The sequence below is a fragment of the Alnus glutinosa genome, chromosome 13 (assembly GCF_958979055.1).
Source record: "Alnus glutinosa chromosome 13, dhAlnGlut1.1, whole genome shotgun sequence".
Taxonomy (NCBI): domain Eukaryota; kingdom Viridiplantae; phylum Streptophyta; class Magnoliopsida; order Fagales; family Betulaceae; genus Alnus; species Alnus glutinosa.
In genome coordinates, this window is record NC_084898.1 from 19966117 (window position 1) to 20037081 (window position 70965).

At 36.4% G+C, this 70965-nt stretch overlaps 9 protein-coding genes, 1 long non-coding RNA gene and 1 pseudogene across 25 annotated transcripts; 9 read left to right on the forward strand and 2 right to left on the reverse strand.

The window, feature by feature from the left end:
* Positions 1 to 756: 756 nt before the first annotated feature.
* LOC133854135 (uncharacterized) lies at positions 757 to 14762 on the forward strand. Of its 16 annotated transcripts, none has more exons than XM_062290182.1 (12): positions 757 to 960; positions 1429 to 1523; positions 1973 to 2635; positions 5896 to 5969; positions 12167 to 12400; positions 12500 to 12738; positions 12832 to 13080; positions 13185 to 13277; positions 13344 to 13445; positions 13532 to 13920; positions 14020 to 14374; positions 14614 to 14762. In XM_062290182.1, exons 5-10 carry the CDS (start codon positions 12187 to 12189, stop codon positions 13799 to 13801), a joined length of 1167 nt encoding a protein of 388 aa, XP_062146166.1. In that variant the 5' UTR covers positions 757 to 960; positions 1429 to 1523; positions 1973 to 2635; positions 5896 to 5969; positions 12167 to 12186; the 3' UTR covers positions 13802 to 13920; positions 14020 to 14374; positions 14614 to 14762. The 16 variants fall into 16 exon arrangements, with proteins under 16 accessions (XP_062146166.1, XP_062146172.1, XP_062146173.1 ...); XM_062290188.1 differs by having other exon boundaries at positions 1437 to 1523; XM_062290189.1 differs by having other exon boundaries at positions 757 to 949.
* LOC133853944 (cytochrome P450 CYP82H23-like) lies at positions 2357 to 2887 on the forward strand. The gene has a single exon (XM_062289964.1). The coding sequence runs from the start codon at positions 2357 to 2359 to the stop codon at positions 2885 to 2887; it is 531 nt and encodes a 176-aa protein (XP_062145948.1).
* LOC133853945 (uncharacterized) lies at positions 8425 to 12003 on the forward strand. The gene is made up of 3 exons (XM_062289965.1): positions 8425 to 11012; positions 11122 to 11535; positions 11613 to 12003. The coding sequence occupies exons 1-3, from the start codon at positions 8425 to 8427 to the stop codon at positions 12001 to 12003; spliced, it is 3393 nt and encodes a 1130-aa protein (XP_062145949.1).
* A 2585-nt stretch (positions 14763 to 17347) lies between the features above and the next one.
* Positions 17348 to 18962, forward strand: LOC133854137 (cytochrome P450 82A3-like). The gene is made up of 2 exons (XM_062290199.1): positions 17348 to 17634; positions 18249 to 18962. Exons 1-2 carry the CDS (start codon positions 17449 to 17451, stop codon positions 18870 to 18872), a joined length of 810 nt encoding a protein of 269 aa, XP_062146183.1. The 5' UTR covers positions 17348 to 17448; the 3' UTR covers positions 18873 to 18962.
* Positions 18963 to 25742: 6780 nt separating this feature from the next.
* Positions 25743 to 28124, reverse strand: LOC133853754 (uncharacterized). Its single transcript, XR_009896731.1, has 3 exons — positions 28030 to 28124; positions 27899 to 27952; positions 25743 to 26036 (listed from the first exon to the last, which is right to left on the reverse strand). It is a non-coding gene; the product is annotated as an uncharacterized LOC133853754 (long non-coding RNA).
* A 436-nt stretch (positions 28125 to 28560) lies between these two features.
* LOC133853946 (uncharacterized) lies at positions 28561 to 29524 on the reverse strand. The gene is made up of 2 exons (XM_062289966.1): positions 28745 to 29524; positions 28561 to 28641 (listed from the first exon to the last, which is right to left on the reverse strand). Exons 1-2 carry the CDS (start codon positions 29522 to 29524, stop codon positions 28561 to 28563), a joined length of 861 nt encoding a protein of 286 aa, XP_062145950.1.
* Positions 29525 to 35682: 6158 nt separating this feature from the next.
* Positions 35683 to 38031, forward strand: LOC133853707 (cytochrome P450 CYP82D47-like). The gene is made up of 2 exons (XM_062289717.1): positions 35683 to 36663; positions 37277 to 38031. Exons 1-2 carry the CDS (start codon positions 35710 to 35712, stop codon positions 37898 to 37900), a joined length of 1578 nt encoding a protein of 525 aa, XP_062145701.1. The 5' UTR covers positions 35683 to 35709; the 3' UTR covers positions 37901 to 38031.
* Positions 38032 to 46843: 8812 nt separating this feature from the next.
* Positions 46844 to 47849, forward strand: LOC133853947 (uncharacterized). Its single transcript, XM_062289967.1, has 4 exons — positions 46844 to 47240; positions 47333 to 47590; positions 47676 to 47739; positions 47832 to 47849. The coding sequence occupies exons 1-4, from the start codon at positions 46960 to 46962 to the stop codon at positions 47847 to 47849; spliced, it is 621 nt and encodes a 206-aa protein (XP_062145951.1). The 5' UTR covers positions 46844 to 46959.
* A 535-nt stretch (positions 47850 to 48384) lies between these two features.
* LOC133854864 (uncharacterized) lies at positions 48385 to 50510 on the forward strand. Its single transcript, XM_062291131.1, has 5 exons — positions 48385 to 48523; positions 48701 to 49610; positions 49788 to 50032; positions 50133 to 50370; positions 50476 to 50510. Exons 1-5 carry the CDS (start codon positions 48506 to 48508, stop codon positions 50484 to 50486), a joined length of 1422 nt encoding a protein of 473 aa, XP_062147115.1. The 5' UTR covers positions 48385 to 48505; the 3' UTR covers positions 50487 to 50510.
* Positions 50511 to 50542: 32 nt separating this feature from the next.
* On the forward strand, positions 50543 to 51702 carry LOC133855038 (uncharacterized). The gene is made up of 4 exons (XM_062291332.1): positions 50543 to 50568; positions 50683 to 50784; positions 50877 to 51297; positions 51405 to 51702. The coding sequence occupies exons 3-4, from the start codon at positions 50883 to 50885 to the stop codon at positions 51575 to 51577; spliced, it is 588 nt and encodes a 195-aa protein (XP_062147316.1). The 5' UTR covers positions 50543 to 50568; positions 50683 to 50784; positions 50877 to 50882; the 3' UTR covers positions 51578 to 51702.
* A 5662-nt stretch (positions 51703 to 57364) lies between these two features.
* LOC133854517 (cytochrome P450 CYP82D47-like) lies at positions 57365 to 59693 on the forward strand (annotated as a pseudogene).
* The last annotated feature ends 11272 nt before the right edge of the window (positions 59694 to 70965 follow it).

Here is a 70965-nt window from a genome sequence, read left to right on the forward strand (position 1 = left end):
TTTCTTTCTTTTTTTTTTATTCTTTTTTTTTTCTTTATTTTCAGTTATTTTTTTCGTTTGTTTTTTTTTTTAAAAAAAAAAAAATCGTCCTTTTTCATTTTTTCTTTAATTTTTTTAATTTGTTTTTTAAAAGTTTAATTTTTAATTTTAGTTTTTTTTTTTTCGAATTTATAAAGAAATTTTTGTCTTAATGAAAAAAGTTTATGGTCATTTTTGTCTTTCTGTTGGTCTTATGAGAATATTGACATTTTTTGGTAGTTTAAAAGAGGATATTGACACAATCAGGGGTAGAGCCAGCATTCCAACTTTCGAGGGGCATGATTGAAAAAAAAAATTTGGGGGGAGGGGGAGAAATATAAAAAAATAAAAAAATTCAGAAGTAAACTTCTAATTTTAATATTTTTTTTTTAAATTTTTTTTTCTTGAAAAAACCTTGGGTCTTGGATAGTCAGGCCCCCAAGGCTTTATGTGGCTCTGCCACTAGATACAATTGGTTGTTTAAAAAAACATTGATTGTTTAAGGAAAGGAAATTATGCATAATGTTTTATTATTATTATTAAAAAACATAAAAAAGCAAAAGAACAAATCAAAGTTACAGTTGATGTGACCAAATCTTCACACTCACATGAGAAAAGCGGAACGGTGTATATGAGATTAAGGGCCGATTGGTGTATAACTCTCATGCAAAGTCTTTTCTCCATCAGATTTATGGAAAGTGATTGCCTGCACTGAGGGGGCCATGTGAGGGGGGGGGGGGGGAGGAGTGCACATGTTGTATGTGCAGCAGTAGTTTTTCTACCATTTATTACAAATTCTCAACAATTCTCAAATCTCACTCAATCTCAACCAAGGAAAAGAGAAAGCTGTTGTGGAAACACCGAGAGGCGAGAAAGCTGAGAGACCACAGTCCGTCGGTCTGCCCGTGCGTCCACTGTCCACGCGCCACCGGTCAGTGCAACGTGAGTTATCTGTTCCTTTGTTACTTCTCTGTTCCTCTGTTAATTACTTTGTGTAGTCTCTGATTTGTGGCTTTGCATGCCACTTTAGGAACCAAAATATGGTTCAACTTTCGAAATTTGGCGCTTTTTTGGAAAGAAATAATCGTAAGAGAGCAGGTGGGAATGAAGGTGGTGAACCGATGGTGCAAGCCACCGTCTGGGTCACTGGGTGGGAGACTGGAGTGGGGGTTGGTTGAAACTTGCCATTTTTATCTCAGCCGGCTTTCGGTAGACTTTTCAGTTTTCTAATAGAGTATAGAAGTAGAAGTTGTAGATAAGTCAGCAAGTCTTTTCCAAATTCCAGTAGAGTTATACAATTTTGTAGGGCAAATATATTTGTACAAACTTTTCTTTCTTTTTTTAATTTTTTCTTTTATTTTTTATTTTTTATTTTTTTTTACCTTTTTAAAATACTCGCATTTGTTGTAGGATTCCAGCAGGTGATCTGAGAATTGACTCTTGCATATCTGTTGTGCATATGTTGTATGTGAGTGTAGACACATGCATGGAGCAATACCTATAAAGTAAGTCCCATCACATAATTCTCACTTCATATGTCTACAAATGTGCACATGTCGTGCAAAGATTACTGTTCATTTGAGACCATGCATATGAGACCTATTTTATATGCAAAAAAAAAATTAAAAAAAAAAAGAAAAAAAGAAAAGAAAAGAAGGTGTACAAATAACACTCTTAGAACTTTATGACCAATAGTACTCTGTACAACTTTGAATTTGTACACTCTGATCCCATTCTCATCTCACCCTTGTCTACGTGAATCAATAATGTAAGAGATGGTAAAGAAATTGTAGTGAGACCCTGACTTTTTTAAAAACATTATTAGTCTACGTAGATAATAGTGAAATAAAAGTAGGATGCGAGTGTACAAGCAAGCATTTCTCTTTAATTAATCCGACTGTCTTATTTATTGGTTTTACGATATCTTGTTCTCACATCTCCATCTTTTATTTAGTGGACCAAAACGATCTGGTTCGATTGGTTGCATGACCCAGTCAAGACCACGTGGTGTTTGCAAATCTTGAAATGAAGAGGCACAATATTTGACCTTGAATATATACAAGCTAGGGAGTAGGGACTGCGCGCAACAGAACCATGCACCTTCTCCCAAAACCTCTATCCAGAAGTATGCTCTTTCCTCATGCATCCTCTGCAACTTTCATGGCCAGTATCTTCGCCTTTTTTTCTGTTCCTCTTCTTTCTATTATGGATATTAAGAAGAGCCCGAATAACTGCTCCTAAAACAACACTTCCACCACAAGCCGGTGGCGCGTGGCCTTTGATTGGCCACCTCCACCAATTACGAGGGACAACAGCAGCCCATATAACACTGGGTAACATGGCCGATAAGTATGGATCAATCTTCACTATCCGGCTGGGCATACATCGGGCTCTGATAGTGAGCAGCTGGGAGATAGCAAAAGAGTGCTTCACCACTAATGACAAAGTCTTTGCCAGCCGTCCAAAAGCTATAGCTGCAGAACTCATGGGCTACAACTATGCCATGTTAGGGTTTAGCCCTTACGGTCCTTACTGGCGCCAAGTGCGTAAAATAGCCACCCTCGAGCTCCTATCAAACCACCGGCTTGAGATGTTCAAAGACATCCGAGTGTCTGAGGTAAATACATCTATAAAAGAGATATATGAGGTCTGGGTCAAGAACAACAACATGTTGGTAGAGATGAAGAGATGGTTTGGGTCCACAACCCTAAATATTTTATTTAGGATGGTTATAGGGAAACGATTTGATGGGACTGCAACCAAGGATGAGATTAATGAAGATAACGATCAGTCACTACAAGAAATTTGCACATTAGCGGCCAACTTTTTAGCGGCGACACCAAAGTCGCCGCTAAAGACACATCATTAGCGGCGACATCTAGAGGTTGTCGCTAATGAATGATCTTTAGCGGCGACCTTCCTGTCGCCGCTAAAAAGTTGCCCCAAATATACATTAGATCTTTAGTGGCGACAACTTGTCGCCGCTATTGACCCATTATTAGCGGCGACACTTGTTGGTCGCCGCTAATAATGGGTCAATAGCGGCGACAATTGGAGTCGCCGCTATTAACCCTGCAGAATAAAAAAAATATAATAATAAATCATATTCATTAGCGGCGACATTCAGATGTCGCCACTAATAATTGGTCAATAGCGGCGACAATTGGGGTCGCCGCTATTGATCCTACAAAATAAAAAAATAGAAAAAAATAATAAATCATATTCATTAGCGGCGACATCGAAAGTCGCCGCTAATGCTATATTAATAGCGGCGACCTTCAGATGTCGCCGCTAATAATTGGTCAATAGCGGCGACAATTAGGGTCGCCGCTATTGATCCTACACAATAAAAAAAAAAGAAAAAAAAAGAAAAAATCATATTCATTAGCGGCGACATAGAAAGTCGCCGCTAATGCTAAATCAATAGCGGCGACATCTGAATGTCGCCGCTAATAATTGGTCAATAGCGGCGACAATTGGGGTCGCCGCTATTGACCCTACACAATAAAAAAATAGAAAAAAAAAAAAATAATGATAGAATAATAGAATCCTTTTGTAGTGATTGTCTGGTCAATCATGATAGAATAATATGATCGATAGACCATCCGACCTTGTGCATTAGTCTGATCGATCATGATAGATTTTAATTTTTTTAAAACAAAAATTTGTTTTTTATTTTAATTTTTTTTCTTTAATTTGTTTTTTAAAATATATATATATTATTTTATTTTTAGATTATTTTCAAATTTGTAATTGATTGGAGCCGTTTTGGAAGAAAACGTCTCCATCTGAAATCATTTTCTTCAAAAATGGCTCTAAATTTTGGGGTACAGCGCGCGGGATCACATTGATCGTACCATGATCGATCACATTGATCGTACCATAAATGATCATAGATCGTACCACAATCGAACACATAGATCATACCACGATCGATCACATAGATCATACCACGATCGATCACATTGATTGTACCACGATTGATCATATAGATCGTACCACGTTCGATCACATAGATTATACCATGATCGATCACATGATCGTATCATGTTCGATCACATAGATCGTATCACGTTCAATCACATAGATCGTACCATGAACGATCACATAGATCGTACCATGATCGATCACATGATCGTACCATGTTCCATCACATAGATCGTACTACGATCGATCACATTAATCGTACCATAATTGATCATAGATCGTACCACAATCGAACGTCCGATCGATCCTAGTATAGTAGTATGATCGATCATGATAGAATAATATGATTGATAGACTATCTGATTGATCATAGTGCATTAGTCCGATCAATCAATACACAGTGAATGTTGGATTTAATGTGCGATTGATCCTAACCCCCTAAGTTGTCACCATTTTTGCAATATTCAGCTTAAAGTTCAATTTGTCTTAATTTAGTTCAATATTTTTTTTTAACGAGGTGTTTCGGTAATATTTATGAGATTTAACGAAAAATCATAATGGAGGGTGACATTGTAAACAATTAAAATATGGATACACTAAATTGAGATGAATTGAACTTTAGGGAGGACATTGCAAAAGTGGTGATAATTAAGTGAAATTTTTCCTAATTTTTTTAAGGGATAATTGCACCATTGGTCCTAAGGTATGCCATAATTACAAATCACTCCCTATGGATTAAAAGTCCATGGTTTCCTTCTTGATTTTGATTTTGTTTTTTTTTTTTTTAAATAAGTTTATTTATTTATTTTTCGAAGAAATTTTTTAACGGAATTTGACTCTAGAGATCGATTTGTAATTATAGTTTACCACAAAAACTTCTTATGAACTTTTTAAACCATAGGGAGTGATTTGTAGTTATGGCATACCCCAAAGACCAATGGTGCAATTATCCATTTTTTTTAATGTAATTTTGGAAAAATATAATTTTAGCTCTCCAAATTATCACCCGTTTTGTGTTTAGCCCCACAAACTGCCAACACTCCGACTCCAGTCTCCCAAATTACAAAAACCTTTGAAAAAGACCACATTTGACAAAATATCCTCATATTATCACTGCCACTGCCACTTGTCACTTTTCAATTAAAAAACAAAAAAAAAAAGAGGAAATTTTTATTTATATTTTTTCTTAAAAAAAATAGAAAATATAGTGTTTTGGGGTGGCTGTCGGTGGGGAGAGGGGTGGCCTGGAAGCCACCCCCAGAGGTAGCCGACGCCACCTCTGGGGTGGCTCGCAGGCGACCCCGGCCCCTAGGGGTAGCCGCGAGGACCACCCCGGCATCCATTTGGGGTGCCCCGAAATCCCCAGGGGTCAGGGTTTCTCACAGGCCACCCCATTTTCCTTTTTTTTTTTGAAAAAAAAAAAATAATTTTTTTTTAGTTTACTATTTTATTTTGTTTTTTTTTTTTTTTTTAGTTTTTAGTGTTTTTTTTTTAAAAAAAAAATAATTGAAAAATGACATGTGTCAGGGGTAACATGGAGAAATTTTTCCAAATGGTGCATTTTTAAAAGGTTTTGGTAGTTTGAGAGACCGGAGTTAGAGTGTTGGCTGTTTGTGGGGCTAGACGCAAAACGGGTGGTAATTTGGAGAGTTAAATTGTAATTTTTTCAATAATTTTATTGAACTAGTTTCCTTTATTTAAAAAATAAAATAAAAAAAATGGGATCAATAGTGGCGACTCAAAATATCGCCGCTATTGATACCTATCAGCGGCGACTTCAAAATGTCGCCGCTGATAATTATTATTAGCAGCGACTACTGTCGCTGCTAATAGTAAAATAAATGGCACGCACAAATACTATTGGCGCAATTCTAAGTTTTGGCACAGAAATCAAAATTTCTGATACTAATGACTATTTTATTTCCTCTCCTCTTATTTTGCCTGCGAAAGACTCTCCCTCTCCCCTTTTGCATAATTATCTGCAACCAACTCTAGGGTTTTTACAAATTTCACCAAGAAGCAAGGTACACAAATCTACTTGACTATTTCTTGTTCTTTCATTCATGGTTTTGCTTTGCTTTGTGTGAGTCTAAGCTGCTTGGTAGATATAAGATATCTTTTGCTGTGTTCTAATCTAAAACTCTGATGGGTGTTTGTGATTTTGGGTTTGTTCTGTGGAATTTCTGAACTAGCTATGAATCACAAATTTACTTTGCCTTTTTGGGTTATCCAAGATTTCTAGAGTGATTTTGGGTTTTGTATTTAATCCCTGTTTTTGGACCTTTTAGTTTAATTAAAAGGTATTTAAACTAGGAAATTTCCAATCTTCTTACGTATGTTTCCATGGTGTTTGCTCATGAGTGGATATTGAAGAGAGCCCAACAGTGGCAAATGCTGAGAATGTGAGGATTGTTCCGACATTCAAGATATACAAAAATGGTATCTGAGTGAAGGAGATTGTGTGCCCATGCCAAGTCGTGATGTGCTGGAACATTCGGTGAGGCATTACAGCTTTTAGAACACAATTGTTTGAACTGTACTGCTTCTCTGCCCATTTTGCATTTTTCTTCTTGCTGCCCAAACTCCCCCAGTTTCATGGGAACTCTTCCACAGCCCGCCCTTTCAATCTGCCCTCCCCCACCGTATAAGGTTTACAGATACACCTGTGTCATAATCAGAAGCACAAAATAATATCATTAGCAGCCAATGCCAGTGGAACCCACAGAAAATAGCTTAGTTCCTTTTGCAGTTATTTATTCATTCATTCCTCGTTGCTCTCTGGTTCCATTTTCTTCCTCCCCAGCCCCCCTTTGTATATTTCTTTTTCTTTTGCTTTCTGGATCATTTCTTTTCACTTTCATTTAGGCCAGCCCCCCGTTCTTGTATCCATCACTTTCACCAAGAGAGGAAACATTGGAAGCATCTAAATTTAATTAAATTTGCTTTTTAGCTAAATTTTAGAGAGAGAGAGAGAGGTGGCTGGCCGGGGGTAGAAGAGAATCTCTGTACATGTGTGGGACCCAACTCTGTTTTAGTTTTGGTTTGAAAGCAAGAGTAGTGCTTAAAAAATTCTAGAAAAGAGTAGGGTGAATCAAGAAATAATACGTGACAGCTTTCTGTCTAATCCACGCCCATGGTATCGATTGTTCAGGAAGTAGGTTGAAGTGATGATTACTTGGAGAGGGGGTTATATTTTCTGAATTTGGTTATAAACTAGTGGCGAGGAATTTGGTGCAATTTGTGGACTCTATTTTTACACGACTTCAAGGTTCAAAGGATGATTTTGGATCCAGAAAAGAAAAAAATCAAAAGATGATTTTGAATTATTGCTTTATTAGAGTATATACACAATTTTCTTTTTTGAGTAAAAAGAATCCTAAAGACCAAAGAGTTGGGATAAAGTCTTTCTTTAAATTATTTGGTGAGAGGAAATTTTTTTTCCAATGCAATTTATTAAATTGATATCTATTTTTAGAATATGTGATTTTTATATATAATTTTACAAATTCATATGAAAATCCCATATTTTATTAAAAATAGATATAAAATTCAATACTTTAAGGATAGATATTAATTTATTAAAATAAACTGAAATTTTTTTTTTTCAACCAAGTATCTGTTTTTTAGCCCTCTTTATTCATCTTGATTTTTTTTAAAAAAAAATTGTTTACCTGTGGACCCTTTATCCAATTACGGGATTATATATATATATATATATATATATATATATATATATATATATATATATTTAAGATTTAGCTTTAGGTTTCATGCAAACCAAGCATGGTTGAACACTTGCACTTTTGTGGACCCTTTATCCAATTACGGGATTATATATATATATATATAAAGGATTTAGTTTTAGGTTTCAAAGAAACCAAGCATGATTGAACACTTGCACTTTTGTGGACCCTTTATCCAATTACGGGATTATACCTATAAAACATTTAGCTTTAGGTTTCAAAGAAACCAAGCATGATTGAACACTTGCACTTTTGTGGACCCTTTATTCAATTACCGGATTTTATATATATATATATATAAAATCCGGTAATTGAATAAAGGGTCCACAAAAGTGCAAGTGTCCAAGCATGTATATATATATATACTTTTTTCCTTTTTAAAGTAAATTTTAGGGGTAAGTACCTTTTTTCTTTTATCAACTACTAGTCATTGTCAACATGCTACTATAAACTGACACTTCGACCAAAAGAGAACATGAAACTACCATTTACATATTGTTACCCCATTCTGTTAGGGAATCTTGTTAAATCGGGCGGAATATGCTATTTCTTGTTAGATTCTTGGACTAGAATGGCTCTAGCTCAAAACATACTTATTCAAGATTAAAATATTTATAAACTTGTTTAAAGTGAATTGCAAGTTCTAAAAATTAGCCGAAGAGTCTTTTTGATTGTTACAATTTTATTAATTCTTATAAATAGCTTGAAATGAGTTTGATGTGATTAAATGTAGGCAATGAGTAATGTAACTAGTGATAGAGACATCAATATGGATAAGAGTTGGATGAAAGAAACTACTCGATCTTCCGAGCTATATCGAAAAGGTGTTGAAGAATTCTTGAGAATGGCACGTAGATGTGTAGATGCATATAATATGGTGAGGTGTCCATGTCGTGATTGCACAAATCGATATTATAAGCATATTGAAATGGTTGAGCTTCACTTGTTTCTTTACGGAATTGATCAAACATATACTCGATGGTTATTTCATGGGGAAGATTTGCATAGGGTGAACGCGACTGCCAACTTGCACACTGATATGAATGCAATGATAGAGGAGATTGATGGGGTTGAAGAATTGTTAGGCGATATCCGTATGGGGACATTTGTGGATGCTAACATAGGTGAATCCTCTACTACTTGGGGTCCAAGGACTGACAATCACAAACAGAGAACCTCTTTTGATCGAATGTGGGAAAATAGCATGGGTGAACTTTATCCAGGCTGTAAGAAATCGTCAAAAATTGCTTTCATTTTGAAGATGCTTCATATAAAGACGATTTGCAACATGACTAACAAGGCATTCGATATGGTGCTTGACTTGATTAAGGGGGTCCTTCCAAATGGAGAGACATTGCCATGCTCGTACAGAGAAGCAAAGCTGTTTACTCGAGACTTGGGTTTCGGTTATGACTCTATACATGCATGCAAGAATGATTGTGCGCTTTTCTGGAAGGAACACGCTGATAAAGAAAAATGCCCAAAATGCGACACTTCAAGATGGAGTTGTGTGAAAGGTATTGGTAAGAAAATTCCACAAAAGGTTTTGCGGTATTTCCCAATAAAACCAAGGTTGCAAAGATTGTTTATATCAAAAGATACAGCCAAACAAATGAGGTGGCACAAAGATGAAAGAAAAGATGACGGCAACATTTTAGGACACCCAGCTGATGCTATTGTGTGGAAAAAGTTTGATGAAGAACATGAATGGTTTGCTCGTGATTCTCGCAACGTGCGACTTGGTTTGGCAAGTGATGGTTTCAACCCATTTGGTAATATGAGTACAACATATAGCATATGGCCAGTTATATTAATTCCGTACAATTTACCTCTGTGGCGGTGTATGAAGGCTCCAAATATGATATTGTCCTTACTTATCCCGGGACCCACGGCACCTGGAAATGAAATTGATGTCTATTTGCGGCCGTTGGTTGATGATTTGCAGGAATTATGGAATGAATGTGTAAGCACTTACGATGCATTGGCGAAAGAGACATTTCAGTTGCATGCGGCATTACTGTGGACTATAAACGACTATCCAGCATATACAAACTTGTCTGGGTGGTCTACGAAGGGAAAACTTGCGTGTCCGAGGTGTAACAAGGATACAACATTCAAGCGGTTAAAGTACGGGCATAAGTATTGCTACATGGGTCATCGTAGGTGGCTTCCTCAGGATCATGTATGGCGCAAAAACAAAAACTTGTTCGACGGTAATGAGGAGCATAAATTGGAACCTGAAGAAATGTCTAGGGATCAATTGTTGCAACAACTAATGCAGGTTGAAGGTGTGCAATTGGGAAAAGGTGGGAAAAAAAGAAATCGCGAAGATGAAGAGTTGAATTGGACGAAGAAGAGTATTTTCTTTAAGTTGCCTTATTGGTCAAAATTGAAACTGCGATACAATTTAGATGTCATGCACATTGAGAAAAACATATGTGATAGTGTCTTAGGTACTTTGATGAATATTGATGGGAAGACAAAGGACACCGCCAAAGCACGAAAAGATTTATGTGAGATGGGTATACGTAGAGAATTGCACTTGCAAAAAGTTGGTGCAAGAGTTAAGATGCCACTTGCGAAGTACACCTTGACCAAGGATGATAAGAAAAAGTTATGTGACTGGCTAAAATGTGTGAAGTTTCCTGACGCGTATGCGTCTAACATTGTTCGGTGTGTAAACAAGCTTCCTGGTAAGCTTTCGGGAATGAAAAGTCACGATTGTCATATCTTCATACAACGCTTACTTCCTATTGCAATCCGTGGAAATTTAACTCCCGAAATACGTACAACATTGAATGAATTGAGTGATTTTTTTAAGAAATTATGTGCACGGACATTGAAAGTAGATGTCTTGAAGCAAATGAAGACTGACATTGTTGTGATTCTATGCAAGTTGGAACAGATATTTCCACCCGCATTTTTTGATATTATGGTTCATCTAGCACTTCATTTACCTCGAGAGGCTGAACTCGGTGGACTAGTACAATATCGTTGGATGTATCCAATTGAAAGGACGCTTGGTAAATATAAGAGGTATGTGCGGAATAGAGCGCGTCCGGAGGGTTCAATTGCTGAGGGTTATTTAGTAGATGAGTGTTTGACCTTTTGTTCCATGTGGATGCGTGGGATTGAGACGAGATGGAACCGTGAAGAAAGAAATGCTGACGGCTGCCTAGAAGAAGCTCACAAAGGCTTGGATGTGTTCTCTCAACGAGTTCAACCATTAGGTGCACCAAAATATGTTACACTTGAAGATGACATTTTTGAAAGGGCCAAGTGGTATGTGCTTAGCAACTGTAAGGAAACAGTTTCGTACTTGCGGTTAGTGTAGCAATGAGTGTGCTTATTTTTACGTTATGTTTACTAATGACACAATTATTACAAACAATTTTATTTTTATATGTAATGAACACTATCAAATTATTCAAAGCGAAGGCTGCCATGACATTCAAAAGAAGCATGAAGCCAATTTTTCACGTTGGTTTCGAGATCATATATATAGTAATGGGCGTAATGCAGAAAATGTCCCAAAAGAATTATATAACCTTGCATGTGGGCCTGATCGTCAAGTTAGATCGTATAGAGGTTGCATTGTGAATGGGGTTAGGTTCCACACAAAAGAATGTGCACAAACTCGTACTACCCAGAATAGTGGTGTTGTTGTTCGAGGTGGGTACGACACGTCGAACAATGAGTATTATGGGGAGTTGAAGAATGTTATTGAGTTACGTTACATTGGCAGAAATTTCGTGTATCTATTTGACTGCGATTGGTGGGACACTGGGAGTTCGAGTGGATTAAAAAGGGAACAAGGTTTTACCATAGTGAATACTTCTCACAAATGGTATGAATCTGACCCGTTCATCTAGCATGCCAAGCTGCACAAGTGTTTTACTTGAATGATCCCAAATTGGGTGGTAGTTGGAAAGTGGCCCAGACGTTGACCAATAGAAACATATACTATATTCCAACAGCAGTAGATGAAGATAATGAAGATAATGATCAAGGAATCCACGATGAGGCATACCAAGAAAGTGTTTGTGTTCGGGGTGATATTGTCATTGTTGAAGAGTCAACTATATTTTGCAGAGATGATACGACAATAGCTATTGATGGATTATATGTGCAACTTGATGGCCCAAACCTCTTGGTTGACGATAACCCTTTAGTTGAAGAGAATGAGATAAACTCTGATGATGAAGAAGAGTTATGGAGCGACTATGATACGGAATCCGAAGATGCAGAGTACTCTGAAAACGAACAATCATCACAGGCTACTAATGATTCAAACTCTGATGATGACATGTGTTGAATATAATGACCAATTTTGGTGTAAGTACGAAGTGTATTATCATATTGTACGAAGCTTATAGGGTACTAATTTATTTGTTTTTTTGCATTTCATTTTTAAATTGCTCAATTATGTGCCTGATCCACAATTTTTTATTCTTTATTTTTTTTATTGTTGTCAGCAGATTTATCATAGCCTCAAGAAATGAAGACACGAAAAAAGACAGTAGGAGCAGGCCGAGGCCTGTGTCATGTTGAGGACTGTGACAACTTTTCTCCTGTTGATGTGGCTGACAATATACACATGTTATCATCAGTGCCACTAGAGTCATCGGAGGGCCATTATTCTGATGAGTCGCCTAATGCTATACCCCCATCAACAAACATTGATTCACATGGATCCATACCCACTCAGACTTGTAAGTGAACATATGGTCTTTTTTGTTGGTTTGTTGTAGACACTTTTCAAACTACTTTTCTAGACACAACTAACTATGTTTTCATGTTTCCACTAACAGCTAGAACATCTGTTAGAAAGACTAGGGGTAAGAACAAGAACAAGAGGTTGAATGAGTTAGTAAAGAACGGTTCGATCGATTTACTATTTGAGGATGAGTGTCGGGCACCTGTCGGCGAAAATTCCTCATGTTGGTCGAGGGAGATTTCTGAGGTTGTGAAAAACCACTGTGACCTTCATCATGTTCGCTGGGGCTATGTCCCAAATTCAATGAAGGAGATGTTAGAAGCTTTGGTGATGGTACGACTCTCATTATTTATGTGTATTATGTCATTTGCTACAAATAATGTAACAAAGATCTTACCATTTTTTTTTGTAATTACTATGGCTCAGGATAACTTCAAATTGGATTTGTCACAAAAATCACACCAGAGTGGCTTAGGGTTTCAACTGGGAAAATGTTATAGCAGGTATCGCTCTGAGCTATACCAAGCCTACCAACGAAATTTTGAAGGCCTTGATATGACAGATTCTACAGCGGTGGCCAATGCTAAAGTTGAGGCAAGGGACAATGTTCCTAAAGGTGTTTCTCGGGAAAAATGGCCTGCTATATGTGACTCATTCGAATCGAAGTATTGGGTGGTAAATATATCTTATTTTCCTGAATAGTCAATTAATATTGATAAGATTTGCATACAATTTTAAGAAACCTAATGAATATTTTATTTTTGGTTTAAATTTTAAAGGAGACGTCTGCTCGAAATAAGAAAAATAGAAGCGAAATGGTAACAAATCATACCACTGGCAGCTGTTCGTTCGTCAATGTTATTTACAAGACGGTAAGGATTTTATAGTATTATAATTTTATAGTAACATTATTAAATGTAATTGTTAACTATGTGTAGACAAAGGCTACTTCTCAAAGGCCCAAACCTATCGCAATTTATAAGGACACCCACATAAGAAAGAACGGGACTTTTGTGAACCCAGAGGTTGAGAAGCTATATGTAAGTGAACGAAATGTTTATTCATGATAAATATGTGTAATTAACATGCAAGAGTTATTTAGTTAAGGTTTATGTGGCTTGTTCAGAATGAAATGGAGTCAATGGCAAATGATGACAACTTGAATTCCATCGAAGAAGAAATATTTTCTCAAGTGCTAAGGGGACATCGCTCAGGACACGTTCGAGGAATGGGAGGCGGTGTCATACCTACACCGTCAAGTTCCTCGCTTGCGCGCCACCCCACCCAGTTTGCCGGCCACAATGAGTGCATGATTAAACAGCAAGAGACTGAGATAAGATTGGAAGAATCGTTATCCCACATTTCTACTCTGCAGGCATCAAATGCTACTCTGTAGGAATCATATACTACTCTGCAGGCATCAAATGCTACTCTGCAGGCATCAAATGCTACTCTGCAGTCATCATATGATACTATGCAGGCACAGTTGGATAGTATACTACAACATATTCGAGGGTTAGAGAATCTTGCCTATTCCATTTATTTTTTCACACACTAATATCAAATAATTATTAGAAAGATCATTGATTTTGATATGAATTATATTCTTCCTAGGCATGGAGGGAGCTCTAGTGGAGGCCATTGATGATGAAAGCGGCATTTGAGAGCACTTAGGTTGTATTTTGTTTAAGACTTTGTTATAATGACTTTGTTTAAGACTTTGTTTAAGACTGTGTTTAAGACTTTGTTTAAGCTTTGGTTTGTATTAGAGGGTAAGAACTTCAGACAATTTTCTCTTTAAGAACTTTGAGTTAGTAAACCTCCCTTGACATGTTTATCGAGGTTAAATAACTTTGTGTAAACAATGCAAGGGAGCAAAATTATATAACACTATTTCATTTTTAAGTGTATGTAGGATGTAAAGAGAGAGGTATGCAAGAAATTGTGGCGCTAAAAGATTCAAGTGATGGTAAGTTACTCAAGCACACCTTTGTGGGGCAAAATTTGACAATTCAATTGTGCAATAATGCTGTCAAAGATTTTTGGAATATCTTTAATTTTTTTAACGTGCATATATGCTTTTTTTTGGGATTCTAAATCATATTGCATATGCTAGTTGAATGTAGGATTCAGTATTTTATACTATTTGTATAGTTGAACATTACTAACTTCATCAATTTATTTCCCTTTCTTATATTATGGTTGAAGCTTGTCAATTCGAACAAATATTGTTTGTATTACAAGGTAAGAGATTTCGTGCAATTTTCCGTTTTAAAACTTTGAATAGTAAACCTCTCTTGACATGTTTATCAAGGTCAAAGAACTTTGAATAAACAAAGCAAGAGAGTAAAATTATATTACACAATTATTTTTTTAAGTGTATGCAGGGATGACAAGAGAGAAAGATAAGCAAGAAATTGCAGTGCTCAAGGGCCCAAGTGATGGTGCTTAACGCTCTTGCTTACTTTTGAGAAAACTCATAGCTTATATGCAATATTGGAAGGGGTTTTGATCATCTATTGGACAATTTTCATTATCTTGAAGTTGTCTTGGCTGTATCAAATGTTAATAGTATATATAGCCATGCCCACATTGGCAGGCAAGGGGAGAAGATCAGTGAGAGAATGAAAATGCTCCAAGATTTGGTCCCTGGATGTAACAAGGTATATAATGTTCTCTTATTCGTTAGTTAAGATTGGTACTATTACTATTGATTATGCCGGTTAATGCTACATGATTTAGCATATAAAAAAAATGACGAATTTGTCTGTTAAATGTAATGTTTCATGTTCCCTATTTTAGTAGTAGGTTAATCTTAATTATATCTTTTCAAAATTTGAAGGTGTGAGTTCGAAATTCAGCTTTGCTTGACTTCATGTAATTCCCCTCTAACCAGGTTATTGGAAAAGGAAAGAAAGGATAAAGAAAAAAAAATCCCTTCTCATTCCTTTATACGTATATGCTAATTAGCAAACCTTATGATTCAGTTATGCCATTTCTTTATGATTTCAGTTTTAGAAATAAATGTTGGATTTTTGTTAGTGAACTAATGTTCTGCTAGATGTATCACTGATGGATGGTTTATCTGTTTGATTGTATGTAGGCCTTATACTATATTATGAAAGGGTCTTCTTGGCACTGCAAGATCAAGCTTGTTTCTATTTGTATATTGCTCATCTGCCTGGTTAGCAACTTTCCCTTTTTTTTTTCTTTTTCTTTTTTTTTTCTTTTAATTATCTCATGCACTGTCGTGATACCATTGATGATGCCATGGTCTCTTACACTGAAGAAGTTATTTGGTACCAGAAGGGTAATGGATTCTATTTCTAAATTATAGGGACCTACACCACACTTGAATCCTAGAAGTTATAAAACTAGTACTGAGTGTATACTAGTTCACTCCAATATGTTAAATGATTGAAATTTTGTAAGGGTATTTTTACTGGTAATAGTTTCTTATACCAAGGACAAATTTTAGCCGTTGAAGGAAAAAACATGGTCGGCCCGATCTGTTCGTAGAGAGAAAATAAAATGGTGGAAGCACACATGTTTGCTGATAAGATGCTATATTCTGTTAATGGTTTTTTCGTTTTGGCTAGTAGCTACTGTTGCATTATAAAAGTTATTCAACTATTCAAGGAACTGAGGGGAGGTTTGAGAGGTATGAAGTAGTGTTGTTGAGAGAATTCGAAAATGTAGATTATCAATATGAGCCATTGCATAACTCTTTAGTTGTATCCCTGTACTTGTAATATGATGCATAACTTGATGAATGCCATTGTGGTGCTATTGACTGCAGGCGGAAGCCGGGGTTAGAACTGCCAAGCCTAAGATGTCTTTGGATGTTGCATTGAAAGCAATACCATATCAGGTGGCAATTCTATTTGGATGTCATCTCCCAAATCGAAAGCAATTCTATTTGGAAAAAATGTATGCATAGATGGTGTTTGATAATGTCAAAAGACAACTTAGAAACTCCAATGGCATTTTCCAATTAATGTTGTTTTGATTGCTTTTTTTTTTTTTTTTTTTTTCTTTCTTTCTTGTATTGTTCACGGTTTTTTATTGTATTGTTGGTAGATGGTTGGATATATAGGCTGGTTGATTCTAAATTTTGGTTGGATTGCATGTAGTCAGTTTTGTTATATTGCATGTACGTGGTCTAACTTTAATACCAATGATTACTTTTTGTATAATCATTATACAATTGATTTTTAATGATATGGTGTGGAAATATCGAATAATATAGGACTTTAATGGTAAGTTTGACAGGTAACTACATATAATGATACACAAAAATATATTTTTCAAAAAAAATATATATATATAAATTTGTTTAATAGTATTAGCGGCGACCTAAGTCGCCGCTAATGCTATTTTTTTTTTTCAATTTTTTTCATAGTATTAGCGGCGACTTAGGTCGCCGCTAATACTTATTTTTTTAATTTTTATAGTATTAGTGGCGACTTATGTCGCCGCTAATACATAACCAATAGCGGCGACTATTATGTCGCCGCTAATACTTTACACTTTGTGGTAGCCTAGCTGTCGCCGCTATTGGCCTCTCAATAGCGGCGACTTTTATGTCGCCGCTATTGATAGTCCAATAGCGGCGACTTTTATGTCGCCGCTATTGGTCTCTCAATAGCGGTGACTTGTATGTCACCGCTATTGGACTATCAATAGCGGCGACACACGACTTTGGTGCAAAAATCACTTAGCGGCGACCAAAAAAGTTTTTGCGGCGACTTTTATCGCCGCTATTGATCACTCAATAGCGGCGACATCTTACATCGCCGCTATTGATCATTAGAGGCGGAGTATCTGCGGCTAACTTATTAGCGGCGATATGTCGCCGCTATTGATCAATAGCGGCGGAAAAAAGACTTTTAGCGGCGATATTTTGTCGCCGCTAATGATCATTTTTTTTGTAGTGAGTGGCAGAAGTTAGTAAGAGATTTCATTGAGTTGAGTGGTAGGTTTGTGGTAGCAGATGCTCTTCCTTACTTAAGGTGGTTGGACTTGGGAGGGTACGAGAAGGCCATGAAGCGAACTGCAAAAGAATTTGATGATGTCGTTGAAGGTTGGTTAGAAGAACATAAGCAAAGGAAAGTTTCTGGTGAGGCAAAGGGACACCAAGACTTTATGGATGTGATGTTGTCTATTGTTACCGACGACGAAGGGATCTCTAATTATGATGCTGATACAATCACTAAAGCTACATGTCTGGTAAGCTTTTGATGTACCCTATAACAACAAGATGCATGTTCCTTGAATATTATGAACATGCATGAATATTTCGTTAAGTAGAGTGATTATCATTGATCAACTAGCTAGCTAGTATTAAATTAATAGGCATAGGCATCATAGAGTTCATAGTTGTTTGGTAACCATTTTGATCATGCATCCAAGAGAAAGATCATCAAGTCCATGACGAGAAAAATAACAATCAAATTAATATATATATATAATTGGCTTAACAATGTGAGGGAAGAAGTACCGTTGGTTTATGGAAATTCTTCGTTTTAACAAAACAGAAGAAGTATATTGGTGGATATCCCTCCGTGTTATCGAGGCCTGATATGCAGGGGACGTTCAACCGTCCCCTGCAGGTCTTTTATATTAAAAAATTTGTTTTCAAATCAAAAAGTTGTCTCTGATGACATTAGAGACAACTTTTTGATTTAAAAACAAATTTTTTAATATAAAAGGTTCCTCCGGGAATCATTTCCCCTGTGTTGTCAGGTTGTGAAACTATTTGGTTAAGATCCAAAAGCTAGTGGTCCAATATTCAAACTTTTTTTGCCTAACCATCTAAAACTTCAACTTTGGTACTTTTGCAGGCCCTTATCCTAGCGGGCACAGATACAACAACAGTAACAATGACATGGTCTCTCTCTTTGCTTCTTAACAACCGGAAAGCCCTAAAGAAAGCACAACAAGAGTTAGATGTTCAGATTGGCAGGGAGAGGCAAGTAAATGAATCCGACATAAAAAACCTGGTCTATCTCCAAGCTATCCTCAAAGAAACAATGCGTTTATACCCCGCCGCACCACTCTCTATCCCGCACGAATCCATGGAAGACAGCACTTTGGCTGGCTATCACGTTCCAGCAGGCACACGACTTTTTGTTAATCTCTCAAAGCTCCATCGAGACCCACGTGTGTGGTCTGATCCAAATGAATTTCGGCCAGAAAGATTCCTTACAACCCATCTGGATGTTGACGCTAGGGGCCAGCATTTCGAGTTTATACCATTTGGCACCGGTAGAAGATGGTGCGCGGGAATCTCTCTTGCGTTACAAGTTATGCAACTCACACTTGCCACCTTGTTGCACGCTTTTGAAATTACAACCCCGTCAAATGAGCCCGTGGACATGACTGAGAAAGTCGGAATTACCAACATGAAAACCACACCACTTGAAGTCCATCTCACTCCACGCCTTCCTATCCAAGTATACGCATGATTTGATTAGATATTTGATCATTAAAATGCAAGCTAGTATATATTTTTGGGTGTACTAATAGTACTTATATATGCATGAAAATTGGAATCATGTACCAGAGTTCTTAGACATAAAGTATCTAAATTAATATATATTATGTTGTCTACAAAAATATATACATGGATGTATGGGCTTTGTTAAATGGAGAGGCGTCACTGGGGCGAGCCCCTCCACGTACGTGCTTCTGGAATCCTAAAGTGCTTAAAACCTAGTGTTATAAATGGTTTTTTTTTTTTTTTTTTTTTTTTTTTTTTTGCAGCTGTATTTTGTATTCTGCCATGCCCAACTAATGGGCTGTATTTTGCAATATCAATGATAAATAAGCTACATAGTCTTTTGTTTTTGTTTTTTTTAATCTTTCAATATTTGTTATAATTAAGAATCATATTAGTGGAGATATTTATTATATATAAGAATCATATTATAAGAACCATGTCTCAGACTGACTGGGAAGCTGATAAAATGCGAGTACTTTTTGCCTTTTCTTCTGCATATTGTTCTGTTTTCTCTCTTGTTGTTTCATTATATCTGGTTTTTATATTTCGGTTTCTCTTTTCTTGTCAGTAAATGGTTTCTTGTGTTGTTTTCTGTTTGATTTGGGGTTCTGGGTTTCTGGGATTTTGTTTTTTCAGTGTTTTGATTCTAGGTTTGATCTTTGAGCTCCATCACATTATAGTACTCAAATCACAAACAAATTCAATCTTGAAAATCTAAACTAAGATTAACAGAAACAAAAGAATCCATTAACAAATAAATGTCTTACGACATGGCCAGCAAAATCCATTGAACAAAATTACAAAAACATTCAAAGTTAAGACAATGCATTGTCACAAAATTACAAAAGCATTTTGTTTATACTCTCAAACTGAATTTCAAATTCAGCAGCTTTCCTCAGACGAAGTATAAAAATCTGACGCCAGATCGCTAATTTCTTCCACCAAAATGAGAGGTTTGACTTCTTCTCGCAGCTCGAATTTTGCACACCTATAAATTGTGTTAGAAGAACATAGAGGGCCTGAATGATCCTCTGTAAAATAAACTAAAACAAACAAATTATTCTTTAACAGATAAGCTTAATTAAGCTTAAGAGCATGGAAGCAACACCAACTAGTCTCCACTCCAGAAACTAAAACATATCACATGCAACATTTATTAAAATTGCAGATTGGATATCTTTCCCATGTCTCCATAGCAAACCTCTACCAATGCAACAATGTTCCTAACAACAGAGAGTAAAGTTGGTTTTATTGCATACAAAATCAGAAAAAAAAAAAAAAAAAATGCAGCTTAAAGTTTAATATATCATGTCATTATCGATCTTGATTAAAGCAGATATGCAATGCAAAACAGCAAAATTTTACCTTGATTTGACATCCAGCACCTCTACAATATTGTCTCCCATCACAGCATCCTTGAGCAAACTGAAGCTTGGAATACAAACAACTGCCTCAAAGTTTGATTCACTTCCACGAATCTTAAAATACTTGTGTTCTTCTCTTGAAGGGTCATAATAAAGCAGGTAGTTGCGAGCATGGTACATCAGTATTGCTCCATTCTTAAACTTCTTCAATGGATGATATAAACTATGAGGCCATCGTTGTTCAGTCTAAGTATTGATAGAAAATACTTTAGTCCAAGATTCTCGAACCCCATGCTTCTTCATCGCCCATATGCAAACATGGCCAAACTCAGCAGCATCACATATGTAATGTCCGGGGCATTACTTAATATTTAGAGTATAAAATTTGAGTAAATAATTTATTAAAATTAATTTAGTGTCATTAAAAATATAAAGGAATATTTTTAGGTCCAAAGAAATAGAAAAGAAAAAGAAATTATAAAAGAAAATAGAATAAAAATGAAATTATAAAAGAAATTAGGAAAGAAAATTGAAAAGAAAAAAAATGAAAGGGCCAAGTGGCCCTTCACAAAAGAATAAAAGCAACAAAGAAAAAAAAAAAGAAAGAAAAGGAAAGGGCCTTCAGAGTTCAGACCCGAGAGATAGGAAGGAAAAGGGTGGGGGAGGATTTTTCGTAGAAAATCTTTGATCTACGAAGATCTAACCGTTCAAACTCAAATCCGACTTCGGTAACATGATCTACGAAGCCCGATCTACGTTTCAACCAATTGGTTTGAGGTATTTTCACAAACTCTTGGTCTTTGAGATTTTAGATTAAATCTAAAGATATATGAGTTTAATTTTATGTGTTCTTAGGATTTGTTATAAGGAGCTTGCTAAACACTCTCCAAGTGTTGGATTTACATTTGTTGGAATTTTTGGTGAGTTTCTTCAAACCCTAACTTTTGAGTATTTAATTTTAATTGAGTTTTTATGTTATAAACCCTTAATAAAAGCTACTGGATTAATAATATTGTGTTTAGGGTAGTGTTTTATAAATTATGATTTAAAGTTTAGCAACCCTAATTTCATAGGTTAAATTAATTTGGAGGTTTTTAAGTGATTAAAATTTAGATAGTTAAATTATGTTAAAATGTTAGTAATTGATGTAAAAAGATTTATGAACATATTATTAGAGTTAATGATATTGAAAAAATTTTAGTGAGAAAATATTTAGAGATTAGTGAATATAATTTTAGGGTTAATATTATTGTGACGACCCATTTTTTTTTTTTTTAAAACATACATAAATGGTTCTTCATAGTGGTACGACTACTTGTCGCTCAGCCAACATAACGTACACGTTCCATAACATGTACCTGATATTCAGAGTTACATCTAACACAGCGGAATATAATTATCAATATGCAACGGAACACATATCCTAAGCGGAAATACGTCTAATACATAACTGTTAATTACAACAACAAGAGCCATTTACGAGTCTATCTATTTAAGGTTTATAAAACATATTACACTAATTACATACAAAAATACGGGCTCAATAAATACATAAGCCCCATAAAACAAGAGCCATAAAAATAGAATACCCAAAATACGGACTACCCATGAGTCCATAACTTATGACTGTCGCGATGTACTCCAATCATAGCATCTCATACGCTAGGTGAACGAGTCAATATCTATATCCGCAGAACCTGCAACCAAAGCATCAATGTCTGTACGGTTGCGGGGGTTGCCACATCCATACAGGTGGAATTATGAGCCCACCGCCTTAGCATAAATAATTACACTAAGACCTCAGAGGTATACCATTCACTGAGTTTTCGCAAAGAACCAACTTTTCTTTATTTTAGTCTTGCGAGCACTATAACAGATACCAATTTATAAACTTTTGTTTGAAAACCCCCATAGTTGATTTAGCAAACACCGACTAATAGAAAACATTTAACGGTCAAGCACTCATGTGGCTTCCTCAACATCATGATTTCACCACAGAGTTCTCACTAATGAAATGAATTTAGTGTTTTCTTACAAACCATCACTCGCTTTGCAACCTTTCACATGTCAATTTCTATTGAATATGAAGAAGCGCACGACAAGTAAAGGGTCGCAAACAAGTTTGCAATAGAGAAATACGAGGAAATGTCATGGATACCCGCTAAAATTAGAAGACATTATGACCGATTACATGACGAACTCACATTTAACACTAGGGACAACTCAATATATCCCGAATTGAGCACATCCCTATTGCTCAAAGTGTTACATGTTTCGCATTGGCGACACCTTGCATTTCACAAAATCACCAATTTGAAACACAAATTTGCGGCGATATTTTTCCGCATAGCTTTCCATCACTATGTAGTGAATATCCACTTTGAACGAGTGTAATATTCCCTAGAATCATGTACCACCTCAAAGCTCGATGATCGTTTCACACCAACTTCATGCCAAATGAAATGACGATCCATGTTCGCGTCCAGATGACATTACATGCGATACAGCGTTTACAACTACTAACAAATATCATGACCAACTCCATGGATTCCCACACGCATAACTTGAGCATAGCCTCGAGTGTTTAAATAAATCTCTTGGATTAGCCGTCCGCTTGCGGAGGGTTCACTGAGCTAGCATTCCGAATACACTTTGAGTCAATCTCGCTATCACGAGATTTCTACTTAGTGCTTTAGCCGTGACAGTGGGTTAAGTTTCACATTAGGACATCTTGTCATCAAGATCTCCTAGCACAATAAGCCATCAACGTTCCCTCATGTCTCTGTCTCTTAACACCGAGTGCATCAAGACTTGGGTGTTAAGTGTGTGTTTCACACGCACTACACCATCAAGGCATCGTCCACAAAATAGTAGAGCATAGATAATAGCTACCAACTCCAAACCATGATGAGAACATCGCTACTCATGATCCACAGTTGACAAGTAGCATAGGTTACATCCCTGTTATTACACAAGGGTGCATCCCCGCCTATCGTCGTGTATCTGTGCAAACCGTATACCCAACAATTTTCATGGGTAGTTTAAGCACAGGTGCAATTGTGTGTTCTTACTCTCGTGAGTTGGCTACAAGTCCATTCTCGTTCATTACATAAGCCAAGAATGACACTTTCTCCATCAAAGCTCACCTCTCGTGAGCTTAAAGAAGAATCCAGTTTTACTAAGCACTTCCAACACTGATACCAAGTGTCTTCCATGCACGACACAATTAGTCGCATAGACTAACTTGTCGACGTTACACTCAACGAATCACCAATCTAGGTATTCATGGAACACTTGACTCATCAAGTCCATAAATATAAATGGTGTATACGTCAGTCTGAATGGTATCACCAAAAACTCATAATGGTCATACCATATTCGAGTCGCTGACTTTGGCACATTTTCTTTCGCACCAAAAGTCAATGGTATCTCGGAAGAAAGTCAATCTCCCAAGAATACCGAAGCTCTATGAGTTAACAGAACAAGTTGTTAGTTTTCTTTATGGAGAACACATCCTAGATTGTCGCTAGGTTTAGCACCCTATGCATCCTCGCATAGACTCGCGACTGAAGTGGAGACATCTGAACTATCCGGATGTTCCCAACTTGGACTCGACATGAGCTTGGCTTAGACATGAGCTTGGCTTAGACATAAGCCAAACACAAGTATACACTCTCGAACATTCATCATTGTTGAACGTCAAAGAAGAATTGCGGAGTAATCTCGCAAACTAGACCCGCAAGGTTCGGACTCTCTATACTATGGGGTAGGAATATAACTACCCACTCGTGATTATCTACATTCACTTCTACTCTTTGATCGTCAATCCATTCCAAATTGACACCAAAGTCTTAACGAGTTAATATCGTAGTTCAACATGGTAAGCTTCATTGTTTAGCATGTCGAACACCAAAATCCTATATGCATGGCATTAAAACTCAACACATTACATGTTGAAGCTAAATATGCAAACATTGGAACTCTACACGTATAACACTGCTAGTTTCGCTGGCAGAGTCTTTTCTCTAATACCAATGGCACATTTGTCCACACACTCCCTATAAGCGAAGGCGTCATCAATATGAGTAGCCACACATAAGTTCTAATCTAAAGGTTCCATGGTCAATTTGCATAACTTACAAATGGAAATGAGACAATGGTGGACAACTTAACATATCAAACTAAATGAGTTAAACGCCGTAGCTCATCATGTCAAACACTAGAGCTAGCAATGTCACCACCCATATAATGCTAAGGCAATGACCTCTATGTTTATTGTGGACAAATGCGTCACCAATGGAAATGGTCACGCACGTTGATTTTAAAGGTTTGGTGCTCATTATGCATGTAATCATGCATAATGAGATATATGAATGGATAAAACTCCAATAAGCCGAATGCACACAATGCTACAACATAAAAGTATAATACATGTAGCAGCATTGACAGCATTTGTTATGGTTGGACGGACTTCAGCATTACTCGGTGTGAGTGGGCACACCATACTTGAGCAAACTGTCTCAGCTGATAGTTGTCCGTTAAATGTACTTGACTTTGACGGCAAAAAGTTGGTGACCCCTTATGGAATGGTCTCCTCAACCATATTTACAACGTGCCCTAGATCTTCTACGACATATATCCAAGTGTAGCTCCCACACTCTACACTAGCAACGCAAGAGTTGCTTTGAGTTAAAGCGGCTAACGAGGGACATAGCTTTATAAGGTGGCCAAGTCTACCACATCGAAAGCATACCCGTGATTCAACACGACACATACACCAAAGTGTAGTTTCCCACAATTGGTGCACCGCGTGACATCGAAGTGGCTCGCAAAGGCATCCTCTTCTCCAAGGAACTTAGAGCCACAACCAATAAGTTGCTTCTTCGACGGAGAGGAAGCATGAGCTCCCAATGGCATTGACCATTTTCTACTCAAATAATTCGTGGTCAAAGGTCCAGCAATGAGGGATGCCTAAAACCACCACTAACGAACAATTTCGTTAATAGAGGGGATGAGGTAGAGATGCCTAAAATCACATCCACCTCACACACCCATGCAATGCACCTATGACGCTTATTCTAAACCGTTCCCCATTTAAGCGATATACTCTACACTATCACATTGGAGTTAACTTATAATGTGAAAGTAAGAGATATGGAGTGTTACATTGTAATTTCCTATGAAGCGTTTAAAATTTCCTATAGCTCTTTTGTTACACTTAAACTCTGACACAATCCTAAGTATCCGCTTTCCGCTTTTCCTAAAAACCCTAGAGCTAACTGCTTTGATACCATATGCTGTGACGACCTATTTTTTTTTTTTTAAAACATACATAAATGGATCTTCACAGTGGCACGACTACTTGTCGCTTAGCCAACATAACGTACACGTTCCATAACATGTACCTGATATTCAGAGTTACATCTAACACAGCGGAATATAATTATCAATATGCAACGGAACACATATCATAAGCGAAAATACATCTAATACATAACTGTTAATTACAACAACGAGAGCCATTTACGAGTCTATCTATTTAAGGTTTATAAAACATATTACACTAATTACATACTAAAATACGGGCTCAATAAATACATAAGCCACATAAAACAAGAGCCATAAAAATAGAATGCCCAAAATACGGACTACCCATGAGTCCATAACTTATGACTGTCGCGATGTGCTCCAATCATAGCATCTCATACACTAGGTGAACAAGTCAATATCTATATCCGCAGAACCTGCAACCAAAGCATCAATGTCTGTACGGTTGCGGGGGTTGTCGCATCCGTACAGGTGGAATTATGAGCCCACCGCATTAACATAAATAATTACACTAAGACCTCAGAGGCATACCATTCACTGAGTTTTCGCAAAGAACCAACTTTTCTTTATTTTAGTCTTGCGAGCACTATAACAACTACCAATTTATAAACTTTTGTTTGAAAACCCCCATAACTGATTTAGCAAACACCGAGTAATAGAAAACATTTAAAACATACTATGTAGCTGCGAACACATATAGAAGTTCCAGTCATCCCACCTTGGAAACAACTACATATCTTCTCACCTACTATAAAACTATTATATTTTGTGGCTCAAATGTACAAAGAAACAGCATTGCTAGGTGTGATAACTTCATGTCAAAAGACACTTACATTACCAGTAGCGTACAGTCTAGGTACATCAAGCATAAAATAATGGTGGCTCAAATGTACAAAGAAACAGCATTGCCAGATGTAGGTAACTTCATGTCAAAAGACACTTACATTACCCAATCCAGTAGCGTACAGTCTAGGTACATTAAGCTTAAAACAATGGCATCTTACTCAGCAATACAAAGAAACAGCATTGCCAGATGTAGGTAACTTCATGTCAAAAGATACTTACGTTACCCAATCCAGTAGCGTACAATCTAGGTATACTAAAGCTCGATTCCTTTAAATCATGCAACAAGAAATATATATATATCATAAAAACGATACAAACAAACACACTAAGATATATGTATGCATATGCCAAGCGAACGGGGACTGTATCCCAAAGGGACAGGGACCGTATCCCAAAGGACAAAGACCGTATCCCATATTAACGTCGAGTCCGTAACTCCAAAGAACAAGGACCGTATCCCAAAGAACAGGGACCGTATCCCAAGGTTTGTGTCGTTAAGCACACTATGCATCATGTCCCCCCTTTATAACTCACACTAAAAATCACAATAATTTATAATGCAACCCTAGTCTACAAAATTCCCAACCATATCCTAGAGTCACACCATTTATTCAAACTCCACATATCATATACGTACTTCAACATTATCATAATTTCAATATACTCAAAAGTACTCAAATCATCCAAAACAGATATATTCAACATACAGTTGGTTCATATTTATAAAACAATATATATTTTTCAATTCATCATATATAAAAATAATACTTCTCAGTGAGTAGAAGACTCACTTGGCTGCATGGATATTAAGCACTAGGTCTCCTAGACTTCACCATGCAATGCATTACTGTAAAAACAATACATTGCACATTATTGACAATTTTTAATATTAGACTCACATTTAGCTCTTAAATTGATCAAGAGCTAACCCATAGAAAACCCATAATATTTCTAGAGTTCCCAAATATTTACCCATAATCCTAGACACTAACTAAACTCAATTAACACTAACCCAAAGTATTCACTAAGGGTTAGATATTTAAAACTCCATTTAATTATTTACTCATAATATTAATTACTAACTTATCATTATTTCCACTAACCCATAAATTATTTTCACTAATACTTTTATAATAATATTAGCCCTAAAATTATATTTGCTAATCTCTAAATTATTTCTCACTAACATTTTATCAATATTATTAACTCTAATATTATGTTCATAAATTTTTTTACATCAATTACTAACATATTAACATAATTTAACTATCTAAATTTTAATCACTTAAATTAATTTAACCCATCAAATTAGGGTTTCCAAAATTAACTCATTATTTATAAAATATTAACTTAATCACAATAACTATTAATCTCACCAACATAAACACTAATATATTTAAAATAACATTAATCCATAGAATTATGAATTAAATGAACTTACTTAAAAATTTACCCAAATAATACCCGGTGTTTGGGGAATCTTTGCAAGCTCCAAATAACACAAAGCCTAAAGAAAACACTATATCAAACTCATATTTTGCTGGATTTAACCAAAAATTTCAAAATATGAATTTAGCTATTTACCTCAAAACGATCGGTAGAAACGTAGATCGAACTTTGTAGATCACGTTACCGAAGTCGGATTTGAGTTTGGACGGTTGGATCTTCGTAGATCATGAATTTTGTAGAAAAACCCCAAAGAGTACAAAAGAGAGAGGCATTCTGCCTCTTTCTTTTTTTCTCTCCCATGAGATAAGGCGCAAGCGCCTTATCATCCTTTTCTTCTTCTTTTTTTATTATTTTTGTTTTTCTTTGGGAAGGGCCATCTGGCCCTTCCTTCCTTCTTTTGATATGTGTTCCGCTACACATTGATATTTATATTCCGCTGTGTTAGATGTAAATATGAATATCAGGTACATGTTATGGAATGTGTACGTTATGTTGGCTGAGCGACAGGTAGTCGTGCCACTGTAAAGATCCATTTATGTATGTTTTAAATAAATAAAAAAAATGGGTCGTCACAACATATGCAGAGATGACCATTTAAAACACCTATGCTTATGAGCTTTATATCCTTTCTACCAAATAAGTTATACTTAAGTGGGGGAGCTGGAATTAATTGGAATTGCTCATTATAAACGTCAAAAGAAACAATTTTGAAATCCGCCTTCGTGAATTCAGGACGAAACCAATGAACTGCACCATTCAGGTAGGTGGGAAATTTTATTCCATATAGCATGAAGGGAGCAAATGCCACACTTCTCCACGATCTAGTCCCAAGTGTGTGTATCTCAGCCACCTTATCGCCATACTCTTTCCTCCCACTAATGGGATCACAAATCTGTTGAGTGAAAATTCTTATCACCTTATATTGTTTAGTTCTTGGACTGAAGCCCAGACAAGAATCAATTTTCTCTCTAGGTTTCTCAACCTTGCTTGCTTCTGGAAGTTTGATGAATTCTCCAGTCATTGGATTGCATACAACAACAGGGTTGTTTTGTTTGGGTTCGGACAAGCAAAGCAACCCTTCACACGGGTTCACTATGCCAAACTTGTGATCTTTGCGGTTTTTTGAGGCAATGAAACACTTCTTCTTGCTTACTCCACCTTTAGGATTAAGCTTCACACTAGCAGTGACGTCATCTCTGCTGTTGAGTACCATCTTGGCATCACGTAATGGAAGCTTAACTTTGGTGACAAGTTCCATGTTCACATGAAGGTCACACTGAGGGCAACCGGTATCACAAAATAAACACCCCAGATCGAAATTTTCATGTTCAAGCTCAACAAGGTGGATGGTTCTTGAAACACGTTTAGGATCATTGATTCGAATCAGGAGACAAGCACGTGCTTTTCTAGAGGACAAATTAGCAAATTTGGAACTGGATATACGATTGCGCCAAGGTTTGCATACGCACCTGCAAATGAGAATTGTCTTCTTAGGAAGTTGAAGCAGAATTGTGAGAAAGATGGGTTCTGGGAGATCTGTTATGCTTCGAATTCTTTCATTGGAAACTTCCTCTGCTTCCTTGTTGCCATTTTGGGCATCAGAGGCTGTTGAACTTCTTTTTCTTTTCATGGCTATTACATACGAACATAGGTTGGAGGGTAAGTAGATAACCGATTACAATGAAAGAGTTTTTTATATTGACAACTTTAATTGATTATCAACCCAAATATAGACTTATGCATTAATCAACAACCTTAACCGAGAAACTAAATTTCCTCAACCCCGTTTGTTTTAGGTTAAAATGTTTTTTTGTGCGGGAGATAGAGAGATGACAAACATGAGCTGCAAAGAAAGAGAGGGGGTGAGATTAAAATTCAGTGCAATTGTCTACCCATATTGTTTACAATTTGGGCATGCAATTAAGTAGCCCTTATGAGATCCACCCGTTAGGTTTACCAATATTTTACGCTAAAAACATATTTAGGTTTACCAATATTTTACGCTAGGTAGACACAAAATTAGACAAAATGCCAAAACAAACAAACAACCCAAACTCATTGACATTGAAATGACTTCACTAGGTCCACTAGGAAATCAATCCCATGAATAAAAAAAACTTGATTTGTACCTTACATGGATTTCCCATTTCTTGAATCATAAAGTAACAGCAAGAAACTCGAACAAAGAGCGGAAAAAACTAAAATCGACTTTAAACAATTTAATATATCTTAAAGCTAGTGCTGGCAAAACGGGTACCCGACACGACTCATTAAGACCTGCGACTGTTTAAGTTAGACCCAAACACGACCCGTTTATGTTAACGGGTCGGGGCTCTAGACACGACACGACAATTTCACGGGTCTCCTGACACGACCCGTGAAACCTGTTTGAACATTCAAAGCTAAAACACCTTCACGGCCTTCAAACTCTCCTTTCTCCGTCTTTCTTGGCAGGGAAGTTGAGCCTTATAACAGGTAGGGATTGGAGTGATCTTATTGTAAGACTCCAGGTTATCTTTATATTTTGACAATAACTTCTCAACCACAAGGAATTATAAGCGAGAAACAAATTTATCAATCCTAAGATATCAATTGGTCATCCTACTCTATTGAACATTACTATTCTTCTAAAAAAAAAGAAGTAAGGAAAAGAACTAATTATGAAGTTCTATTAATTCAATCAAAATATGGAACATTAGCCCTCAAAATAATGGAGCTGTAACCCACTGTGCCACATTGTTTGTGTGGTAACCGGATACTCTCTCCTCCTATTTCAGCCCGGCGAGGACGAGCTCCTCCAACCCGAGCCTCCCGTTGAAGATCTCGTTCACGGCGACGGCCGCGGCTGTGGCGTTGGAGCCAAGGCCGCTCCCTAAGGGAAGGCCCTTGTGGAGAGAGAGGGAGAGACTGATCGATCGGACGCCGAGCATCTTCATGACCTCGATGGCAGCGATGCTTGCGCAGTTCCAGTTGCGGTTCTTGCTGAGCTTGCCGAAAGTGTCGCTAGAGATGTGGGAGATGGAGATCTGGCCCGAATGGACATTGGGGTCGACGGAGAGCGACACAAAGTTGCCGAGGCCGTCCACAGTGCAGCCCAGGAGACGGGGAGAGGAAGAAGAAAATGGAAGAAGAAGAACAAGGAAAAGAAAAGAAGTTAGGCTTCTTTTTTTTTGTGTGTGTTTTCACTGTTAGCTAATAATATTAAATTAATAATAATAAAAAAAAATTAAAAATTAAAAATTATTTTTTTAAAAAAAAAAAAAAAACATAATCGACCCGTTTATGACCCAAGCCCGCTAATTTCGTGTTGTGTTCGTGTCGGATTATTGGCTCGTGTCAAAATTGACAGCCCTACTTAAAGCCCTCCTAATAATCAGTTTGGTTGTCAAAAAACAAATTAAAAAATACATTGGGATTTCTCTACTTTTGCTCTCACCTGCTCGCTAGACTTAAACATCGAAGGGAGGAACACCGGCCAACACCCGGCCTGTTCTAGCTATTTTGTAGAGTACCCAAAGGCCCGAGCCACCAATGGAGCAAACCGAGTCGTTAAAACACTACAAAAATTTTTGTTTTTAGCCACTTGCAATTAGCCACGTGTATGGGGTCATACACATGGCTAATTGCTAGCCACGTGCATTTAGCAACGGCCAATAACACGCAGTGAATCCAGTTGTGACTAAATGCAATTTTAGCCACGTGTCCCTTTATATATGCGGCTATTTAGCCAAGTAGCATTTAGCCACGTGCCACTCCAAGTGGCTAACTGAAATTTCATTTTTCTGGCAATTTTAGCAGCGTGTAATGAAAGACACGTGACTAAAATTTTTGTTCTTTTTTTTTTAAAAAAAAAAATAGAAAAGAAAAAACAGAACATAAATTTTCTGTTCTGTTTTTTCTTTTTTCTTCTCCCAATCCGGCGTAAATCCAGGCCGGGACCGGCAATCACCCAATCGCCGGATTCGAACCCATCAAACCAAAAATACAATAACCCAAAATGGGAAATAAAACCAGAAAAACCAAAACAACAACAACAACAACAACAAGTCACCGGAAATAAAACTAGAAAAAAAAAAAAAAAAACCAATTCGCTGGCCATTAAACCCAGTCGCCCACTCAACCACTCACCGGAAATCATCAAACCAAAACAAGAGAAACCCAAAATCAAATTCAAAATCCGGCCGACGAGCGTGAATCGGCTGGATCTCCTCCATCCCTGAGAATCGGTCGATCTGGATCTCTACCTCTCCTGCCGTGATCCTCCGGACTCCAGCACCGTTGTCGACCACGGATCTATCTCCGATCGGTCTCCCTCTTCCATCTCCCTGTGTGTGAAGAAAAGAACAAAATAAAAAAGGAGAAGAAGGAACAGCGAGCGTGGGAAAAAGGGAAAGAAGGAAAAGAAAAACCGAACGGAAATCAAACCAAAAACCGGCCGACGAGGGTGAGTCGACCGGATCTCCTCCATCTCCTCCATCTCTAAGAGTTGGTCGACCACAAGCCATGACCCTCCGGACTCCAGCTCCGTCGTCATTCGCCGGATCTATCTCAGAATCTCTCTCTCCAGCTCTCTCGGTCTCCCTCTTCCATTTCCCTCTCAGACTCTCAGTGACTGTGTGAAGAAAGGGGAAGAAATAAGGGAAAGAAGGAAGAAAAAAGAAATGAAAAGAAAAGTCAAAGGGGCGTGGCCGCGTGGGGAAATGAAAAAGATAGAGAAAGGTGGAAACGAAAAGATGCTGGGCGGGGAAATGCAAAAGAAAAAAAAAGAGGGGGAAATTAGAATCAGTAGTTGGCTACGTTTATTTGATGCACGCTGCCAATTGGCCGCGTGTAAAAAATACACGCGGCCAATTGGACGCGTGTTAAAATTACACACGGCCAATTGGCCGCTTGAATTTATTACACGTGGCTACTTGTTTTTTATATGCAACCCGCCACATTGTCATCAAGACACGTGGCTAGTTGGCCGCGTAGTTACAGTAACTACTACTGTAGACACGCGGCTAATTGCAGCATTTTTTGTAGTGAAAGAACGAATCAGGAACTGACACATCATCAGACTAGAAACTGCACCAACAGATGGTTACCATGTCCCAAAAGGCACCCGGCTAATCACAAACCTTTGAAAAATCCATATAGATCCACGCATATCGTCAGATCCGTTGACATTCTAGCCAGAAATATTTCTCACCACCCAAAAAGATATTGATATTAGGGGTAAAAATTTTGAGTTAATTTCGTTTGGAAGTGGTAGAAGAGTTTGCCCTGGAATATCTTTTGGCCTTCAAATGATACACTTGGCATTTCCTAGTTTCTTACAAATATTGTATGAGATCTTAACTCCTTCGAATGCTTTGGTACGTTGATATGACTGAGAGCCTTGGACTAACGAACCTGAAAGCCACTCCGGCCACTTGAAGTTCTCATCACACCGCGCCCACCTCCAAAGCTTTATGGATTAACCACCGTCTAATGAATACAATTCATGGCCATGGATAGGCCTAAGTACTGTGAGGATACGATTCTCATATTATATATGAATATGCATATTATTGCAATCCCTTTATTATTACGAAATATTTTATGATAATTATATGATTACAATCTTTTCATTACTCAATATTTTCCTTATAATTATTAATAACATTAAGATAAAAAGCTCCTACACATTTTGTTAGGGAAATTATCCACTCAAAAAAGTTGTGGGCCACCAGGCCCATGACCAGCCCATAATTAAAGCCCTAAATGATATTAGGTCAAGCCATCAGGTTTGTTGTCAATTCTCAGCCTATAAATAAACATTTATAACAGGTATAAGCACACTATCTCTCTGAAATCATAATAAATATTCTCTGACTCAAGCATCGGAAGGGGATCATCGGTACCCTCAACGCAGTTATTTGTTATTTGGCAAATCATCAGGTGACACGTTACCATGTTAAAAACTGCATTAACACATTTTTTTTAAAAAAATAATCATTAAATTTGTAAGATTTACACGTGAGCTTTTAATTTGAAAGCCTCCAAGCTCTTGTCAATCTCGGATGCTAGTTAGGTATGCCGACAATGCACAAATCAGTCAAGTGAATTGAATTGTTTCAATTTCTATTCTCGATAGGATCAACCGTTACATCAAAATGATTGAAAAAAATGGCAGATAGGAAGAAAAATCGATCTCAGTCATTGGCCCAGCCCCCTTTTCCATTGATAGGATCGAAGAAAATCTATCTGAAGACAAAACAGGAAACTAAAAGATAACGCGTTCACGGTTGAAAATGATTTAGTGTCGTTGACGTACGTCTGATAGTGGCGCACAATTTTGTTGAAAAAATCTCGCTAATTGACTCATTGACGCACGTCTACAGTTTCCTTTCTATTCTATTACCATGTCAATTTCTTTAAAAAAATAAATTTAAACGCTATCAAAGCAGAGCAAAATATTTTTGGATTAAAAATGTGGTTTATTGACTTTATTTTTTATTTCTTATGTTTCATTTTGTATTATAGATGATACCTTGTTTATGGCTAAAGACTTGACGGAAGTTCTTATGCTTCATGTCACGAGCCTTAAAAAATTGACACGTGTTCATATGATTAATTAGAAAATTAAAAAAAAAAAAAAAACTTTTAATAAAAGGTTATTGGGGGTGGTTTGGTCATGCCTAAAGAGTAAAATGGGGGTTGTCGAAACCACCCCGGCCACAAGGGCAAAAAAAAAAAATCGTCTTTGGGTTTGCCCTTGCGTAACCACCCTCATATTGCTTAAAGGGCTGATTCAGTCACCCCGAAACTGGCCATGGCCCATGGGACACGTTTCAGTTTCTTCAAGATGCTGATGTAGACTTCCGTCAATTTTTGGACGAAAGTTTGACAAAAGTGTCATCTTTATTTTTATTCATAAATGATATATCATATCTGGAAAAAAAAAAAAAAAAAAATGAGGGGAGTTCAAAGAACCCAACATTTTTTTTTTTAAGGAAAAATACAAATAACCCCTTCAAACTATCACTACATTGTTATTGTCCTTCCAAACTACCATTTATATCAATCCTCCCCCTAAATTACCGAAAAATGTCAATGTCTCCTTAATGACAAAAATATCATTCATAAAATTATTAATTTTTTTAAAAAAAATAATCTAAAAAAAAATATTAAAAAAAATCTAAAATATATAAAAAAAAAGTTATACAAAAAAAAAAAAAAATTCAATAAGACAAAAATGTCTTTATAAATTTGAAAAAAAAATAAGCTAAAAAAAATTATTTTATGTGTAAAAATAAACTAAATTTTTTTTCACAGCCATAGATCCCATACCAAATATAAATGTGTAAAAAAAAATACAAATACAAATAACACTCTTAAAACTTTATCACCAATAGTCTACTGAGTATTTGGTGTGGGACTTAAGCATATGAGATGGGTTTCACATGCATAGATCCCATTCCAAATATAATTGTGTAAAAAAAAAAAAAAAAATACAATAAACATTCGTAGAACTTTATGACAATACTCTGTACAACATTGAATTTGTTTTAATCAGACAGCTGTATTATTTATTGGTTTTACGATATCTCTTGTTCTCACATCTCCATCTCTTATTTAGTGGATCGACCAAAACGATGTAGTTCGATTGGTTGCATGCCCAGTCAAGACCACGTGGTGTTTTTTTTTTTTTTTTTTTTTTTTTTTTTATGAACGAAGACCACGTGGTGTTAGCAAATCTTGAAATGAAGAGGCACAATATTTGACCTTGAATAAATACAAGCTAGGGAATGCGAGCAAATGCACCTTCTCCCAAAACCTGTATCCAGAAGTATGCTCTTTCCTCATGCATCCTCTACAACTTTCATGGCCAGTATCTTCGCCTTTTTTCTGTTCCTCTTTTTTCTATTATGGATATTAAGAAGAGCCCAAATAACTGCTCCTAAAACAACACTTCCACCACAAGCCGGTGGTGCGTGGCCTTTGATTGGCCACCTCCACCAATTACGAGGGACAACAGCAGCCCATATAACATTGGGTAACATGGCCGATAAGTATGGATCAATCTTCACTATCCGGCTGGGCATACATCGGGCTCTGATAGTGAGCAATTGGGAGATAGCAAAAGAGTGCTTCACCACTAATGACAAAGTCTTTGCCAGCCGTCCAAAATCTATAGCTGCAGAACTCATGGGCTACAACTATGCCATGTTAGGGTTTAGCCCTTACGGTCCTTACTGGCGCCAAGTGCGTAAAATAGCCACCCTCGAGCTCCTATCAAACCACCGGCTTGAGATGTTCAAAGACATCCGAGTGTCTGAGGTAAATACATCTATAAAAGAGATATATGAGGTCTGGGTCAAGAACAACAACATGTTGGTAGAGATGAAGAGATGGTTTGGGTCCACAACCCTAAATATTATATTTAGGATGGTTATAGGGAAGCGATTTGATGGGACTGCAACCAAGGATGAGATTAATGAAGATAACGATCAGTGGCAGAAGTCAGTAAGAGATTTCATTGAGTTGAGTGGTAGGTTTGTGGTAGCAGATGCTCTTCCTTACTTAAGGTGGTTGGACTTGGGAGGGTACGAGAGGGCCATGAAGCGAACTGCAAAAGAATTTGATGATGTCATTGAAGGTTGGTTAGAAGAACATAAGCAAAGGAAAGTTTCTGGTGAGGCAAAGGGACACCAAGACTTTATGGATGTGATGTTGTCTATTGTTACCGACGACGAAGGGATCTCTAATTATGATGCTGATACAATCACTAAAGCTACATGTCTGGTAAGTTTTTGATGTACCCTATAACAACAAGATGCATGTTCCTTGAATATTATGAACATGCATGAATATTTCGTTAAGTAGAGAGATTATCATTGATCAACTAGCTAGCTAGTATTAAATTAATAGGCATAGGCATCATAGAGTTCATAGTTGTTTGGTAACCATTTTGATCATGCATCCAAGAGAAAGATCATCAAGTCCATGACGAGAAAAATAACAATCAAATTAATATATATAATTGGCTTAACAATGTGAGGGAAGAAGTACTGTTGGTTTATGGAAATTCTTCGTTTTAACAAAACAGAAGAAGTATATTGGTGGATATCCCCCCGTGTTGTCGAGGCCTGATATGCAGGGGACGTTCAACCGTCCCCTACAGGCCTTTTATATTAAAAAATTTGTTTTCAAATCAAAAAGTTGTCTCTTATGACACTAGAGACAACTTTTTGATTTAAAAACAAATTTTTTAATATAAAAGGTTCCTCCAAGAATCATTTCCCCCGTGTTGTCAAGTTGTGAAACTATTTGGTTAAGTCTATCCAAAAGCTAGTGGTCCAATATTCAAACATTTTTTGCCTAACCATCTAAAACTTTGACTTTGGTACTTTTGCAGGCTCTTATCCTAGCGGGCACAGATACAACAACAGTAACAATGACATGGTCTCTCTCTTTGCTTCTTAACAACCGGGAAGCCCTAAAGAAAGCACAACAAGAGTTAGATGTTCAGATTGGCAGGGAGAGGCAAGTAAATGAATCCGACATGAAAAACCTGGTCTATCTCCAAGCTATCCTCAAAGAAACAATGCGTTTATACCCCGCCGCACCACTCTCTGTCCCGCACGAATCCATGGAAGACAGCACTTTGGCAGGCTATCACGTTCCAGCAGGCACACGACTTTTTGTTAATCTCTCAAAGCTCCATCGAGACCCATGTGTGTGGTCTGATCCAAATGAATTTCGGCCAGAAAGATTCCTTACAACCCATCTAGATGTTGACGCTAGGGGCCAGCATTTCGAGTTTATACCATTTGGCACTGGCAGAAGAGGGTGCGCAGGAATCTCTCTTGCGTTACAAGTTATGCAACTCACACTTGCCACCTTGTTGCACGCTTTTGAAATTACAACCCCGTCAAATGAGCCCGTGGACATGACTGAGAAAGTCGGAATTACCAACATGAAAACCACACCACTTGAAGTCCATCTCACTCCACGCCTTCCTACCCAAGTATACGCATGAGTTGATTAGATATTTGATCATTAAAATGCAAGCTAGTATATATTTTTGGGTGTATTAATAGTACTTATATATGCATGAAAATTGGAATCATGTACCGGAGTTCTTAGACATAAAGTATCTAAATTAATATATATTATGTTGTCTACAAAAATATATACATGGATGTATGGGCTTTGTTAAATGGAGAGGCGTCACTGGGGCGAGCCCCTCCACGTACGCGCTTCTGGAGTCCTAAAGTGCTTAAAACCTAGTGTTATAAATGGTTTTTTTTTTTCTTTTTGTTTTTTTTTTCTTTTTTTTGCAGCTGTATTTTGTATTCTGCCATGCCCAACTAAGGGGCTGTATTTTGCAATATCAATGATAAATAAGCTACATAGTCTTTTGTTTTTGTTTTATTTATTTTTTAATCTTTCAATATTTGTTATGAGAATCATATTAGTGGAGAGCATTAGCAGTAGCTTCTATTAGATTTTCTTTAAAATGTAGGGAATCAAATTACTTTTTCCTATACTATCTAACATATTTTAAAATTAAATGTTAGGGGAAAAAGAGATGAAGAGAAATCATTTAAATACTATTTCAATTAATTTTTTATTTATTTTTATTTTTTAACAAAATAACTGGAGTTACCAAGTGGATCTTCACTGATCCGACTCTTGAAGTCAAGCAACGCAAGCGATCAGACGACGTCGTCTCATCTTCAAAAGTGGGAATTCTTACAGATTTCAAACTTGGGCTCATTAACAAAAGAAGAATCCTGGGAAAGAATGTGTATGTTTAACAAACAACATACCACTACACGATAGCGGAGAACATTATCTTCATTACACTACAAAAACACCTTCATTTTGACGCGTGTCTACAGTACCCGTTACTGTAGACACGCGTCCAAATTGACACGTGTCATTTTAGACACGTGTCAATTTGTGAAGCCGTCCAAAATGGACACGTGTATGACATACACGTGTCCATTTGGACACGCATATGAAATACACGTGTCCATTTGGACATGTGTATTTCATATACGTGTCCAAATGGACACGTGTATTAATACACGTGTCCATTTGGACACGCATATGGAATACACGTGTCCATTTTGGACGCGTGTATATAGACACGCGTCCAATTGGACACGTGTATTCCATATGCGTGTCCAAATGGACACGTGTATTAATACACGTGTCCATTTGGACACGCATATGGAATACACGCGTCCATTTGGACACGTGGATTTCATATGCGTGTCCAAATGGACACGTGTATTAATACACGTGTCAAAAATTTATTAATTCGCCAAATATATATTAAAAAAAAAAATTCTGTGTTGTATTAATTATTTAAAAAAAAAAATCAAAAAAAAAACTCCTTACATTATTAATCATACAAATCTAATCCAAAAATACGGTGTAGATTACCCTAACCTAATTTACATATTGTACTATATGCTATATGTAAATTTGTTGGTTGGAATTTATACTTTTTAGGTTCCTTATTTATATATATATAGTATACTATTAAGCACGTAAACCCTAACCTAATTTACATATTGTACTATATGCATAATTATACAAATTTGATGCTAAATATATAATTAAACTAAATAGTTTAAATTAGGGTTTAGTTTTGTACACCATCTACGTTTAGAAACCAAAAAAAAAAAAAAATTAAACATAACAAAGTTAAAAAACCTATAATTAATACTATATATATAGATATGCATGCATGTAAACGGTTTAGAAACTATATACAGTAACCTTTTTATTTATGTCTATATATAGTAAATGCAATTATTTTTAGAGTTCTGCGCTACATAATGAATTAAATACTTATAGTTTAGTCCCTCGTAAATTTATGGCTATATATAGTACATACCCTTAGGGTTAGGGTTTATAGCATATAGTATATACACTTAGGGCTAGGGTTTATACCTATATATAGTATATATACTTAGGATTATGGTTTATCGATATATATAGTATATACACTTAGGGTTTGGGTTTTAGGGTTTATAGGTATATATAATATATACACTTAGGGCTATGTGTTATAATTTTATTGATTTTACGTTTAATGAATAATAATGTCAATATATTTTTCACGTGTCATTATTGTACACTTTTAAGTATATATATATATATATATGTTAAATCATGAGCAGTTCAAAATTAGATTGTTCCGATATATATATATAGTTATAGTTATAGTTATAGTACATTTACTTAGGGTTTAGTTTTATAGCTATATATATATATATATATATATATATATATATATATATACACTTAGGGTTTGGGTTTTAGGGTTTATAGGTATATATAATATATACACTTAGGGCTATGTGTTATAATTTTATTGATTTTACGTTTAATGAATAATAATGTCAATATATTTTTCACGTGTCATTATTGTACACTTTTAAGTATATATATATATAAGTTAAATCATGAGCAGTTCAAAATTAGATTGTTCCGATATATATATATATAGTTATAGTTATAGTTATAGTACATTTACTTAGGGTTTAGTTTTATAGCTATATATATATATATATATATATATATATATATATATATATATATATATATATATATATATATATATATATATATATATATGTATATATATATTATATACTTTTGGATAGAGGATTAGGGTTAGGGTTTATGACTAGATATAGTACGTACCCTCATGATTAGAGTTTATAGCTATATATAGTCTAGCACTTAGGGTTAGAGTTTAATTTTATGGTTAGGTTTTAGTTTTTATTTTTTATGGTTTTAGGTTTTAGTATAGTACGTACCCTTAAGGTTATAGTTTATAGCTATATATAGTATATACACTTAGAGTTATAGTTTAATTTTTTGGACCATTAAATTATTATTTTTTAAATAATATATTTATTTCTATATATAATTATTTTTTATTATATATATAGATATATTTATTACTTTTTAAATTAAATACAATTTCTACTATGGGGGACGTGTATTTTAGGGTTAGGGTTTTTTTCTATATATAGTACATACAGTTAGGGTTATGGTTGTTTGCTATACAAAATACATACACTTATGATTAGGGTTTATATGATGAGTTATATATATATATATATATATATGGTGTACTTATAAGTACGTAAACCCTAACCCTAAATTGACATATTGTACTATATGCATAATTAAACCAACTTTGTGAAGCATATATGTAGACCCAAAAAAATAATAATAATAATTAACATGAGTTCATGCAGTGCATGTACATGCAGTACATGCATTGCATGAACTTAGGGTTGCATGGGTTTATATAAAATAGATATAATATATATATATATATATATATATATATATATATATATATATATATATATATATATATATATATATATATATATATATATATATTAAATATTAAATATATATAGCATGTGGAGACGTGTATTTATAAACACGTCTCCAACTGTTTGGCCGGATGCCGCGCGGGAATTCTCCCGCGCGCCACCTGGCCAAACATTATATATTATATACGTAAAACTAATTAATAATATAAATATATATTATATTATATAAATTATATACTTATATTTATATATAAGAAATGGGTAGCTTCCAGAGGAAGCTACCCATTTCTTCTCTCTCGCTCTCTCTCTCTCTCTCTCTCTCATTTCTTCTCTCTCTCTCTCTGTCTCTCCGGCGAGCTCAGCCGGCCGGTGTGGTGAGCTCCGGCGTCGTCACGTCTCCCTCTCACCGACTGTCTCTCTCTCACCGATTCCCTCTAGCTCTCTCGCTCTCTCTCTCTCTCTCTCTCTCTCTCTCTCTCTCTCTCTCTCTCTCTCTCTCTCTCTCTCTCTCTCTCTCTCTCTTTCTCTCTCTTTCTCTCTCTACTGGGACGTCCCTCCGGCAGGGGTTGGCTAGGCCGTCGGTTCCCTTTCCTCCGGTCGGGTCAGTGGCTCTCTCTCTCTCTCTCTCTGTTCAGTCGCCGGTGCTCTTAATATATATTGCAGATAAATTTAGTGTTATATATATATACATTTGCTAACTTTTTTTTCCTTTCTCCATAATGTATATCCGAATATGCAGGTATATATATAAAGAAGGAGCCCTAAATCCACAACCTACCGTCGACAGTGAGTAATTTCCCCTTAAATTTGTATTTCATTTTTTTTTTCAACATGTAAATGAAATACTGATTGAATATATATTGTAATAATTTTTATTGTAATAATTTGGACATTTGTTCTTGATTGATAATTGTAATAATTTTTGGACTGTGTTATATTTTATTTTTTCAATTTTGCTGAATCAGTGTAAGCTTAAATTACTGTTTTTTTTTTTTTTTTTGGGGGGGTTTTCTTGGAGTAGGTATTTCATTTTTGCTATAGTTTGTGTTTTTTTTTTTAACAATGCTGCATGTATTTTTGTGTTAGTACAGATTTGATATTTAGAAATTGTGTAGGCGTTTGTATTTTTGTGTCATTTAGTGTTATATGTATTTTTATTTTTTTGAAAGCCATGTTCTTTTTTGCCATGTTGTGTTTTTTATGTTTTTAATTTTTCCTATCCTAATTTTTTATTTGAGAGGTTATATATATATATATATATTTTGAATGTGTTATTATGGATTACAATGTTTTTTTGTTAGTCAAACAAAATCAAACAATGTCCGATATTAGTTTAACGTTATAAACCAACGATGACACTTTTGAAAATAATAAATGGGAACAACCAATAAAATGGGTTTGAATAAAAAAAGAAAAAATATTAAAATTGACCGTCTACTTTTTAAGAAATACTTAAACTCCAACCCTAAACTTTATATCTTCAAATCATAACCATAAAACCAACACAATAATAAACCCTTAAATAAACTTTGAATCCTACACGTTCTTAAAAAAAACCCTTACCCTAAACTCTAAACCCTAAATCGTAAACCCTAAAAAAAAAATTCCTACACTTAAAAACCCTAACCCTAAACCTTAAACCCTAAACCCTAAACCCTAACAAACCCTAAACCCTAAAGCCTAAAAAAAAATATCATACACTTTCTAAAAAAAGAAACCCTAACACTAAAAACAAAAGTCCTATCCTTAAACCCTAAACCCTAAACCCTAAAAAAAAAAATTATCCTACACTTTCTAAAAAAAGAAACCCTAACACTAAAAACAAAAATCCTAACCTTAAACCCTTAAAAAGAAAATTTCCTACACTTTCTAAAAAAAAAATTCCTAACACTAAAAACAAAAATCCTAACCTTAAACCCTAAACCCTAAGAAACTAAAACCCTAAACCCTAAACCCTAATCCTAGATCCTTTAAAAAAAAAAAAAATTCCTACATTTTCTATAACCAAACCCTAACCTTAAACCATAACGAACCCTATATCCTAAACCCTAACAAAAAAAAAAATCCTACACTTTCTAAATTTATACCCTAAACCCTAACAAACCCTAACCCTAAACCCTTTAAAAAAAAAAAAAATCCTACACTTTCTAAATTTATACCCTAACCCTAAACCCTTTAAAAAATAAAAAAAAAATCCTACACTTTCTAAATTTATACCCTAACCCTAACAAACCCTAACCCTAAACCCTTTAAAAAAAAAAAAAAAATCCTACACTTTCTAAATTTATACCCTAACCCTAACCCTAACAAACCCTAACCCTAAACCCTAACAAACCATAACCCTAAACCCTTTAAAAAAAAAAAATCCTACACTTTCTAAATTTATACCCTAACCCTAACCCTAAACCCTAACCCTAACAAACCCTAACCCTAAACCCTAACAAACCCTAACCCTAAACCCTTTAAAAAAAAAAAAAAAAAAATCCTACACTTTCTAAATTTATACCCTAACCCTAAACCCTTTAAAAAATAAAAAAAAAAATCCTACACTTTCTAAATTTATACCCTAACCCTAACCCTAAACCCTAACCCTAACAAACCCTAACCCTAAACCCTAACAAACCCTAACCCTAAACCCTAACAAACCCTAACCCTAAACCCTTTAAAAAAAAAAAATCCTACACTTTCTAAATTTATACCCTAACCCTAACCCTAAACCCTAACCCTAACAAACCCTAACCCTAAACCCTAACAAACCCTAACCCTAAACCCTTTAAAAAAAAAAAAAATCCTACACTTTCTAAATTTATACCCTAACCCTAAACCCTTTAAATAATAAAAAAAAATCCTACACTTTCTAAATTTATACCCTAACCCTAACAAACCCTAACCCTAAACCCTAACAAACCCTAACCCTAAACCCTTTAAAAAAAAAAAAATTCCTACACTTTCTAAATTTATAACCTAACCCTAACCCTAAACCCTTACCCTAACAAACCCTAACCCTAAACCCTAACAAACCCTAACCCTAAACCCTTTAAAAAAAAAAAAAAATCCTACACTTTCTAAATTTATACCCTAACCCTAACCCTAAACCCTAAAAAAAAAAAAAAAAACCTAAACCCTCCTAAACCCTAACAAACCCTAACCCTAAACCCTAATCCCTTACAAACCCTAACCCTAAACCCTTAAGAAAAGAAAAAAAAAAAAAACAAAATCCTACACTTTTTTTTTTTAAAAAAAAAAAAAAGCCTAACCATAAACCCTAACAAACCCTAACCCTAAACCCTTTAAAAAAAAAAAAATCTTACACTTTCTAAATTTATACCCTAACCCTAACCCTAAACCCTAAACCCTAAACCCTAACCCTAAACCCTAAAAAAAAAAAAAAAACCTAAACCCTCCTAAACCCTAACAAACCCTAACCCTAAACCCTAAACCCTAAACCCTTACAAACCCTAACCCTAAACCCTAAAAAACCATAAACCCTAAACCCTAAACTCTAACAAAAAAACTAAAACCCTAAACTCTAACCATAAACCCTTTAAAAGGGAAATAAATTCGTACACCCCATGTTGCGTGACATGCTCAACTTTTTTACACGTTTATTTGTTTGACGTATGATTTGTCTTGTCCTCTTAACCCTATACAGAGGAATATGGACAAGTCTTGGATGTCAGCACCTAGGGGTACGACAACGTATAACGACGGGTGTAGGGCGTTTGTGACATTTGCCGTTCGTAACTGTACGGCCGTCGATGGAAAAATTTACTGCCCATGCAAGTATTGTCGAAATAACCAGCGTCACACTCCTGATTACGTTCTTGCCCACCTGACTGGAGGTCGGGGGATGAATCCGGGATACCATTTGTGGTATATGCACGGTGAGACTACGACTGGATCCGCTATTCCTGGTCAGTGTTCGAGTTATCACAGTGGCACAGAGGCCGCTGACCATAGCACTGAACATGGTGAAGTCACAGAACAGGAGGGTGTCGCCGTGGAACAGGATGATAACATGCACGCCATGTTGCGTGACGCCTTCGGCGTGCACGATGTTCCTGAAGCCGCAAGTACTCTTCCGCAACAAGTTGATGAAGATACGTCGTGCGAGGACGCATTGAAGTACCAAGAGCTGTTAAAGACTGCCGAGAAGCCCCTTCACCCTGGTACAAAGCACAGTAAATTGAGTGCTACTGTACACATGTACAACTTGAAGTGCGTTGGAGGTATTAGTAACAAGATTTTTTCAGACATTCTGGAATTCATCAATCAGTTGTTGCCTCCTTGCGATGAGGCATTGCCAGATAACACGTACGAGGCGAAGAAGTTCCTAAGTGGCATGGGTCTGGGGTATGAGAAGATTCCGGCGTGCCGTAACGACTGTATGTTATTCTGGAAAGACAATAAAGAATTAGATTCATGTACCGTATGTGGAGAGTCTAAGTGGAGGGCTGATACACATGTAGATGATGATGGTGAGATCATATCAGCGAGAAAAAAACGCCCGGTGAAGATCTTGAGGTGGTTTCCACTCATCCCACGGTTGCAGAGGTTATTTATGTCTGAGCATACTGCGCCCCATATGAGATGGCATGCAGAAGGCCGCACTAGGGATGGCGTATTGAGGCACCCGGCCGACGGTGAGGCATGGAGATCGTTCGACATTTTACATCCAAATTTTATGGCAGAGAGTAGAAACGTCCGGCTTGGTTTGACAGCAGATGGATTTAATCCATTTGGGAACATGAGCACATCTCACAGCACATGGCCCGTAATGCTTGTGCCGTACAATTTGCCACCTTGGATGTGCATGAAACAGTCGTCCTTCATCCTTTCCTTGGTTATCCCTGGACCGAGCTCACCAGGTATGGATATTGATGTTTACCTTCAGCCATTGATTGATGAGTTGCTGGAACTGTGGAATGTAGGGGTACGAACATTCGATGCTTCAAAGAAGGAAAATTTTATTATGCGATCTCAGTTGATGTGGACGATAAACGACTTGCCAGCGTATGCAGATTTATCAGGTTGGCCTAACAGGGGTGCGAAGGCATGTCCTTGCTGTATGCAATCGACGCGTTCTATACGCTTAAAGAACGGGTGCAAATTTTGCTATATGGGGCACAGGAGATATCTGCCGCCTGAACATCTGTGGCGGCTTAACAGGAGGACATTTGACGGTACCGAAGAATTTGCCAGCGCACCGATTGTGCCATGCGGATACGAGGTTCTCCAACAGTTGGACGGAGTTGCGTTTGGAGATGAGACCGCGGGTAAGAAGAAGAAACGGAAGAAGCGGAAGAAGGGTGCAGGGAGTTCCGATGTTATATGGAAGAAGAAAAGTATATTTTTCAGATTGCCGTATTGGAAAGACAATTTGCTTCGGCACAATCTTGATGTTATGCACATAGAGAAAAATGTCATGGACAATATACTTGGCACTATTTTGGATATAAAAGGGAAAACGAAGGACAACTTGGCAGCTCGGCTGGACTTGCAGGAAATGGGGTTGAGACCTAAGTTGCATCCGTTCACGGCCGCCAACGGTAAAACGTATATTCCCGCTGCCTGTCACACAATGTCTAAAGAGGACAAAGAAAATTTTCTGAAGGTTCTTCGAAATGTTAGGGTCCCGGACGGATACGCTTCGAACATTTCACGATGTGTTCGGCTCAAGGACCGTACAATTTCTGGCTTGAAGAGCCATGATAGCCACATACTGATGCAACAGCTTCTTCCAATTGCACTGCGTAAGTCATTGCCTGATAAAGTGGTTAGACCTCTTGTGGAGATTTCTGCATTTTTTAGAGGCATATGCTCAACAAAGCTATCACAAGAAGATATGGACCGACTGCAGGGTGACGTCTGTATCACTTTGTGCAAGCTAGAACAGATATTCCCTCCAGGGTTTTTTACCAGCATGGTCCACTTGGTTGTGCATCTTGTGCGCGAGTGTAGACTAGGCGGACCCGTGCAGTATAGATGGATGTACCCGGCAGAGAGGTAAAATTCGGCGTAATATGTAAATAAATATTTTTATTTAATTGTAATCCTAATTGACGACAATTAAATTGTCGTGTATGTGTTTAAACCAGGAGTCTGGGGAATTTCAAAAATAATGTGCGCAATAAAGCAGCTCCTGAGGGGTGCATTGCGGAGGGGTACATAGCGACCGAGCTGGTAACGTTCTGTTCAAGGTATCTGAATAACGCACCAACATTCCACAACAGACCTCAGAGGAATCCTGATGGATCCAAGGGAGCGGGCACGCGTGTTACCATGAACCGGTTGATAATGCACCAGATTCATCGTTATATTGTGTTCAACTCTGAAGAGTTTCACAATTTGCGGACGTAAGTAGTCCTAACCTTATATTTAGCAGAATTCGAGTAAAAGTATTAATAACAATTATTACATAATTGTATACACTGAATGTAGGATGCACAAAGACGCGCTTAGGCGATCATGCACTAGGGGTCGCATTACGGAGGCTCTTATTGAAGCACAACATCATGAGCAGTTCTGCGAATGGTACAGTGCATATGTAAGGAAATAGTTGTAAATTTTAAATTGGATAAATTTATGCGGGTTCAGGATTATAACCCAATGTGATGTTTACTATTTGTAATTAAAACATAGGTCGATGGCCTGGACGATCAACGTAGGGAGGAATTGGGCCACAAGTTGGTTATGCGTTGTAGAGGGCTAAAGGAGACAGCGGTGAAGTACAACAGGTACGTGGTAAATGGAAAATTATTTCGCACGCTTGCTCATGATGTGGGAAGGAGGACTCAGAATAGCGGCGTCTGTGTTCCTACCGTTGAAGGCGAAACGTACTACGGACAGTTAACCGATATATTTGAGGTCGAGTACTATGACAGGACTACGTACGTCTTATTTAAGTGCAATTGGGCAGACCCCACAATGGACAGAGGATTCACAATAGACGAGTATGGCCTAGTGTTTGTCAACTTCAATCACCTCGTCCACAGGGGAGAACAGATTCAGGACGAGCCGTACGTGCTTACATCTCAGGTGGATCAAGTATTCTACGTAGAAGATGGAAGGAACCCAAATTGGGTTTGTGCGGTTAGGACCAAACCGCGCAACGTGTACGACGTTGGACAGGGGGATGGGAGTAATGAGGATGGTACAACCTACCATGAGTGCGTACCGCTCGTACTAGCCACTGCTGACCTACCAGATACGAATGACGAATTCGAGTACGACAGGCCCGACGTAGATCCTATTGAAGCTCCCGTGATACAATGATTGATGTATTTGTTGTGAGTATAATTAGCTTGAACTCAATACACTTGACTGATATATATATTGCTTGTACAATTCGCTTGTACTGAATACAAATTTTTATTAATTGTATAAATTTCGCTGTTCTTTAGTATGTTCATTAAAAATATATTAAAAAAACATATTCTAATTAATTTGTCTGCATTTGTTCGCAGGTATTGATGGACCAGAGACCCCCTCATTATGCGTATCGGGCACCTAGCCCACCCGTGCCCCCCATGACCACGCCCACTGTTTCGACGGCATTGTATTCTGCAGCGTGGCCACACCACCCAGACGGGCCTTATAGACCATTGTTGCCGGGTACGGTGGCCGTGCCCACGTCAGATCACGGACAGAGCAGCACAGCTGGACCTTGCAGCTCTCCATTGTCGGAGCTGCCGACATTATCTCAGATAGGGTTCACCCAACCGGGTAACGCATATCGATGGTGGCTGCGAGAAGGGATGGGGTCACAGGGTTATGCGCCGTACTTTCCGTATACGTATAGTGGACCTATGACGTGTAACCCTGATAGTGAGACGCAGGATGTAGGATTTCCACTGTCACAGACCGGGGAGATGCAGATGCCGGCTATGGGGTTGGGACAGATACCGGCACAGGCGGCGATGCCTGGCCAGATTTTGGGGCCGAGACAGATGCCAGCATCGGGGGCGAGTCAGGGCCCGGGCCCGAGACAGATGCCAGCATCGGGGGCGAGTCAGGGCCCGGGGCCGAGACGGATGCCAGCATCGGGGGCGAGTCAGGGCCCGAGGCATGTAGAGAGCCAGATGCCTTTATCTGGTGAGAGCCAGATGCCACTTTCCGGTGAGAGTCAGATGCCACTTTCCGGTGAGAGTCAGATGCCACTTTCCGGTGAGAGTCAGATGCCAGATGTGGGGGGGAGCCAGAGTACCCATGAGGAGGACGTTGCGATGTTGGGTACCGATCAGTTGGCCCCCGGTAGTCCCCAGGATATGGATTCAGATGATGATCAGCAGAATCCACAAGCCGGAGGGGTTGGGGAGGAGGTTGCGGGCGACCCAGCGACCCAGCACATACGGATTGAGCAGATTCGGTTGATGGGTAAGTACATATTTAGACATCCTTAAAACTCATATTCTCTTACCAAATTTTTGTTTTTTTTGTTTTGGTTTTTAAATAAATAAATATTTGATTAGAAATTGTTTATATATATATATATATGTTCTTTAATCTTATGATTAAATTTTTAACATTAATGTTGAATATTTCTTTCATTAGGGTACAACCCAGACGGGACCATTTATTATGAGGTGATTGACGACCCAGCGAGAAACTGGGTCCTCCCGAGGGGTAAGAAGGTTGTATTGCAGTACAATGCTGCTATACAACCTGTAGGACGGGCCTGCAATCGATTTCGGCGGGCTGAGGGCAAGATGATCAGGAGTGGGTCCTACATACACATGCGGGACGAATGGGCGAAGGTAAATAGGCAGATTAAGCAGGCAATGTGGGACGCGCTGATGGTATGTCTATGAATATAATTTAATTATTTATTTGAATTAAACTTGAGATTAATGTATTTCTTGAAGTTTTTAAACCTATAAAAATGTGTTGAATGTGCAGGAGGAGTTCTATGTACCTGTATCAGTAGACGCGCGCAGGGCACAACAGGAGGCTTTATGTGATATTGGCCGTAAGCACCGCTCGTGGAAGTCGAGGTTCAAAACCAAACTACGTATTAGAGACGGTGACACGCCCGAGATTATCCGTGCGAGAATGCCGGACAATTTTTTTGGCAACTATGACGCAGAAGATGTAGAGTTCCTGCTGAGAGATTGGTGCCGTGAGCAAAAAATCGTATGTAAGCCAAGAAAATGTTGTGGTTTTTTAATAACAGTTTATTTAATTTTAGTTTTAATTTAAGTGTGTCAATGCTTACATTTTTATTTTCATGTTAAATGCGTAGGCAACCTCTGAACGGATGAAGAGGCTGCGTGAGCAGAATGACCTTCCTCATTGTACGAGATCTAAAAGTTATGCCAGATTTAATCACGAGGAGGTATGAAAATATATATGTTTATGTTATATATATTTGTTGATAATTGTTTTTATTTTTATTTATACTATTTTTATCGCTATCTGTTTCTTATATATGTCAACTGCATGACGACAGACATGTACATCTGGCACGCCCCCCACTCGCGCCGCGTCGTTCGTGAAGACCCACACAAGGAAGGACGGCACTCACGTGAACGAACGTACACGGGTCCTATGCGTATGCTACTGATTTAATTTACTATTATTTTTAAAATTATGTGTGATTTGTCATTATTCAATATATGACTTGTTCATGTTGACGACGTACAGGAGAGGATGACGCAGAGTTTATCCAGTGATCCAGCCGCCACGCAAAGCGTCTCCGCAGACACGGTGCGTTGGGCACCGAACGACGCTTACGAACAGGCGGTTGGGAGGCCTGAGTATGCAGGGAGGGTTCGGCAGGTTGGGCCGAACGTCACACCTGTTCGGGGGACATGTTTCTCATATAGGCCTCGGTCACAAGGGGGACCATCTCAGGGCACGTCTCGGGATTGGGCCGAAAACACTCGGAAGATGGAAGAGATGCAAGCGGAGCTACAGGCTGAGCGAGCGAGGAATGACCTGTTGGAGCAGCGCCTGCGACAGGTTGAGGTCTTCATGTCCTCCATGGGAGCATCAGCACCATGTCTTGGTACGCCTTCACCTGCACACGTAGGTAGTACGTCGTCTGTTAGTAGTGCATCTGCAGGTATGATTTATACTGTGTGTAGGAAAAAATTAATTTCAATTTATTTTAATTACCCCTTTAATTTTGCAAGTAATATTATATACTTTAATTGTCTATATGATTTGCAGGTAATTCGACAACGGTTGGTACGTTGTCGCCTGTTGGACGACGGCTGACCCAGCATTCCATTGTCGCTACACCTTCGCCCGCTACACCATTCCTTGCTCAGCAATCGCCGGTTGGCGATAACACGCCTGGGACGGTACCTCCTCATTCGCAGGGACGCCCTTCAGATTTGTAGATATTTTGTGTAATTAATTTTTATGTGTAAATATTTGCTTAGTTAACGAATACGTTATTAACTTATGATTTGTGTAATATTATTTTGTGTAGTTTTTCTGTAAAATCAATATTTTGTTATTTGTGGTCGGAAATAATAAAATTTGAAATAACTATTAAAATTATTATACCAAATAATTTTAAATAACCAATACCAAAACTAAATTGAAGAAAAAAAATCCAAATTGGGTTTTTTATTTAATTAAATTTTTAATTTAATTAATTAATCGTATTTTTAATTTAATTTAAAAATACAATTAAATAATTAAATTAAAATTTTATTTAAATGAAAAATTCGATTTGGATTTTTTTAAAAAAAATATAACCAATTTGACACGTGTATCTAAATACACGTGTCAAAACAAGTTGACACGTGTATTGAGATACACGTGTCAAATTTGACACGTGTATCTCAATACACGTGTCAAAGTGTTTTGACACGAGTATTTAAAATACTCGTGTCAAACGGTTTGACACGTGTATCTTAATACACGTGTCAAAACACTTTGACACGTGTATTGAGATACACGTGTCAAATTTGACACGTGTATCTCAATACACGTGTCAACTTGTACACTTAATGTCGTGCACATTTGACACGCGTCTTACGCGTGTCAAAGTGCACGTGTCTAAATGTTTGACACGTGTACAGCACTGTACACGTGTCAAAATGCACGTGTCAAAGTGCATACATTTTTGTAGTGTTATTTTTCTCACTTTTTCATATTTTTTAATGACAATTCACATCAAAACATTCTCACTTTTTTCTTTTTTTATATCACATCAATGATTTTTTATTATTATTCAAATAAAAAAATTTACTACAATATAATTTTTTTTTACTTTTCTATACAAATTTTTTTTACTTTATATCATATTATCACTTTTTTACTACTTTTAAAATTAATAATCTATTACTCTATTATGTACAAGCATTTGCCAAACAAAAATCCACTCGGAATGCAGACAGAGACAGGAGTGCTTCATCTGGTTGGTTGGAAATATATAATTATTTTCATTGCTTGATATGAAAATATTATAAAATTCAAATGAGAGTTATACGCAAAGAAAAAAAAAAACAAAAAAAAAAATGTTGTGGCCTTGTGGGTCGACTGATTGGACCAGCTTTTCAATTTCATTCTTAATTACAGTAGTCAGCTGCTAGCTATTAAAGCTTTAGCCCCACTTTTTATTACGTAAAGAAATCATGGCTAGCTCTAGTATCAAAGGAACAGGAAAGTAATTCAAATGAATTGGAGAATATTTAGTTAATTTTATTTAATAAGTAAAATTATTATTTATATTCTTATAGACAAATTTACTCTTCACATAATGCTAACTAAATTCCTTTTAGTTCATTTGAACCGTAGAAGAGCTAAATGCAATATCGAAAAACTGGTCTCATCGATATAATCCTCGGCGATCTCATGTTGGAAATAAATAAAGAATATAAGAAAACTTACGAAGGCAAAAAATATGAAATTTAGACTTTAAAGTTCAATCGTAACGGCGATATTTTTAAAACGTATTTTGTCCCATTTTAAATGTTAAAGATATATATATATATATATATATATATATATATATATGACAAAATAGTCCCCAACAAAATAGTCCTCAGGATAACAAGAAACACCACCCTTACGGAGAATTGCACAAAAGAAATAAACTATATTTGTTGTATTTTCATGAAGGTACGGAAGGGCACTTAATTCCAATGGATTATGTATCTCCTGGCCTCTTTTAAGCTAATTGTGCTTTATCAGCAAAATGTAGACCGCTTTACCTTTCATCATCTCCATCTCTATATACTTTGTGTAAAAATAGGAGTAACTGCAGCGTTTGGCAAATGTTTAACTCCCACCCTCCCAAAAAAAAAAACAAAAAAAAGCTAAAACACACTTTAAAAAAAAAAAGATTAAAAATATTTTTCGGCGTTTGGCTCGCACGAAAAAATTATGAAATGCGAAAATCAGAGTTTGGCAAATGTCGCCGGAATCTAGCAACGTCCGGTCGCCGTTGCCGGATTCTGGGGAGCAAGTTTAGCCGGACTCTTCCGAATCCGGCCAGATCAGTGGCCGAATTAGTCCAGATCCTGCCTGCCTCTGACCATGGCCTGAATCTGGCAATATTATATCATATAAATGTTATTATTATATACTAAATAAATTAGGATAAGTAATTAAGTATGATTCAAAATTTTCATATCATATTATAAATAATCTCATATCATATTATATGAATTATTATTCATAACTATATATAATTAAAAATTAAGCTATAACAAAATATGATATAATCATGTAAATTATATAATATGATCTAACAATTCATATGAATATGATATAAAGATTTATATGCGATATAATTAAGTGTGTATATATATAATGTTATAACTATAAATTATAGTTATATAATGTCACGTAATTCATAAATTCTAATGGATAAGTATACAATTCATAGTAATGTAAATTATAAAGATTAGGAACTAATGGTAACTGGATCATTTTACCACAAAAAATCGATATTTTTTTTTCCAGCCGACTTGAGCTTAATTTGTAATTTTTAAAACTCATCATATGAGTTCGAGCTCGATTTGAGCTCGTGATAAGTAAGCTCGAGAGCGGCTCGAGCTAGTGATAAGAAAGTTCGAGCTCGTGATAAATTTAAATGAGTCAACCTTGGACATACACTACTCGCCCAAACTCGACTCGTTTACATCCCTAGGAGTGGTAGAAGAGTACGTTTGCCCTGGAATATCTTTTGGCCTTCAAATGATACACTTAGCACCGGCTAGTCTCTTGCAAATATTGTATGAGATCTCAATTCCTTCGAATGCGTTGGTACGTTGATATGACTGAGAGCCTTGGACTAACGAACCTGAAAGCCACTCCGGCCTACCTTCCAAGCTTTATGGATTAACCACCGTCTAATTAATACAATTCATGGCCATGGATAGGCCTAAGTACTGTGATGATACGATTCTCATATTATATATGAATATGCATATTATTGCAATCCCTTTATTATTAAGAAATATTTTCTGATAATTATATGAATACAATCTTTTTATTACTCAAAATTTTTCTTATAATTATTAATAACATTAAGATAAAGAGCTTCTATATATATATATTAAAAAAAAAAAATTAATTATTAGATTTGTAGGACTCACATATGAGTTGTTAATCTATAAGTTTTCAAGCTCCGGTCAACCTCGAACACTGGCTCAGTATGCCACCCATTTATCTAAGAAAATCTATCCGAAGACAAAAACAGGAAATTAAAAGATAACGCGTTCACGATTAAAAGCACAATTTTGTTGAAAAAATCTCGCTAATTATTATTAACCAACTAATCAAGGGCCTACGTACAAACTGATTGAGAGAAGTAATTGACGTCGATCTACAGTTTGGGAGTGCTCTAATTAAGGTCTAAGGCCCCAGAAATATCGCTTTTTTACATATATACAAGATGATTTAATTAGCTTTCCTTAATTTCTATTCTATTACCATGTCAATTTCTTTAACAAAAATAAATTTAAACGTTCCTGTAATACTCTCCAACACGCGCTATTGAAGCAGAGCAAAATATTATTGGGTTAAAAATGTGGTTTATTAACTTTATTTTTTATCTCTTATAATTTATTTTGTATCGTAAATGATTTCTTGTTTATGGCTAAAGATTTGATGAAAGTTCTTACGTTCCACATCACTAGCCTTAAAAAATTGACATGTGTCCCTATGATTGATTAAAAAAATTAAAAATAATTTTTTTTTTTAAAAAAAACTTTTAATAAAAGTTCATTGGGGGTGGTTCGGTCACACCCAAAGAGCAAAATGGCGGTTGCCGAAACCACCCCCACAAGGCCAAAAAAAAAAAAATCGTCTTTGGGTTTGGCCCTGCGTAACAACCCCCATTTTGCTTAAAGGGCTGGTCTGGGAGTGGCCGAACTAGCCATGGCTCATGGGACACGATTCAGTTTCTTAATGATGTTGATGTAGACTTTTGTCAATTTTTGGACAGAAGTACCATCTTTATTTTTATCCATAAACAGTATACCATATTTGAAAAAAAATAAAATAAAAAACCAACAGCAAAAAAAAAAAATAAAGTGTTTAAACCATGTATCAAGGTCAAAGAGCCCAATTAGAAAAAAAAAAAAAAAGAAAAAAAAAAGTCAAGAACCCAACATTTCTTTTAGAAAAAAGTACATATAATCCCCTCAAACTACCATCACATTGTCAATGTCCCTCAAACTACCAATTGTGTCAATCTCCCCTCCAAACTACCGAAAAATGTCAATGTTCTTCTAATGACAAATAATATTCATAAATTATTATGTTTTTTAAAAAATAAACTAAAAAAATTATTAAAAAAAAATCTAAAATAAAAATAAAAAGTAAAAATGGGTTTTTCTTTTCTTTTTTTTCTTTTTTTTTAAATTATTTTTTCGTTTGTTTTTTTTAAAAAAAAAAAATCGTTCTTTTTCATTATTTTTAATTTTTTTTTTCGAATTTATAAAGACATTTTTGTTTTATTGAAAAAAGTTAGGATCATTTTTATCTTTTTGTTGCTCTTAAGGAGACATTGACATTTTTTAATAGTTTGAAAAGGGATAGCAGAGCCAGCATTGCAACTTTGGGGGCAAGACACGATTGAAAAAAAAAAATTTGGGGGGACAAATATAAAAAAATAAAAAATTTTAGAGGTAAGATTTTAATTTTTTTTCCTTGAGAAAACCTTGGGCCTTGGGGTCCCTTGGGTGGGCAGGCTCCCCAAGACTCTATGTGGCTTTTGCCACTGGATAAAACTAGTAGTTCGAGATATATTGACAATAAAATAGTAGTTTGAAAAAATTAATTTTATTTTTTATCTATAAGAAACAAAAAGATAAAAAAAGCAAAAGAACGAATCAAAGTTACAGTTGACGTGACCAAATCTTCACACTGCACATGGGAAAAGCGGAACAGTGTATATGAGATTTATCATTACAAATACTCAACAACTCTCAAATCTCTCTCAATCGATCTCAAACAAGAAAAAGAGAAAGCTTTTGGGGAAATACCGAGAGGCGAGAAAGCTGAGAGACCACAGTCCGTCGGTCTGCCCGTGCGTCCACTTTCCACGCGCCACCGCTCAGTGCAACGTGAGTTATCTGTTCCTTTGCTACTCCTCTGTTCCTCTGTTAATTACTTTGTGTAGTCTCTGATTTGTGGCTTTGCATGCAAAGCCACTTTAGGAACCAAAATATGGTTCAGCTTTCGAAATTTGGAGCTTTTTTTTGGAAAGAAATAATCGTAAGAGAGCAGGTGGGGTGGGAATGAAGGTGGTGAACCGGTGGTGCAAGCCACCGTCTGGGTCACTGGGCGAGTTTTCTAATAGAGTATAGAAGTAGAAGTTGTAGATAAGTCTGCAAGTCTTTTCCAAATTCCAGTAGAGTTATACAATTCTGTAGGGGAAATATATTTGTACAAACTCTATTTTTTTTAAAAAAAATACTCACATTTCTTATGGAAACATAGACCTATCCATGTGAGATGGGTCTCACATGGTCCACACTAAATGAAGTGTACAAATGGCACTCTTAGAACTTTAACAAAAAGACAAAAGCTTATGACTAATACTCTGTACAACTTTGATTTGGTTTTAATCAGACCGTCTTATTTTTTGGTTTTACGATATCTTGTTCTCACATCTCCATCTCTTATTTAGTCGATCGACGACCAAAACGATGTGGTTCGATTGGTTGCATGGTGTTTGCAAATCTTGAAATGAAGAGGCACAATATTTGACCTTGAATATATACAAGCTAGGGACTGCCCGCAACAGAACCATGCACCTTCTCCCAAAACCTCTATCCAGAAGTATGCTCTTTCCTCATGCATCCTCTGCAACTTTCATGGCCAGTATCTTCGCCTTTTTTCTGTTCCTCTTCTTTCTATTATGGATATTAAGAAGGGCCCAAATAACTGCTCGTAAAACAACACTTCCACCACAAGCCGGTGGCGCGTGGCCTTTGATTGGCCACCTCCACCAATTACGAGGGACAACACCGGCCCATATAACATTGGGTAACATGGCCGATAAGTATGGATCGATCTTCACTATCCGGCTGGGCGTACATCGGGCTCTGATAGTGAGCAGTTGGGAGATAGCAAAAGAGTGCTTCACCACTAATGACAAAGCCTTTGCCAGCCGTCCAAAAGCTATAGCTACACAACTCATGGGCTACAACTATGCCATGTTTGGGTTTAGCCCTTACGGTCCTTACTGGCGCCAAGTGCGTAAAATAGCCACCCTCGAGCTCCTATCAAACCACCGCCTTGAGATGTTCAAAGACATCCGAGTGTCTGAGGTAAATACATCTATAAAAGAGATATATGAGGTCTGGGTCAAGAACAAAAACATGTTGGTAGAGATGAAGAGATGGTTTGGGTCCACAACCCTGAATGTTTTATTTAGGATGGTTGTAGGGAAGCGATTTGATGGGACTGCAACCAAGGATGAGATTAATGAAGATAACGATCAGTGGCAGAAGTCAGTAAGAGATTTCGTTGAGTTGAGTGGTACGTTTGTGGTAGCGGATGTTCTTCCTTACTTGAGGTGGTTGGACTTGGGAGGGCACGAGAGGGCCATGAAGCGAACTGCAAAAGAATTTGATGATGTCGTTGAAGGTTGGTTAGAAGAACATAAGCAAAGGAAAGTTTATGGTGAGGCAAAGGGACACCAAGACTTTATGGATGTGATATTGTCTATTGTTACTGACGACGAAGATATCTCTAATTATGATGCTGATACAATCACTAAAGCTACATGTCTGGTAAGCTTTTGATATAACCTATAACTAACTTCACATGCATGTATACGACAAGATGCATGTTCCTTGAATATTATTAACATGCATGAATATTTCGTTAAGTAGAGTGATTATCATTGATCAACTAGCTAGCTAGTATTAAATTAATAGGCATAGGCATCATAGAGTTCATAGTTGTTTGGTAAACATTTTGATCATGCATCCAAGAGAATTAAGGATCATCAAGTCCATGACGAGAAAAATAACAGTCAAATTAATATATATAATTGGCTTAACAATGTGAGGGAAGAAGTACTGTTGGTTTATGGAAATTCTTCGTTTTAACAAAACAGAAGAAGTATATTGGTGGATATCCCCCGTGTTGTCAGGTTGTGAAACTATTTGGTTAAGTCTATCCAAAGGCTAGTGGTCCAATATTCAAACTTTTTTTGCCTAACCATCTAAAACTTCGACTTTGGTACTTTTGCAGGCCCTTATCCTAGCGGGCACAGATACAACAACAGTAACAATGACATGGTCTCTCTCTTTGCTTCTTAACAACCGGGAAGCCCTAAAGAAAGCACAACAAGAATTAGATGTCCAGATTGGCAGGGAGAGGCAAGTAAATGAATCCGACATGAAAAACCTGGTCTATCTCCAAGCTATCCTTAAAGAAACAATGCGTTTATACCCCGCCGTACCGCTCTCTGTCCCCCACGAATCCATGGAAGACTGCACTTTGGCTGGCTATCACGTTCCAACAGGCACACGACTTTTTGTTAATCTCTCAAAGCTCCATCGAGACCCACGTGTGTGGTCTGATCCAAATGAATTTCGGCCAGAAAGATTCCTTACAACCCATCTGGATGTTGACGCTAGGGGCCAGCATTTCGAGTTTATACCATGCATTTGGCACCGGCAGAAGAGGGTGCGTGGGAATTTCTCTTGCATTGCAAGTTATGCAACTCACACTTGCTACCTTGTTGCACGCTTTTGAAATTACAACCCCATCAAATGAGCCCGTGGACATGACTGAGAAAGTCGGAATTACCAACATGAAAACCACACCACTTGAAGTCCATCTCACTCCACGCCTTCCTACCCAAGTATATGCATGATTTGATTAATTAGTATATATTTGGGTGTACTAATAATACATATATATGCATGAAAATTGGAATCATGTACCAGAGTTCTTAGACATAAAGTATCTAAATTAATATTATGTTGTCAACAAAAATATATACATGCATGCATGTATGGGCTTTGTTAAATGGAGAGGCGTCACTGGGGCGTCCTAAAGTGCTTAAAAACAGTGTTATAAATGTTTTTTTTTTTTTTTTTTTTTTTTTGCAGCTGCATCTGCCATGCCCAACTAATGGGCTGTATTTTGCAATATCAATGATAAATAAGCTACAAAGTCTTTTTTTTTTTTTTTAAAGAATCATATTATGATTTTAGTGGAGATATTTTTTATATATAAGAATCATATTATAAGAACCACGTCTCAGACTAACTGGGAAGCTGATAAAATGCGAGTACTTTTTGCCTTCTGCATATTGTTCTGTTTTCTCTCTTGTTGTTTCATTATATCTGGGTTTTGTATTTCGGTTTCTCTTTTCTTGTCAGTAAATGGTTTCTCGTATTGTTTTCTGTTTGATTTGGGGTTCTGGGTTTCTGTGGGTTCTGTTTGTTTTTTCAGTGTTTTGATTCTAGGTTTGATCTTTGAGCTCCATCACAGTATAGTACTCAAATCACAAACAAAATCAATCTTGAAAATCTAAACTAAGATTAACAGAAACAAAAGAATCCATTAACAAATAAATGTCTTACAACATGACCAGCAGAATCCATTGAACAAAATTACAAAAACATTCAAAGTTAAGACAGTGCACTGTCACAAAATTACAAAAGCATTTTGTCTATACCCTTGAACTGAATTTCAAATTCAGCAGCTTTCCTCAGACGAAGTATAAAAATCCGACGCCAGATCGCTAATTTCTTCCACCAAAATGAGAGGTTTGACTTCTTCTCGCAGCTCGAATTTTGCACACCCATAAATTGTGTTAGAAGAACATAGAGGGCCTGAATGATCCTCTGTAAAATAAACTAAAACAAACAAATTATTCTTTAACAGATAAGCTTAATTAAGCTTAAGAGCATGGAAGCAACACCAACTAGTCTCCACTCCAGAAAATATAAAACATATCACATGCAACATTTATTAAAATTGCAGATTGGATATCTTTCCCATGTCTCCATAGCAAACCTCCACCAATGCAACAATGTTCCTAACAACAGAGAGTAAAGTTGGTTTTATTGCATACAAAATCAGAAGAAAAAAAAATGCAGCTTAAAGTTTAATATATCATGTCATTATCGATCTTGATTAAAGCAGATATGCAATGCAAAACAGCAAAATTTTACCTTGATTTGACATCCAGCACCTCTACATTGTCTCCCATCACAGCATCCTTGAGCAAACTGAAGTTTGGAATACAAACAACTGCCTCAAAGTTTGATTCACTTCCACGAATCTTAAAATACTTGTGTTCTTTTCTTGAAGGGTCATAATAAAGCAGGCAGTTGCGAGCATGGTACATCAGTATTGCTCCATTCTTAAACTTCTTCAATGGATGATATAAACTATGAGGCCATCGTTGTTCAGTCTCAGTATTAATAGAAAACACTTTACTCCAAGATTCTCGGACCCCATGCTTCTTCATCGCCCATATGCAAACACGGCCAAACTCAGCAGCATCACATATGCAGAGATGACCATTTAAAACACCCATGCTTATGAGCTTTATATCCTTTCTACCAAAGAAGTTATACTTAAGTGGGGGAGCTGGAATTAATTGGAATTGCTCATTATAAACGTCAAAAGAAACAATTTTGAAATCCGCCTTCGTGAATTCAGGACGAAACCAATGAACTGCACCATTCAGGTAGGTGGGAAATTTTATTCCATATAGCATGAAGGGAGCAAATGCCACACTTCTCCTCGATCTAGTCCCAAGTGTGTGTATCTCAGCCACCTTATCGCCATACTCTTTCCTCCCACTAATGGGATCACAAATCTGTTGAGTGAAAATTCTTATCACCTTATATTGTTTAGTTCTTGGACTGAAGCCCAGACAAGAATCAATTTTCTCTCTAGGTTTCTCAACCTTGCTTGCTGCTGGAAGTTTGATGAATTCTCCAGTCATTGGATTGCATACAACAACAGGGTTGTTTTGTTTGGGTTCAGACAAGCAAAGCAACCCTTCACACGGGTTCACTATGCCAAACTTGTGATCATTGGGGCTTTTTGAGGCAATGAAACACTTCTTCTTGCTTACTCCACCTTTAGGATTAAGCTTCACACTGGCAGTGACATCATCTCTGCTGTTGAGTACCATCTTGGCATCACGTAATGGAAGCTTAACTTTGGTGACAAGTTTCATGTTTACATGAAGGTCACACTGAGGGCAACCGGCATCACAAAATAAACACCCCAGATCGAAATTTTCATGTTCAAGCTCAACAAGGTGGATGCTTCTTGAAACACGTTTAGGATCATTGGTTCGAAAATTCGCAAATTCGGAACTGGCTGGGTATACGATTGCGCCAAGGTTTGCATACGCACCTGCAATTGAGAATTGTCTTCATGGGAAGTTGAAGCAGAATTGTGAGAAAGACGGGTTCTGGGAGGTCTGTTATGCTTCGAATTCCTTCATTGGCAACATCCTCTGCTTCCTTGTCGCCATTTTGGGCATCAGAGGCTGTTGAACTTCTTTTTCTTTTCATGGCTATTACATACGAACATAGGTTGGAGGGTAAGTAGATAACACATTACACTAAAAGAGTTTTTTATATTGACAATTTTAATCGATTATTATTCATCCAAAAAAAAATTTTAATCGATGATCTACCCAAATATAGGCTAATGCATTAATCAACGACCTTAACTGAGAAACTAAATTTCCTCAACCTTGTTTTTTTCGGCGTAAAATGTTTTTTGTCCGCGAGACAGAGCGAGATGACGAACATGAGGTGCAGGGAAAGAGAGGGGGAGAGATTAAAATTCAGTGCAATTATTTGTCCATATTACTTACAATTTGGGCAGGCAATTGAGAAGGGGACTTTGTGGGATCTACCTGTTCAGAGAGTTATGCCCCATAAGAGGCACTCTTACACTAGCCCACATGAAGGGGTGGGAAAGTGACGGAAAATAATTTACGCAGAAGTGTAAAACATTTGACGCATAATGAAGATTATTTTTCTTAATCAACTAAAAACATATTCAGGTTGACCAATATTTTACGCTAAGCAGACACTCAAAATTAGAAAAAACATTTTTCATAAAATATTTTACGTCAAAACAAACGAAAAAAAACTAAATCAAACTAACCCTTAAATCATTTACACTGAAATAACTTAACTACGTCCATAGTAAATCAATCCAATGAATCAAAAAACTTGATTTGTACTTTGCATGGATTTCCCTTTTCTTGAATCATGGAAGTAACAGCAAGAAACTCGAACAAAGAGCAGCAGAAACCAAAATCGACTTAATTTAAACAATTCAATATATCTTAAAGCCCACCTAATAATCAGTTTGGCTGTCAAAAAACAAATTAAAAAATACAATTAAAAAAAAAAGGGAAAACTTCAATTTACCCCCATGAAGTTGTCACCGATTTGCAATTCAACCACCAATGTTTCAATTTTGTTAATTGCACCCCATTAAGTTTAAAAAAATTTCAATCCACCCCATTCCGTCCAATTGAGCCGTCTGAAGAAACGGAAGTGGACCCACGTGAGTGGCACATGTGATTTTTTGTCCAAAGTTGACAAAAATACCCTTACTGAAACGACAGCATTTTGCCAAAACACTACCGTTTTATTAAGGGCATTTTCGGTAAGTCAGGACAATTTCGTTAATTCAGACGGATCAATTGGACGGATTGGCTGAATTGAAATTTTTTGAAACTTTATGGGGTGCAATTGACGAAATTGAAACATTGGTGGTTGAATTGCAAATCGGTGACAACTTCATGGGGGTAAATTGAAGTTTTCCCAAAAAAAAAAAGAAAAGAGAAACTCAGAACCCAGTAAACAAGTTCCAAGTTCTCTTTTTCACTGATACATTTTCTCATAAACCAAACAGAACATATAAGTAATTTTTTTTTTTTTTAAAAAAAAAAACAATAAAAGAAAACTTCACTCAACCCCTTAACTTCTATCATTTTTCCAGTTTCCTTTCAAAATTTTAAAACTTTTAATTTAGTGTATCTAATTTTCAATTTTTTTGCAATTTCATCTTTCCTGTTAAGATTTGAGGTTAAATCAGATAGTCAAATAGTAAAATAACATTTATGCCCCTGTAAATTTTATAAAATTATCCTTAAATTACAATTAATTTTTCTTTTCTTTTCTTTTCATTTTTTTTTTAAATAAGGGTATTTTGAAATCTTCTTACCCTTCCGTTAAGATTTTTCGTTATCCTAATGGAGGGGTGAGATTGCAAATTTTTTAAAGTTCGTTACGTTAAATTGATAGTTTTTGAACTTGGAGAAAAACAGTTCAACAAGTTAAAGTGAAGTTCCCCTTTAGAGAACAACGAAAAAAATGACCCATTTACTACTTTCCCCTCTTTTTCCTTTTTGTTCTGCCAAAAAAAAAAAAAGGAAATTAATTTCAAGCTCATTTAGAAAACAATAACGTTAGACATTTTCATTGCCTTCTCTCATTCAACCATGCATGATTGAAAAAAAAAAAAAAAAAAAAAAATCTAGTTGAGGTTTGAAATTCTGAATATAGATAGATCGAAATGCAATGACAAATAGGTTGAGATATAACATAAATGAGAGAAAATACCTATCTCTGAAATTTGTCACCATGAAAGAGAGAGATGGAAAAGTGAAAACGATGGGGTTACTTTTGGGGAACCGATGGCAAGAGATCAGCACCAAAGTTGGGCGCGGGAAACTAAGCGCCAACACAGAAAAGCGCGCCAATAGGCAATAGCCTTTTGGATCCAGCTTCCATGCGGTAGTTCAAAACTACCGCATGGGTGCTGTACCGTTTTCCACTTAAAAAAATTTGCAAAATTTTTAATAAATTTAAAAATTATAAAAATAATAATAATTAAAAACAAAAAATATAAAAACCTAAAAATAATTAAGGGGTGGCCGGCCACCCCCTTGGGCAACGCCGGCCACCCCATTATTGGCCAAGGGGGTGGCCAGACCACCCCCTTTGCCGATCTGGGGTGGACGAACCACCCCAGTCGGCTTTGGGGGTGGTCCGGCCACCCCCAAAAGGCCAAAAAAGAAAAAAAAAAAAAAAAAAAAAAAAAAAAAGTTAGGGGTTTGGGGGGTGGCCGGACCACCCCCAAGGGCCTGGGGATGGTTTCGACCACCCCATACGGCCGATATGGGGGTGGCCGAGCCACCCCCAAGGCCTTTGGGGGTGATCCGGTCACCGGCCACCCCCAAAACCCAAACTTTTTTTTTTTTTTTTTTGGTTTCTAGGCCTTTTAGGGGTGGCCGGACCACCCCCAAGGGCCTGGGGGTGGTTTCGACCACCCCATACGGCCGATATGGGGGTGGCCGAGCCACCCCCAAGGCCTTTGGGGGTGGTCCGGCCACCCCCAAACCCCTAACCTTTTTTTGTTTTTTTTTGTTTTTTGGCTTTTTGGGGGTGGCCGGACCACCCCCAAAGCCGACTGGGGTGGACGATCCACCCCAGATCGGCCAAGGGGGTGGTCCAGCCACCCCCTTGGCCAATAATGGGGTGGCCGGCGTTGCCAAGGGGGTTGCTGGCCACCCCTTAATTTGTTTTAGGTTTTTATATTTTTTGTTTTTAATTATTATTATTTTTATAATTTTTAAATTTAAAAAAAAAATTGCAAATTTTTTTTAATGTGCTGTAGTGGAAAACGGTACCGTTTTCCACTACAGCACCCATGCGGTAGTTTTGAACTACCGCATGGAAGCCGAATCCATAGCCTTTTATATTTTTGTGTTTTTTTTTTCTTTTTTTTTTTTAGTATATTGAAATCGGGAAACAAACTGAGTAATCATATCTGTACATTAAGAGTTTATTAAGTGTCCATAAAAAATAAGATAGCTTTTAAAATTATTATTTGATCAAAATCATCATTTGATCAATCACACGTTCAATGGTAATTTTAAAAACTACATCATTTTTTTATGGACATTTAATATACATGTAGAATTACTCAAACAAACTACAAAAGCACGAAGGGACACAACCCTTTTCAGCAAGAAAATGGGGTTAGATCTTTACAACAACATATGAGAAAATAGGGAAATGAGAGAAATAAGTGGGAATGCATCCAGAATAATATCACATTATCTTCGTCATTTTAATTACAATATTTTACATATTAGACCTTACTTATTAACGGATGAATGTTAAAATATTACATAAATGATTTAATCCATTCATTCTTATTAGTTTAAGTTTTTAAAATAAATAATGATTTAACATAATATCAGAATAAAAGTTCTGAATTTAAACATTGTCTCTATCATTTCACTTCTCATCTTAATTAAATATATCACATATTAACACTTACTTATTGAAAAGAATGTTAAAATATCAATTAAATAAGTAAAATAATCATTTCATATCAGGCTATCAGACACATCACCTATCTTAAACCCATCTTAACTAAATTAAGTACAAACGACTAAAAGCACTAGAAGCAGCTTCCATTAGATTTTCCTTAAATGGAGAGAACCAAATTACTTTTTACTTTCCTATTCAAATAAATTCCACAATAGTTTCTCTTATCTTTTTCCTATACTATTTAAAAATTTTTAAAGTTAAATGTTAGGGAAAGAGAGATGAAAATAAATCACTTAAATTCTATTTCAAATAAATGCTAGAAGAAAGATAAAGCTTTTTTTTGTATTAAAATAATGTTAAGGGAACCACTTTTACTTCTCTAAATTTAGGGTATAACTTTTAGTACCCTTAGTATTTCCTTAATTTAGGGAAGAGATAATTTCACCGTTGGTCCCTGTGGTATGCCATAATTATTTTTCACTCCCTATGATTTAAAAAGTGCATGGGAGGTCCCTGTGGTAAGCAATAATTACAAATCGATCCCTGGCGTCAAATTCCGTTAAATTTTTTGACAGATTCTGTTAAATGCCACGTCAGCGCCACGTCAAACCAATAAGAATGCGATACGTGTCAATCTTAATAAATATATATATACTTAATTTTTTTAAAAAAAAAAATTAAAACTAAAATTCACAAAAAAAAAAAACAAAAACAAAAGGCAAGGGGTGGCCTGAAGCCACCCCCAGACCATTGGGGGGGCCTACGCGCCACCCCTGGCCATTGGGGAGGCCACGGCCACCCCCAGAGGTGGCCGAGGGAGGCACGCGGCCACCCCCAGGTCATTGAGGGTGGCTACGCACCACCCCTGGCCATTGGGGGTGGCCGCGCGCCACCCCTTGTTTTTTGTTTTTTTATTTTTTTTATTTTTATTTTTATTTATTTTTATTTTTTTTAAAAAAAAATAAGTTTATTTTATTATTATTTTTTTTAATAAATTCATTTTTTTATTAAGATGGACATGTGGCGCATTCTTATTGGTTTGACGTGGCGCTAACATGAGATTTAACAGAATTTGTCAAAAAAATTAACGGAATTTGACGCCAAGGATCGATTTGTAATTATTGCTTACCACATGACCTCCCATGCACTTTTTAAATCATAGAGAGTGAAAAATAATTATGGGATACCACAGGGACCAACGGTACAATTATTCTTTTAGGGATAACAAAAGAATCTGTTTCAAAAGTTTTTTTAAGATTTTCCTTTACATTTAAGGAATGAGATGAGTTTTAAGAAAATTACTGTTACTACTTAAAAAAGAAAGAAAGAAAAAAAAGAGTACACGCATATCAACACATATTCTCTCTCTTCAATGGGAGCTGGATATAACACACTGTAAGACGAGTCCCCTCCATTGCCAAATCATATGATAATTTAACTTCTATTTTTTTTTTTTTTTTGTTACCAGTGGCCTTGTGATAAATGCATCTACAAGTAGTGCACTTGCGTTCAGAGTTTTAATCCAATGTTCAAGCTTAGTTTGTTTAATTTTTTTTTCGAACATCAATCAAATTTTAATTTATCGTCCATTTAAATAGTTTGTTCAAAATATGATATTTTTCGACCTCAAGACACAACTCTTGACCACCTTACACATGTGACAAGGTGGTCCCTTAGCTAGCTTTAGGTTTTTTACACTACAAGAGTTTTTTATATTGACAACTTTAATCGATTATCTATCCAAATATAGACTAATGCATTAATCAACGACCTTAATTGAGAAACTAAATTTCCTCAACCCCATTTGTTTCAGCATAAAATGTTTTATGTCTGCAAGACAGAGAGATGACGAACATGAGCTGCAGAGGAAGAGAGGGGTGAGATTAAAATCTAGTGTAGTTGTCTGCCCATATTGCATAAAATTTGGGCAGGCAATTGTGGAGTTCACCTGCTCAGACAGTTAGGCCTCATATGAGGTACTCTTATAATAGCCTGTCTGGAGGTGTGAAAGAGTGGTAGAAAATAATTTACGTAGAAGCGTAAAACATTTTATGCATAATGAAGGTTATTTTTCTTTATCAACTAAAAATATATTCGGTTGACCAATATTTTACGCTAGGCAAACAGTCAAAATTAGAGAAAACGTTTTCATAAAATATTTTACGTCAAAACAAATGAGAAAAAAAAAAAAAATCAAATTAACCTTGAGATCAACTCGGCAAAAATTCAGCTCTAACTCATATACACTGAAATAACTTAACTAGGTCCACTAGTAAATCAATCCAACGAATCAAAAAAAACTTGATTTGTACTTTGCATGGATTTCCCATTTCTTGAATCATGAAGTAACAGCAAGAAACTCGAACAAAGATCAGCAGAAACCAAAATCGACTTTAAACAATTCAACATGTCTTAAAGCCCACATAATAATCAGTTTGATTGTCAAAAAACAAATTAAAAAATACAATAAAGAAAGAAAAGAGAAACTCAGAACCCCGGTAACCAAGTTCCAAGTTCTTTTTTTCACCGATACATTTTCTCCTAAACCAAACAGAACATAGAAGTACTTTTTTTTTCTTTTTTCTTTTTTTTTTAAAAAAAAATAAATAGAACTTCACTGAACCCCTTAACTTTAATCATTTTTGCAGTCTCCCAAAATTTTAAAATTTTCAATTTATTGTATCTAATATTCAATTTTTTGCAATTTAGTCAACTAGTAAAATAACATTTGTACCACTGTAAATTTTATAAAATTATCATTAAATTACAATTATTTTTTCTTTTTTCTTTTTTCTTTCTTTTTTTTTTTTTAAAAAAAAATGAGAGTATTTTGAAATCTTCTTACCATTCTGTTAGGATTTTCCGTATCCTAACGGAGGGATGAAACTGTAAATTTTTTAAAGTTCATTACATTAAATTGATAGTTTTCTAACTTTGGAAAAATGGTTCAATAAGTTAAAGTGAAGTTTCCCTTTTAGAAAACAACGAAAAAATGACATATTTACGTACTTTCCCCTCTTTTTCCTTTTTCCTTTTTGTTCTGCCGAAGAGGAAATTAATTTCAAGCGCATTTAGAAAACAATAACGTTAGACATTTTCATTGCCTCTCTCATTCAACCATGCATGATTGAAATAAATAAAAAAAAGAAAATAAATAAATCTACTTGAGGTTTGAAATTGTGAATACCTATCTCAGAAATCTGTCACCATGAAAGAGAGATGGAAAACAACGAGGTTGCTATTGGGGTAGCGATGGCAAGAGATAAGCACCAAAGTTGGGCGCGGGAAACTCAGCACCAATAGGCAGTAAAATAATCATTTCATATCGGGCTATGAGACACATCACCTATCTTAAACCCACCTTAACTAAATTGAGTACCGGTTTACGATTTTTTTTTTTTTAAAATGCGATTAAAAAGTATGCTATTTAAAAAAATAATTTTTAAAAACGCAGTTAAGTGTTTAGTAAAATTGTAGTTTGACAGTGACATGACACTTATTGGTCTTATGACGTGGCTTTGGGACATGTGTCGCGCTTATAAGGGTGATAAGTGGCGCTGATGTAGCAAACCGTTAGTTTTTAGACGGAGAAATAGACAGAAGCACTATCTTCGTCTTTTTCTGTATCTTAGTTACTATCTGTAATACGAATTGAAGCATAGGGGCAAAAAATAAAAACTTTAAACTACAGGTACCAAAAATGTGTTTAACCCTTAATTTTTTTTCAAACACGAATCAAATTTTAACTTATCATCCATTTAAATAATTTGTTTAAGCTCATTTTATTTATTTTTCAAACGTACTTGAGATTGTTCACGAGTTATTCAATTAACTTATTTTTTTCATGCCGAGGCAAAACCAACATTTTTTGCTTGGGAGGCCGAACTTACTCAAATAAATAAATACATAGATTTAGTAGTCCGCATGCGCATTTATGTAAAATAAAAGACAAAGAAATTAAAAGTAGTCTGGTTGTTGAAGGGAGAAAAGTGGTCGGGTTGACTAAGTTGTGCTTGTAGTGTATGCTCATTTCATTTGCTTCTCAAGAGTTTCATTATCAACCCTTTTTGGAGTTTTATAATTTTTCCTACAATTCATTTCATATTTAAAAATAAAAAATAAAAATAACCTCCAAATACTTTAGCATTCTGTCATATGTTTAGTACTCAGGCTTTTATTTGTGCTTGCATTACTTTATATTCCAAGAGTCACTTTTCATAATAAGGTAGCCATTAACTATACACACAACAAATAAATACCATAATAATTCTAAGACATTATAACATAATTTAACATAACTTAAACATAATCATCAATTGTGTTGGTCTAAGATGGATCATCATCAAGAATAGGAAAATATTACAAACCAAGTCTAAGATCATCATCTCAAGTCATCAAAACAAGTACAAGATAACTAAATCCATACTAAGCCTCATAGACAACTCAATAGAAGGGACAATACCACACGTACACAAACCCGATTAAAGTGAATAGTTCCTCTAGCTCGTGAGTCCGCATGTACTTTAACATCTCAGGGTTATCCATGAAGAAGATTCTAGCTAAGTCGTCAATAGAAAGTCTCTTGTGTCGGTTCCCATATCGAATCATCCTCGAACTTGCCACTAAATATAAAACAACCCATATTTATAGGTGAAAATATAAAGTGTAAGTCCACGACTTAGTGAGTAATAATACACGAAGTAACATGTTATCATATTGTGAACTCAATTGTTATAACAAAAGGTTTATAAATCACAACCAATGGCATAATGTAAAGTTCTCTGTTAAATGACAGTTATATCACAATAATGCATTACATATATAGTATATGATATTTAAAGTGGACATCTCATAATTCAATTTTATACGGTCTATCCAAGCCCTTAGTAATGTAATTAGTAATTTACACGTTGCTAAATATTATCACGTTACTATAATTAGTAATGTAATAATAATTTACACGTTGCTAA

Coding starts and splice junctions, on each gene's coding strand:
- LOC133854864 (XM_062291131.1), top strand. Junction 49,611..49,787: donor TGAGCAGATTCGGTTGATGG/GTAAGTACATAT, acceptor TTCTTTCATTAG/GGTACAACCCAGACGGGACC. Junction 50,033..50,132: donor CAATGTGGGACGCGCTGATG/GTATGTCTATGA, acceptor TTGAATGTGCAG/GAGGAGTTCTATGTACCTGT.
- LOC133853944 (XM_062289964.1), top strand. CDS start 2,357: ATGGCCGATAAGTATGGATCAATCTTCACTATCCGGCTGGGCATACAT.
- LOC133853945 (XM_062289965.1), top strand. CDS start 8,425: ATGAGTAATGTAACTAGTGATAGAGACATCAATATGGATAAGAGTTGG. Junction 11,013..11,121: donor GAAACAGTTTCGTACTTGCG/GTTAGTGTAGCA, acceptor AATTATTCAAAG/CGAAGGCTGCCATGACATTC. Junction 11,536..11,612: donor GTGAATACTTCTCACAAATG/GTATGAATCTGA, acceptor ATTGGGTGGTAG/TTGGAAAGTGGCCCAGACGT.
- LOC133853707 (XM_062289717.1), top strand. CDS start 35,710: ATGCTCTTTCCTCATGCATCCTCTACAACTTTCATGGCCAGTATCTTC. Junction 36,664..37,276: donor TCACTAAAGCTACATGTCTG/GTAAGTTTTTGA, acceptor GTACTTTTGCAG/GCTCTTATCCTAGCGGGCAC.
- LOC133853946 (XM_062289966.1), bottom strand. CDS start 29,524: ATGAAAAGAAAAAGAAGTTCAACAGCCTCTGATGCCCAAAATGGCAAC. Junction 28,642..28,744: donor GGAAAGAGTATGGCGATAAG/GTGGCTGAGATA, acceptor TGAATGGTGCAG/TTCATTGGTTTCGTCCTGAA.
- LOC133854135 (XM_062290182.1), top strand. CDS start 12,187: ATGAAGACACGAAAAAAGACAGTAGGAGCAGGCCGAGGCCTGTGTCAT. Junction 12,401..12,499: donor ATCCATACCCACTCAGACTT/GTAAGTGAACAT, acceptor TTCCACTAACAG/CTAGAACATCTGTTAGAAAG. Junction 12,739..12,831: donor TGTTAGAAGCTTTGGTGATG/GTACGACTCTCA, acceptor ACTATGGCTCAG/GATAACTTCAAATTGGATTT.
- LOC133855038 (XM_062291332.1), top strand. CDS start 50,883: ATGACGCAGAGTTTATCCAGTGATCCAGCCGCCACGCAAAGCGTCTCC. Junction 51,298..51,404: donor TGTTAGTAGTGCATCTGCAG/GTATGATTTATA, acceptor TATGATTTGCAG/GTAATTCGACAACGGTTGGT.
- LOC133853947 (XM_062289967.1), top strand. CDS start 46,960: ATGCAACAGCTTCTTCCAATTGCACTGCGTAAGTCATTGCCTGATAAA. Junction 47,241..47,332: donor TGGATGTACCCGGCAGAGAG/GTAAAATTCGGC, acceptor TGTTTAAACCAG/GAGTCTGGGGAATTTCAAAA. Junction 47,591..47,675: donor GAGTTTCACAATTTGCGGAC/GTAAGTAGTCCT, acceptor CACTGAATGTAG/GATGCACAAAGACGCGCTTA.
- LOC133854137 (XM_062290199.1), top strand. CDS start 17,449: ATGAAGCGAACTGCAAAAGAATTTGATGATGTCGTTGAAGGTTGGTTA. Junction 17,635..18,248: donor TCACTAAAGCTACATGTCTG/GTAAGCTTTTGA, acceptor GTACTTTTGCAG/GCCCTTATCCTAGCGGGCAC.